This window comes from Symphodus melops (genome assembly GCF_947650265.1).
Source record: "Symphodus melops genome assembly, chromosome: 8".
In the NCBI taxonomy this organism is placed as follows: Eukaryota; Metazoa; Chordata; class Actinopteri; order Labriformes; family Labridae; genus Symphodus; species Symphodus melops.
Window position 1 is genome coordinate 4327392 of NC_136698.1, and position 71134 is coordinate 4398525.

Below are 71134 nucleotides of genomic sequence, written 5' to 3' on the forward strand. Positions count from 1 at the left end.
AGGCATCCTGAGTGACAGCAACTGTGGAGAGAGCATTGATTCAGTGCAGTTTGTAATGAGGTGTCGACTCGCAGTATCAAAAATGATTTCTGAAATTCCATAAAAAAGATCTGACTCTTTTTTTCTTGCTTCTTCAGGTGCAACCTTCCTCCATTGGGAAATGACTATAAGCATGTTGGTGTCAAGACGGACCTTGTGACAGCGAACCCAAGCATCTTCATTTACAAGTGAGCGCGAGGATGGATCTCACTTGACTGTCCTTACAGACTTCTTTTGTCTTCTTGCTTTATATCTGCTGTTTTGTCTCCAGGTATGGGTCTCTGACGAACCGTCGTCGTCCGTTTGTGGAAAGTCTGCATGTTTATGGAAACTCCCTGCTTCTCCTTCCCACCTTCTGCACTGGCATAGACATTGAAGTAGGTCTGCGGGCCGCCTACACTATTGAGGAATTTGGAATCCCCATGAAGCCAGTCTACATTCACCCTCAGTACTTCCAACGTCTGGCTGCTTTCTGGCACACAAGAGGCTTGCGGCAATCAGCGTGGCTGAGCACCGGGCTAATTATGGCTAGCATGGCTTTGGAGGTGTGTGAAAATGTGCATCTGTATGGGTTCTGGCCCTTCAGTAATCACCCCTTTGAATTCTACGACCTAGCGAACCACTACTATGATGACACAAAATTTAAATCTGTACATGCCATGTCCAAGGAGTTTGAGCTCTTGTTGCAGTTGCATCGTCGGGGCGTGCTCAAGCTTCATCTGGGAGATTGTCAACAAGGTAAAAAGTAGACCCATGGCGTACTGACAGAACAGAAGCAAAGTGCCTTCTTTGTATCATTAGGGTAAAGCAAATCACTCGTTTAATCTATCATGTTCCTAAATGAATCAGCTGAAATATGGGAGGAGGGTTTTTGATTTAAAGGGGAATTTCTATGTGAGGCTCAGGGCTACAGTGTAGATATGTTGACCTGTTAATGATGGTGAAGTGAATTATTTAAGGTTAAAAGGTTACTATTGGTGGCGCCGATAGCGCAGCGGCAGCGCGCGCACCATGTTGCGAGGCTTTGCTCCTCGCCCGGGTTCGCGTCCGGCCTGTGGCCACTTTCCCGCATGTCTCTCCCCACTCTCTCCCTGTTTCCGACTCTATCCACTGTCCTATCAATAAAGGCAAAAGGCCAAAAATAAACCTTTAAAAAAAAAAAAAAAAAGGTTACTATTGCTCTTTTTGGACTGTGTAAGATTAGAACAAGTCATATAACCAACCACCAAAGCTTTTAAAACAAACTGAGTGTGAAATGAGGAAAATCAAATCCTTCTTACATGATTGTTTGACTTCTACAGCTGCACACTGGAATGTGAAGAATCATAAACTCTTTCACCACTTCAACAGATATATCCAGGAAAACTGTTGAGGGAAGATGTTTGGACTTTACACACTTCTTTCACATGATTGTTTTAAAAGAGGTTGTTACTGATTGTGTGTGAGAGTTTCCACTCTAAAACACTGACAATGCTTCATTAAAAAGCAGCAGATGTCAGAGGACCTGAAGGGGTTGCGTCTCTCTAGCATAATACAAACCATCATGGCCGCCCTCTGGGAAACCCTAGAAGGAAAGAGAATAGAGACACTTGTATATATGAAGGTTGCTAGAGTGACTTGTGTTGATATTTTGCAACCACGTGCATTGCCTTTCATGCTGATATTTTAAAAGTGTTGCCAGTGATTTTCTTTTTGTAATGCAGAGAAATGATGTTCAGGCTGTAGATGACCAAAGCTGTCGACTCTATGAGCCCACTTTAAAAGAAATGCAACATCTGAGATTTTGTTTCCATTTTAGTGAATAACACAAGGTGAGAGCCAATATTGTGGAATTGAGGAATAAATATTTTTCACAAAAATATATTTAGGTTGTTTCAGTGTCTGGATGTGAATGTGTGTATTGTCAAAGTAAAATTAAAATTAAAAAGTGCGATTCAAATTAAGTTATTAAATGAAATATAATCCCAAAGAAGATTACAGACAACACAAGTCAATCATAGAGTCTAGTCAGACATTGTGTATAATAAAAAAAAAAAATTATAAACACTATGCAGTTAGTTGTTGTGATTTGTAGAATGTATTCTTAAAATTAATCATGACAAAGTGTTAATAAATTAACTTGTGCAGCAGCATTTGAAGAGCCTTCATTGGTGATTGGATCATCTTCACAAGGATCTAGTGTGAAGTCCAGTAGTGGGTTTCGGCCACTAGATGGCGCTCTTTGCCCATGCAATGTGAAGTGCATTTTGCACTGTACAGGGAGAGGTGCACAGTTTTAATGAGGCTTGTATTTATATACGTCTTCTTTGACAGGTTGCACAACTGAGCTCGAGCTGGTGCAGAGCCTGTTATGATACTGCGTTGTAATTGTGTCAACAACGTAAACCATTTTATCAACTCAAGAGTATCTACAGGTTTAAGTCACTTTAGCACAACAGGCCCAGGCATCACAATTCATTAGTGTTGTTGGTGTTCCCTGGTGGTTTTGTTTGTGATTATAATACATTTTCCAAATTTTGAGGCAAAAAAGTTAAAATGTGGACTAAAATATTCTCCATTAAGACTTTTACTCTGTTTGATATGTAAGTTAATTTTCTGGGAAAGAAAATGAAGTGAAAAACATGAGGGAGATAAAAAACTTGAATCAGTGACGATATGGCTAAAATGGAATAAAACATCAGTAGAAGCCATGTTGGACACTTTGAGCCAGTGGAGCTGAACTGCACCAGCATGTAGAAATTAAAACAGATTTTTATGGGTTTATTGTGATCTTCATATTAAATAAATGCACTTTCCACACATACAATGTTTTCCAATGATATAAACCTTTAATGGAATGATTTGATTGATTGAATCAGACAGAAAATGTAGTTTTTACTCAGAACAGATGGACGTTAATAACAGAGCAGGAGAGTAATTGGCTCTTAACATGGGTGGATGATGTGTTCAGGATTTTTTTTGTTTTTCTGGCTGCAATAATTACATAAACACAATATAGACACTGCTATGTTCATACACATGTACACATTTATTTGCAAAGCAGGAATTTTTAAATTTCTCTTCACACAAAGTATTCCCACACAGTAAGGGAAGTAGAGGAGAGGATAATGAGTAAAAATGATGTTCTCTTCTCGTGCATGCTGTTTGGAGGCAGGGGAATGTAAAGATAGAGGATTAACTGGCGGTTTGCAAATCAGATTTGTTCTTCTGCCTCTGAACATCCTCACCTGCCCAAGCAGGTGAAAAACTTAATTACATTTATGCCTTACAAATTACTTCTGCAGTGCAGAAGGTTAGGAAATCTATTTTGGTGTGTTTGTGAAATTGCACCTTAGACATGTTTATGTTCCTTAAACCAGTGTTTTTCAACCAGTGTGCCACGACACACTAGTGTGCCGTGAGATATTGTCAGGTGTGCCGTGGGAAATGATCATATTTCACCTAATTGGTCAAAAAAAATGACCTGCCCAAGGAATTCACGTGCGCAATTGTTATTGTTGTTTACATCCCACCGTCAGCTGATGCCGAGTCTGCGAGTGATGCTATTTACGCTACAGCTTCACAGCTTCAAACTAAGCATCCAAATGCTTTTGTAGCCATTACTGGGGACTTTAATCATGTAAAAATGGACAAAACACGACCCACCTTTGATCAATATATTAACTGCCCAACTCAAGAAAATAAAACACTGGACCTTCTGTATGATAACATCAAGGAAGCTTACAGTACAACTGCGGTTGTACTGTACCACTGGGGTACACTTCCTCCCTGGAGGTGAACTGCTCCAGCTCCCACCTGACTGGCCAGGTAAAGAGACAGCTGGAGAAACTGAACACTAGCAAGGCTCCAGGCCCGGACGGTGTCAGCCCAAGAGTTGTGAAGACCTGCGCCAGCCAGCTGTCGCAGATTCTGCAACACCTCTTCAACCTGAGCCTGAGTCAGGAGTGGATACCGGTGCTGTGGAAGACTTCTTGCTTGGTCCCGGTCCCAAAAAAGACGAGGCCACCTGACCTCAAAGACTATCGGCCAGTTGCTCTCACATCTCAAGTGATGGAGGTGCTGGAGAGGCTTGGCTTGACCCACCTCAGGCCACGGGTGAAACCGTCTCTTGACCCTCTACAGTTTGCCTACCAGCCACACTTGGTAGTTGACGACGCCATCACCTACCTGCTGCAGTGTGTTCACTCACATCTGGAGGGAATCGGCTGCACTGTAAGAATCACCTTCTTTGATTTCTCCAATGCATTCAAAACCATCCAGCCACAACTGCTGGAGGAGAAGCTGCAGATGGATTACTGACTACCTGACAGACAGACCACAGTTTGTCCGACTGGGCAGTGTGCAGTCTGGAATGGTGGACATTAGTACAGGAGCTACACAGGGGACTGTGCTGTCTCCTTTCCTCTTCATGTTGTACACCTCTGACTTTCAGTACAACTCCAGGTCATGCCATTTGCAGAAGTTTTCTGATGATTCTGCAGTGGTGGGGTGTATAAGTGATGGGAAAGAGGAGGAGTACAGGGCGCTGGTGGATTACTTTGTGGAGTAGACTGCGACACACGACGTGGACAAGACCAGAGAGATGGTGATCGACTTCAGAAGGTTGAAGACAGAGCCATCACCGCTTTGTATCCGAAGAGAGGATGTGACTGTGGTTGAGGAGTACAAGTACCAGGGCGTCAACATGGACAACAGGCTGAACTGGAAGGCCAACACTCAGGCTGTGTGCAAGAAGGGGATGAGCAGACTCTACTTTCTGGGGAAGATAAGATCCTTTAACGTGTGCAGCAAGGTGTTGGAGATCTTCTATCAGTCTGTTGTAGCCAGAGCACTTTTCTCTGCTGTAGTCTGTTGGGGGAGCAGTGCTGGAGCTGGTGGCATTAAGAGACCGGACAAGCTCATTAAGAAGGCCTGCTCTGTGACAGGCTGCAAGCTGGACTCTTTTGAAGTGGTTGAAGAGAGGAGGAATCTGAACAAGCTGATATCCATTATGGATCATCTTGATCACCCTCTGCACCACCTACTGGACAGTCAGCGGAGCAGTTTCTCTAACAGACTGTTCCAACTCCGCTGCCACAAGGACAGATACAGGAAATCTTTCCTACCGAAGGCCATAGAGAGAACTGTCATCATGATCATCTCTGTCTCTTCTTTCTGCTCATGTAATGTTTAGTATTCCTGCACTCAAGTTCACTTTATCGGTCTGTAAAGTTTAGTATCCCAGCACTTTAGTTCATCGGTCTGTCTACTCATCATATCATTATAGGCTATAGTTTCTGCTGCTACACTCATGAACTTTAATATTGGGATCCATCAAGTTCACTTCAAATGTCTTGTCTATTCATCATTATAGTCAACAGTTTCACACTTTATTATATGTATCACTGATTCTTGCTATGTAATAATAATAATAATAATAATAATACATTTTATTTAATGGCGCCTTTCAAGCCACCCAAGGTCGCCTTACAGTGGATAAAAACAATACATTAGGTTAAAACCAAACATAAAAACAAACAAAAGACAGGTGTAGTGTGGAGTGAACAGTTACAGTGAGTATGCTAGTTTAAACAGGTGGGTTTTGAGTTTGGATTTAAAGGTGGAGATGGACTCTGACTGTCGTATGTGGGGGGGGAGGGAGTTCCAAAGTCTGGGTGCAGAGCAGCTGAAGGCTCGGGCACCCATGGTACTGAGGCGTGGTGTGGGGATGACTAGCAGTCCAGCAGAGGTTGAGCGGAGGGTGCGTGAGGGGCTGTAGTGATGGAGGAGGTCGCAGAGGTAAGTGGGGGCTAGGTGGTGAAGGGCTTTGTAAGTGAGGAGGAGGTTTTTGTAGTTGATGCGAAATTGTACAAGGAGCCAGTGAAGTTGAATGAGAATGGGGGTGATGTGATCAGATGTATGTCAATACTGCTTTCAACTGTCATCACTGTTTTTTGCACATGTTCACCAAAGTGTGCTTTGTGCTCCCATCATTCAGTCCATACTTGACCTAATTTCATGCATTATTTTTACAATTTTATTTTTTTAAACCGGGCACCGGCAATTATCAAGTGTAAAATACATATAAATATATAAAAATAATAGTTGAAGATTCAAATCTTTCAGCTTCATAAGAAATATTGTTTTCATATCCCAATAACCCAAAGTAAAGAAAGTCTTCTGATACGGAGATTGTTGCGAAGCTGCAAGTGCTGCATGTCGATACACATTTACTCCCCCTACTGGCTGTATAACAGTACTACACAACAGTATGTTCTAATACTGGCTGCTCTCCCTCAGATCAAATATAACGTATGTTTCGCTCTTCTGCTCGTTTCCAATCATGTATGCAACTGCTACAAAATGCACAATGAATGTCAGGCTGGCTGTGATACATTCCAATTACCATGTAGCAAGTGTAATGTGATAACGTGATTATCAGGCTCACGGTTGATTGGTCGGGTGGTGTAGTTACATGTGTAATTTGAAAGGTTGTGTGTCATTTAACCTTTGATGTTACCGATGATGTTTGTGGGGAAAACATGAAGTAGAACACTGGCTCAAGCTACAAACGGAGATGTGTCTTTTTGAATACCCATCTGAAAATGTACTTATAAACAGTCAAATGTAACAAACCAGAGAAATACTTCTAAATAAATGAAAATAAAGATATACAACTTGAGTGGTCCTTTAAACTTGACTGATATTAAATGTCACATTTGTGTATCATGTGGGAGAGAGGGAACTGCATAAAGAGAGAGACGTAAAGACAAACAGAGAAACAACAACAATAATAAATCAAATCAGTTCATAGCTATAATGGTAGAAGTAGGTGTACAGTAGTATGAGCATTAACAACAGTATCAGACCGCCCATCCAAACTGAAGTATTATCATTAATGGTTGATTATGTTGTGATGGTTCGATCAGGTCTTTTCAGATTTTTAGCTTTAAAGGACTATTTATACTCAAAATGTTGCTCTGTAACATCACACTCAGGGTTGCTTCTTAGGTAAATAAAACATAGCACTAGTTTTAAAAGAAAACCAAACATTACCATTTCATAAAACAATGCATAATTTACCACTGAAGTTATATATTTTCTCATAATACTGTATGTATATACAGTATTATGCTTATATAATATATATATATATGCTTATATCAAGCTGGCTGTATTGGTGAGGACCACAAACCTCCACCATATGTCCAAGCGTGAGGGTCCTGCCCTCACACAGTCTCTGAAGTAGGGACAGCCCTGCATTACACTGAAGATGAGTCCTGTACTCCTCAGGCGGTCCCAAAAGAAGTCCACAGTCAACTGATTTATTTCCAGCTAAAATGATTTCAAACTTAAGCAACAGGCTTACATTTTTCAGATAATAACAGCTGAACCTTGCCCACCATTTTTCTAATCCTTCACAGTTAAAACAGGCCGCCTCAGACACCTTGATTTACTCATTAAAAACCTGATAGAGTCATGAAAACGCTGTGTGGGAAAGCAATCCTCAATCTTGAGACTCCTTAGCATTTTGGTAACTTTTAAAAAACGTCTTTACTTTATTGAAAGAGTAACTACTCTGCATTGCCACAGGCACAGGTTTTTCAGAGTCACTCTTCCAGTCACCCTGCAGGTCCTCCTGTGTGCTCTGCAGGTGTGTTCTGGATGCTCTCCTCTGACTGAGAGGAGGAACACTGAGGATCCTTCCCTAATACTTTGTTCACACAGTGTTAACTTTACTCTCTGTACTTTTTCTTTTTCCAGACTTTTTTAAAGAGATCCTCCTCATCCATTCTCTCTTCTTCCAACACACACTCTGCCACTCTGGTTGCAGTCTGTCCAGTCTGCTCTCTGATCAGGCAGCACATCCTGGTGACTCTGCTCTAAGCCTCATTTCCACACAGCAGTCCGGTACGGATCGGTACAGTTTGGTACGGTTTGGTTCGATTAAGCCAGATCCCGTTTGCGTTTCCACAATCACCCGTGCCATATTTGGTAGGCGGCGTGTAAGCCGGATGCCGATAGCCGCGACGTAATAGCATCACATGACAGCAGCTAACCGCTAACAGCTAACCGCTAACTAATAAATTCAACAAAGGAGAAAAACGCTACATAAACAAAACCAACGCTGGAATATATCCAGCAGTTCATCCACTTTGTCACTGACATGTGACTCTTTATTATAAAAACTCAATCAAGCTTTGTTTCAGAGAAGGCTGTGTGCCGCGAGGAGAAATACAGACGTAAAAAAATCAGCTGTGTATTACAGTCAATGGTGTTTAAACACGGCTTTCCGACGTAACGCGGGAAGTGACGATTCTTTGAACCAATCAACACACTGCAGTGTTTAGCTCCACCTTTTTGGGTCAGCTCCACCTTTTTGGCACCCCAAAGGGAGGGGCCTAAAAAGTGGGATGGTACGGATCGGTTATTTGGGAATCTTTCCCGGGATTAGTCTATGAAAACGCCGCAAAATGCGCACCGTACCAAGACGAACCGAGCCGGACCGCTCTGTGGAAACGGGGGCTCTAGATTATCTGTATTAACCATGACGCCATCAGACTCACATTCAACACTGTCAATCATGTTGTCACGTTCTTGTGTGTGTGTCTGTGTATCGTTCTGTGTTTGGTGGCTGATTCTATGTTCCCGTGTGCTGCGGGTGTGCTGCACCTGACAGGTGTCTCGCTGGTCCGCAGGTGCAGCAGCCCCGCGGTCACCCACTCTGTTTGGGCACAAGAGGACCAGGAGTCCCTCTGCTCCACAACCCAAAAATTTAAATGTATCAGAAGACACATGAACAACACAAAATCATCAATACGGAACCTAAACACTAAATTCAGCTCGTTTTTGAGGATCGTGAACACCTGTCTCCTGAAAGACACAATGTGTTTCAGGTCTGGTGATTTGCAGCCCAGAGGAATCATTTTAATCTGTGACACTAACTGATCATTTCGGGACCAGCTCCTTCACCAACAGTTCAGTTTTTTTCTTTTTTATAAATGGGGGTACATTAGAAATAATAACTTTCTTTGCTGGTTTAACTAGGGACATCTCCTGAGTGAGTGTTTCCTTCACCACCACTCCACTCTCCACCAGCTGATTCACCAGTTTCTCACAGCTCTAAAAAATGACTTTACGCTGTCATACCCCACAGCAGCACCCACAGCCAGGCTGTACTCCCCCACCGACTGTAAAGTTCTTGTTCCACTGTTGACAGAGGCTGTTCATTTGATTTTTTATCATTATTATTATTATTATTATCATTATTATTATTATTGTTGTTGTTGTTGTTGTTGTTATGTTATTGGAAGGGGGGCCCCCGAAATAAAATCCTGCTTAGGGCCCCCACTTGGCCAGGGGCGGCCCTGGTTATCTATGTGTTATCTATCTACAGCCCTGATCCCTGTCACTCCCGGATGCGATAAACCTAACAGTAGTTTAGTGATTCAGCGGTGGAGATCGGACTCTACAAGCCTTCCATCATCACGTTAATTGAATCAGACTAAAAGCATATTAGCTCTGTTTATTTAAATTAAACAGGAGGAAAGTGGTCCAGAACACGGGTGAGTTTTCGACAGGGGGCGAAGGAGGCTGAAAGATGACTTTAGAGGAAGAGGAGAGAGGTATGTCTGTGAAGCAACAGTTCAAGTCACTCTTCCCTCGGTGGATGACTGTCCTGTGTTTTTGGAGTCTGCTGACCACTGCCTTCTGGTTCTCACTTTACGAGTAAGTGTGAAAATGGCATTTATACGTGCACACTCAATGGTAGATATGATATCTGCTGAAACACAACGCAAAATGTTTGTTTTTTTCCATTTCTGTGCATGCGTTACTCTGCTCCATACTGCTAAAAAAAAATCGGGTTCATTTATATGCGTAGGATTTCTAATTCGGCACCTCTTGTGTCTGTGCTGGTTGTTCATTCACGGTGCATGAAGAAGACTCATGAGTTTAAATTGCTACAGAATCGTATCAAATCTTTCACATGATAAATACTGAATTATTATCATTTCTGTATGTTTTGAACCAAGAATTTTTTAATGGGAACTTTTTATAAAAGGTTATTAATTGCGAGGTTAATAACATGTATATTGTTAAAATACATTTTATTGTAAAAATGTTACAATACATTTTGTTGTATTTTGTTAAAATACATTTTATTAACCAAGGGAGCACTCTGTTGTTAGAGAGACACGCTTCTCACACACAGGCCTGAGTCACACATCTGTTGACATGCATTAATGGAGAAATGTCTGAGTGCTGTGGCAGCCCCCACAAAAACAAACTATAAAGTTATCATGTTGACCCTTTTGGATGTACATTCAGTGGCGTTTCAATGTGTGAAAAATTGGTGGGGCACAACCACTTTATGATAAGATAAACAAGGACATTGACATTACTCTCTGGACTGATGCCCTTTTTTAATTTTACACATGTCAAGGGGTCATTTATGGTTTAAAAAAATACTATACAGAGTCCCTTGTCAAATCTTACATACATACACAAACAACACACTCTCTCACACACACATACACACCCTTTCTCTGACACAAACACTCATCAGTTGTCTCTTCAGTCTGTACAGCGATAAAGGATGTCTCGCCCATTTGTTTGACTATCTCCTCCCTGTACACTTAATACATGCAGTCTACAGTTTGTTTGAATGATGTTGGATGTCCCTTTGAATATGGGCTGAGCTGCCTCTGAAGCCTCCAATCGCCCTCACTCATTGTCTCAAACAAACAACGGAAAATGCCTGTCCGCCAACTCGTCATGGCCCTGCAATGCAGTTTTTGCATTTTCCACAAAGTTTAATACATGTGATTATCCGAATGAGCATATACCTGTTCTCCTTCACCTGTCGTTATGCTGCTCAATGGATCGCCTGTAACGCCTGTCAGCGCTGTCAATTTGAGCGGCCACATTTACTGTTCCCAGTAATCCCAGTTTCAGCACACAGTCCAGGTGACTCCTGCTGCTCTCATGTTTTAAGATCCTTTCAGAAAGATGTTTCAAGCCTTTGAACTCCATCCTTGACGAATAGCAAACACGGAAAACAGAAGAGCGCCTTCTTCTCTGTATAAAGTATTTAAACTTTATTTTTAGTTAAAAATGAAATAAAATAGAAATAATCCGATGCAAATGACGAACATGCTTATTATAGCTAATACCTTATGACATAATATGTAACATAACTTGGTTTGTTTGCACAGTTCTTTCTGACGCTAATAGGTGCAGCTGTGCCCCACCTGCCCCTAATGACCAGTCGCCACTGTGTACTTTAGGGGTGGATTTGTCATGTTTTGTTTTCCCTGTATGTTCAAAGTTCAAGGTTCTTTATTTGTCAAATTGGCTCCATGTTAAACATACAGCACAGATGAAATTGCAATCCCCCCAACCCCCAGTGCAAACCTGCAGTGCATAAAAAGAGCACTAAAAAAACTAGCAATACTATAAAACAAATAACTTAACTAAAGACATTTGGACAACAAATAACGAACGACAGACAATCGACAGACAAGGGCACTTGTGAGTATTTCACTATGAGGTAGTATGTGGATAAATTAAAGTATTAACAATATAAACAGAGTGCAGATTAAGTTACAAAGTTAAAAAGTGAGGTAGTGTGCAAATAGTGCAAATAGCATAAACAATAAATGGCTGTGCAGAGTTTTTAGGGTGCGTGAATTAGTGGAGCACGCGGGGGGTGGAGGTGGAGGGGGGTGATGCCAGATCCTGTAGGGGCAGACTGTGGCAGGATGCAGGGGGGGGGAAGGAGGGCAGAGGGGGGGAAGGAGGGCAGAGAACTGAGGGCAGAGGGGGGAAGGGGGGCAGGAGGCGGAGGGGGGATGGAGGCAGGGGGGGAAAAGGGGACGAGTGGACGAGTGGGGGGGAGTGAGTTGAGTCTCCTGACTGCCTGGTGGAATAAACTGTTCTTGAGCCTGCTCGTTCGAGCGCGGAGACTCTGCAGTCTCCTCCCAGATGGCAGCAGGCTGAAGAGGCTGTAAGACGGGTGGGTGGGGTCACCTGCAATCCTGGTGGCTTTGCGGGTGAGACGTGAGTTGTAGATGTCCAGAAGGGGGGGAAGAGAGACACCAATGATGTTGTTTACTCCCTCTGTGTTTTCCCTTCACCCCTTAATTGCTCATTGGTTTCAGGTTGGCTCACAGGTGTGTTCACTTCAATCAGCTCATTAATAAAGCCGGCTCCTTTTATGCTGCCGGCGCCAGATTATTGTTCTTCCCTCAGTGGTTTGTGCTCTCCGTGTCTTTACCAGTTATCTCGTGGCTCTGTGATTGCTCGGGTTTTCCCTGTCGTGTGTTTTGACCTCTCGTGTTTTTCTCCCTCTCGTTAGTTTCCCAGTTCTGCCCGTCCTGCAACCTCGTGTTCCCTCGTCGTCTCGTTTGTCTTCATCTGGCTCTACTACACGCATGCTTTTGGATCACCTTCGAGTCACATTATATTTCATGTTACACATTTAGAGTCACCGTATATTTCTTGTTACACATTAGAGTCACATTATATTACTTGTACACATTATTGTCGCCTTAGATTCATGCTACACATTAGTGTCACTTATATTTCATGTAGAACATTTATTCACCATTGTCACTCGTTGTTTAATAAATCATTGTTCGTTATTCTGTCTCTCAGTCGTGCGTTTGGTTCCAATTCAATTCTGAATCGTAACAGGATTTTCTCTGTGTTGGCTGTCATAGCTGTAAATGTGGGTAGTGGTTCATACAGAAACATAGTCTATATGCACGGTCCAGACTGTTGTGTTATGCCTCTGATTACATTATCTTGTCTTTGCTTCTGAATCAACACATCTTTCCTCCTTTTTATTCTTTTGTTTTTTTCCACAGTAATGTGGACAAGCAATTACCAGCCCCTCAGAGGAAAAGGGCTTCCAAGACCTTTGACCTCTGCAAAAACTGCACGTGAGTGCAAACACCATCACAGCTTCTCCTGAATGTTGCCTTTTTTATGTATGACTTCTATCAGATGAAGGCATGTCAGTGAAACTCAGGGCTTACTCACCTGGTTGTGTATTTATATCTTCGTGTGTGTTTGTTTTTTTACAGGAAAGTTATCGAAAAAGTATTGGAGGGTTACTCTCAAGACTGGCAGAAGCACGAGGACAATTATATTAAATTCAGGTAAAAAAAAGAAAACAAAAAGCTCTTCTGTCTGTCTTTAACTTTAAGGGGACAATATAACAGAAAAACAAAGCTCCAATTAAACATTATAGACTGATACAGGAATGAGTCCTCAAACCCGGAAGTGAGTTAGCATTTTAGCGCGATGAGTTCTAAACTCTAAAAGTCAATGGCTATTTAAAATGGGTTTCTTGTTAAGTGCCTGAAATTCTGTGATTAATACAAGCTTAAGAGATGTTGATGTTTTGTTAGATGAGATAAACTAAGCTAGCTAAGGTCCCCACTTGTGAATCTTAAAGTTTTCATGCGTACTTTAAACAGCGGCTGCTGACAAGTGGCTTTTTCAGCGCTCTTGCAAATATTCGCTGAAGCATAACGGTCGTGACATCAAAATCGACCGACCACTGTGTAGTTCGCTCGTAGCATAACGTTAGCTTTTTACTTGTCTCAACTGCATTAACACTTCAAATTTCATATAAATGGTTTTCATCCGCAAAGATGATCAGAAGCGTGTTTGCCACAGAGCTTATTTTCTCTAATGATCCACCGTCCAATGCAAAAATCCCATCGGCCACTCCTTGTTTGAACCCATGGTGAAGCTACTTCCGGGTAGGCCTAAAAAAATACATCATCACTATTCCAGTCTATAGTCAGCATGGTATGTTATACATCTCCATTAAACATTGAATGTCGGAACAAAATCCAAATCTGTGCAGGATCAAAATAGATCCCTCTTTACATGGAATAAAGAACAGCTGAAGAAGTGAGGAATGGAAGTGTAAATTAATGTGGAGTAAAGATGAGGAACTTGGTCTAAGTATAAGACACATTCACTGGCAAGGACTACGCCATGACCATAGACGTTTAAGATACAGTATTTAATGATAGATCCTATGAATGATGAGACAGATGAATAAATGCTAAGGTAATGAATATAATGGCGAATGCTGGTCTGGAAGGATAAACTGACTGCAGGGCAGAGGGAAACTCAGGGTGGGGAAACCGTCTCTAACGTAGATCTGCCTGAGCTGATCACTACCCCAGGCTGTACCTGCCATTAGACAAACGAGATAGAGGGATGAGGAAAGAGGCAGAATGGATGAGAAGAAGGGAAGGGAGGGTTGGTCATCTAAGAACTGAGACAAACGGTGTAGAGTAGGACGACGTAGTGTAAGTGGGCTTGTCAGGTGATTGGAGGTGTGGTTTGGGCGTGGTCCTGCTCCCAAACTTAAGTTGATATACATTAACTCCCTTTAAAATCATGTGAGTGTGGGTAAAACAAAGGACTGTGCCTAAAACATACAAGTGCTCTTAATGTTTTATTTTCTCTTACAAACATTTAAGGGAAGGTCAACACTTCAGTCTCTTGTGTACAGTTTGACAAAGTCCTTGTGGTTCCTCAGATCTCTGCTGAGAAGCAACTGCAGCGGTTTTGACAAAGCCATCATTACCCAGGCCAACAATCCAGTAGGATCCAGGCTTTTTTATGATGCGGAAAAGAAGAGGAGCCGCAAGGTGTCTCCTGAAGAATTCAGCACCTTTGCAAAGGTATTTTGTTTGGCACTCAGGAATATAACCAACACATCCACAATATACTGTATCTGCGACTCTCTTTCATTTTTGGCCACCCCTGGCTGACAGCATGTATTACGTAATTTTCACGACTTTGTCATCCACAAGTTTAAAGCTGCCAGTATATGTCACAATGAAGTAATATACTGCTGAATTTATCCATGAAACCTGAGATCCAGCACTAGTTTTGATCTACTGTATTATACAATTTCGTCATCCGACCTCCAGAGATGAAAGAGGAGGGGAACAGAAGAAGAAAATTAGTGACTTTTAATGTTAAATGGCTCAAGCTCATATTTGACCATATGAATACTTTGTACTCTAAGGATTGTCAGATTTACAAAAGACCATTTTAAAACAAACTTTTGGCTGGTGGAAAATCTGGTTGGTCGGTAACTTTAAAAATCTACTAGCCATGTTAGCTAGTGATCAAAAAAGTTCATTTAAGGACCAGCTCATACATTGAACTTGATGAATCTGCACCTGTTACCTGAACAAAGGTTGGAGGAATTGCCTTTCTTTATAACAATAACTTGTTAAACTATCTGTCTCTGGGATTTCACAGCCTTTGAATGCTTAGCTGTGATTGTCGTTACTCACAGTGTATCGTCCCCCTAAACTAAGAAAAGGTTTTATTGATGAATTTTCAAAACTTTTTTCAACAATTTCTATGGACTATGACTGCATACAAAACAACTATTAAATGTACTCGGAACATTACAACTCTCCCAGCATGTTATGGGTCCCACACATAAACACGGACACATCCTCAACCGGAGTCTATCTAAAGGCCAAAGCACAGCTATAACAGTTACTGATTAAATTCAAATAAAAAAACGTTGTCCCTGGGAGGCAATTCAAAGGCACACAGAGCAGTAAATGAACAACAGTGCATTTATACTAAAGTTAGATAAAGACAAAGTGTCGATAAAACGTAAAGTGTCAAAATGTAAATATAAAATGTAAAATACAAAATTACAAATTGTGGATGTTGCAATTTCAGATCACCTCTGCATATTTTTTTAATATGATCTGATCACCAAGACGCAACATAGTTAGAACATCAAATAAGCGTATTATTAATGACAATACCACTGGTGTTTATTCAGGAATATATGAACCATAATCTGCCCATCATGTCATCATGTGATCAGATAATGGACAATTGTAACTTGGCTTTAAGTCACATTATTGGCAGCATTTCTCCAGTAAAAACTAAAAACAAAATAACAAAAAATCAAAGACTCCGAGGAAAAGAAAGAAAGGAAAAGGTTAGGATGCTTTGAAAGATCGAAAGGCTGAACGTTAATGGTGAAAATGAAAGCTTCAGGAGCATTATGAAATCTATATAGAAATACACTGACATCTTTTATTGTCATAAATGACAATAAAAAACGTACTTGTTATCTATTCTCTGCAGTTTATAAGCTATTAAATCCTTCTAGGCCAGTTCCTGAGGAATTCCTCTCTTAAAAAAGAAATGTATTGAGTTTGCCAGTTGCTTCACAAAAAATCTCTACTATAAGAAATAGTACTTTAAAATTGATGTCCCGGGATCACTACCTTACCAAGCTCCTTGCATCAGCTCACGTGTCCAAGTGAGTATGTGCCATTTCTCACAGTCCGTCTACATTTCTGACCTTGAGGAGCTGATCAAACGAATACTCTTTGTTCAAACTGGGCTTGCTCCAGGTGTGTGCAACATGTTTTATGTCTGTATGCCTCTCTCTCTCTTTTGCCAAGGTCTTCTGTTATGCAATAAATCACAATTTATTGTATTTTAATTTTTGAACTATGCATTTTAGGTTGCAGTTTTACAAGTGGCCGGGGACCAGCTGGCAACTAGCCGGAAAGGATAAAGGTGCTCCTTATATTGTATAAGGGAACTGTCAACAAAATAATAAACTAATATACTAACTAAACTAAAATGATCTACCTGTCCTCTTGACCCTATTCCCACAAAAAATCCCAGTTTTCTATTCTCACTACTTTCACTATGGCACTTTAATAGATGTATTATTGATTTTTCTCTATATCAATACGGCTCACGTACGACTGTCATCACTGTTTTGTGCACGTCCATCTCCTTCAGCAAAGTATGTTTACATTCAGTTAAACATGACTTGCATGACTGCTTGCTGCAGATGTGATTCAGCGTTCTCTTGGGTTGGCTGCATATGACGGGTCCTTCACGAGGATTTCCCCAGCTGTGGCGTCCGTTGAGAAGAAATCTCTCCACCTGCGGGTCTAGGATGGGAACATTTTAAAACAGGAGTTCACTCAGTGTGTTCAATGCGGTCGTTCAAACCATTGACAATTAATTCTTTGCAGCGTGCTCTATCAGCGCTCAGTGTGCGTGTAGGCAAGTGCGAGTGTGTCTGTGATTGAAATGATCCCAACCCGAAACATTAATTAAGAACTCAAAGTACAAGAAACTTTAAGTTCTGTAAAAAGTGGTCTTAAAACATTGCTTTTCTGTGGTGCCTTTGGCTGCTAGTTTATCTTTGTCTGTTTTGTTGTATTATTTTAAATGAGTTTAAATTGTGTTTGTTTATCTTTGTCTTCAGTAAAGCACATTGGGATTACTTTTGTATGAAATGTGCTATACAAATAAAATTGAATTGAATTGTTGTGTAGTAATACACAGCCATTGATTACAATTTCAGGAGCATCCTTTCTCAAATAAGACATGGGACACGTGTGCCGTTGTCGGGAACGGAGGCATCCTGAGTGACAGCAACTGTGGAGAGAGCATTGATTCAGCGCAGTTTGTAATGAGGTGTCGACTCGCAGTATCAAAAATAATTTCTGCTGAAATTCCATAAAAAAGATCTGACTCTTTTTTTCTTGCTCCTTCAGGTGCAACCTTCCTCCATTGGGAAATTATGATAAGCATGTTGGTGTCAAGACGGACCTTGTGACAGCGAACCCAAGCATCTTCATTTACAAGTGAGCGCGAGGATGGATCTCACTTGACTGTCCTTACAGACTTCTTTTGTCTTCTTGCTTTATATCTGCTGTTTTGTCTCCAGGTATGGGTCTCTGATAAACCGTCGTCGTCCGTTTGTGGAAAGTATGCGTGTTTATAGAAACTCCCTGCTTCTCCTTTCCACCTTCGGCACTGGCACATACATTGAAGTAGGTCTGCGGGCCGCCTACACTGTTGAGGAATTTGGAATCCCCATGAAGCCAGTCTACATTCACCCTCAGTACTTCCAACGTCTGGCTGCTTTCTGGTACAAAAGAGGCTTGCGGCGATCAGCGGTGCTGAGCACCGGGCTAATTATGGCTAGCATGGCTTTGGAGGTGTGTGAAAATGTGCATCTGTATGGGTTCTGGCCCTTCAGTAATCACCCCTTTGAATTCTACGACCTAGCGAACCACTACTATGATAACAGAAAATTTACATCTGTACATGCCATGCCCAAGGAGTTTGAGCTCTTGTTGCAGTTGCATCGTCAGGGCGTGCTCAAGCTTCATCTGGGAGATTGTCAACAAGGTAAAAAGTAGACCCATGGCGTACTGACCGAACAGAAGCAAAGTGCCTTCTTTGTATCATCAGGGTAAAGCAAATCAATCGTTTAATCTATCATGTTCCTAAATGAATCAGCTGAAATATGGGAGGAGGGTTTTTGATTTAAAGGGGAATTTCTATGTGAGGCTCAGGGCTACAGTGTAGATATGTTGACCTGTTAATGATGGTGAAGTGAACTATTTAAGGTTAAAAGGTTACTATTGCTCTTTTTGGACTGTAAGATTAGAACAAGTCATGTAACCAACCACCAAAGCTTTCCATTTTAGTGAATAACACAAGGTGAGAGCCAATATTGAAGTGAACTGAGGCATAAATATTTATCACAAAAATATATTTAGGTTGTTTCAGTGTCTGGATGTGAATGTCTTTTTTTTTCCAATTGTTAAAAATCTTTCCCCCAGATCTCTCAGCTTGCATGATTTCGAGTCCTTGAGTCTGTAAGTGCTTAAAACCTGTGAAGATTTGTACTTAGACTGCAGTATTTCTACTTACACAGAGCAGTGGCCAGTTTTATCATGTCAGGAATTTTAAGATGAAGACCTTTAAAAAGCAATCTTCTGTATGCATTAATACACTCCTCGTTCTGTCTCAGCAGACTGTAGAGATCATCTGACAACTTTTTTCAGGTTCACATCGTTTATTTATCAGCACACAGCTTCCAGGCAAACACAAAATATGATTGGGGATGATGGTATATGAACGGTACAGCTCCAGCCCCGTAATTGAAATCTTCAATGTGATCAAATCATTTAGTTACAAAATAAAAATACTATATTATAGTATATTTATATTTGAACTACAATTACAAAGTTAACTCAAAAGTTTGTATAATTTGGTTTTGTAACAAAAACTGCCATGAATCTATTTTTAAGTATTTAATATAAAAAAAAACAACACTTCCATGCGAAAGCTTAACAGCCCTGATAAAATTAACAAACTACAGCGTTTCCCCATCCAGAACATAGGAAACGTACCCATTATACAAACACAAAATATGAACAGCACAGCCCCTATACATTAAAAAAGAAATACAATTAACACACAATATTTAAATTAGCCATTGGAATGTACATGCAAGTGCACAAGACTGTACAGCACACATAGCAAGTAAACTTTACTAAACAGAACAATATTAACCACAAATTACAAGAGCAACAGGCACAAAATGTGACAAGACTACTTATGTCACTGTATATACATTTTGACCTGGTATTTACAACATGTCACTGAGCTTATTTCAGTAAGGGTGAAGTCAGGTAAAATGGTTCAGATAAGGTTGGAGCATCATAGCCCTTAGAAAATGTACAGCCAATCATGATGTGTGATGATCTTGCACTGTTGCTACAACACTGGTATACATGTCACAACAGTTTTGCTTGGTCGATCAGCGCTCATTTGGGTGGGGCAGCCAGAGTGTTAGAGGAAGTATGTTGGCGAAATGTTATGGTGAATGTGTGTGACATAGAAAATGACATTAATTCATGACATTTTTACATGCTCTTTCAAATAAAATAAAATCTGATTAAAATAGAAACTTTGATTTTGGTGGAGAAAAAAGGATCATTTTAGGCAAGCTACTGGCCCATTTTACTTCACTAGCGAACCAAAATGGGCCACGGCAAAACAGATCCAAAGGTCTAGATGTTTATCCGTAGAAAATCTCAAACTTTTTTCAAATTTTGCAGACAGTATGGCAGGACAGGCAGAAAAGGGGAAAGAAGATAGGTGAAGGGAAAAGACAGGGAACGGAAGGAAGATGTCAGTTAAACCAGTGGAGAAAGGACAGAAGGTGGGATGTCACAGAGATCGTTGACAAAGTGGGTTGGAGTTTGACACTTTTTTGACTGGAACATGCAGAAACACACACACTATATTGTCCAACTTTTGTGCATGAAATGGCTGGAAAGTGTGGCACACATGCACACTATCGTCTTGAAACTCACATTCATACACAAGTTCTTTTCAATGGATTTTTCAATAAAATATCGGTTCAACTTGTTCTATGAAATGGTTTTATTTTATTTATTTACTATAATCAAAAGTAATTGAATTAAATCTTGCTGTGTTCTCGCTTTATAATGACCCATTTTACCTGAACATTGTGTTGTCGCTCAAGAGGGACCCTGCTGTTAGTCTAACTCTCGTAATTCAAAACAATTACACCTTTTCCCTTTTTTTTGAACAAATAATTACTAAAGAGAATCATGCACATGTATTAAAATATAATTAGATATCATGCTTAGCTTATTTGATGGTCTTATATATCTTTTACCATAAGGTGTCCCATTTTAGCTGACTTCCCCCTGGACACTGCTTAAGATCGTCAGTCAGCCAAGGAGACCAATTAACAATCCCAGATTATATAATTACCACCATCACCACACGAGGGCGCGGTTTTTCATGTTCTTTTCTTCATGCAGCTTCCTTGTTTTCAGCTGCCCTGTATACAGTTTCTCACTACAATGTGAGTGTATTGGACAGTACTCACAGTTCCATTTCTGTGTAAGAGGGACCAGGCTCTGCTGGTTGTGGTTTAGTACTCCACTAAAGAAATTAATTGATTTAATCCAAATACCACTCAGAAGGATCGAGATGTGGGTGACAGTTAACTTCCTTCCCCACCACCACCATCCAGGATAGAGCACGCTGTCCTCATCTGCCTCCTGTCTGTGAATTAAGAATTATTAGAAACATTTATCTTCTGTTAATTCACACACAATAAGTTCACAAACTTACTTGCTCCTCTCCCGCGCTCCCCAAACCCAACCCAAGAGGTGGTGGATGCAGCAGAGTGATCTAATGTCCAACCACTGCAAAATGTTACAATGTTTAACCAGATCAATTCTGATCAATCCATTTAATGGGGTTCACCTACCTTTGACCTTAGAGCTCCTCTCCTCCCTGCCAGCATGTTCAGAGGATGAGCTCCCTCCATGCCCTCATAATAGGCCTGGAGAAGGGGTGAAGTCTGGACGCTTTAGTCCCTCTCCTTTTTGCTTTTTCTACACTGTTGACTAAAAATTAAAGATATACATGACATATGATATTCACTTACCACATTGAATGATGCTCCTATGTTATACTTTTACTAGTTATCAAGTTCACTTGATATAAGGGTTTGTTCTGTGTTGAAAGCAATGAGAAGAAAAGAAAAAAGGCACACATTATATAAATATATAGCCTATATATAAAACAGCATAGCACAATTAGGCCTAGTAACTATCGAAATGTGATACTCATTAATCTAGCGAATTAGCACTTTTTTTTATGACATAGGCTATACGGTTATAAAAAACACTCATAAATTTAATAAACACATTGCCTTGTAACGAATAATATATTCCTTACACTTAAACATTAAACTCACCAAGCTGCTTGTCTGGCCTTTGATGGCGAGGTGTTTGATTTGGTTTTTACTATGGTGTTGAAGTTTTCATATTCTTCATGATATTTTGACTTTGATTTATCGTGATTTCTGTAATCCACGCTGCTTCCTTTCTGCGTGGAACGGGCACGCGCAAGTATCCTGATCACTCCTGAATCCAATTAAGGAAAGTTGACTGATTCAGCGATGAACGAGCGCACTCTACAAGCCTTCCATCATCACGTTAATTGAATCAGACTAAAAGAACATTAGCTCGGTTGATCTGAATCCAAACCGAGGATAGTGGCCCAGAACACGGGTGAGTTTGCGACAGGGGGCGAAGGAGGCTGAAAGATGACTTTAGAGGAAGGGGAGAGAGGTATGTCTGTGAAGCAACAGTTCAAGTCACTCTTCCCTCGGTGGATGACTGTCCTGTGTTTTGGGAGTCTACTGACCACTGCCTTCTGGTTCTCACTCGACGAGTAAGTGTGAAAATGGCATTTATACGTGCACACTCAATGGTAGATATGATAGACTGCTGAAACACAACGCTAAATGTTTTTTTTTTTTAATTTAATTTCTGCATGTTTGATTTGCATGATTGATTTGCTTTAATCATGTAGGACCTACATGATTAAAGCAAATCAATCGTTTAATTTATCATGTTCCTAAATGAATCAGCTGAAATATGGGAGGAGGGTTTTTGATTTAAAGGAGAATTTCTATGTGAGGCTCAGGGCTACAGTGTAGTGCCTTATGTTGACCTGTTAATGATGGTGAAGTGAATTATTTAAGGTTAAAAGGTTACTATTGCTCTTTTTGGACTGTGTAAGATTAGAACAAGTCATATAACCAACCACCAAAGCTTTTAAAACAAACTGAGTGTGAAATGAGGAAAATCAAATCCTTCTCCTACATGATTGTCTGACTTCTACAGCTGCACACTGGAATGTGAAGAATCATAAACTATATCACCACTTCAACAGATATATCCAGGAAAACTGTTGAGGGAAGATGTTTGGACTTTACACACTTCTTTCACATGATTGTTTTAAAAGAGGTTGGTACTGATTGTGTTAGTTTCCACTCTAAAACACTGACAATGCTTGATTTAAAAAGCAGCAGACGTCAGAGGACCTGAAGGGGTTGCATCTCTCTAGCATAATACAAACCATCATGGCCGCCCTCTGGGAAACCCTAGAAGGAAAGAGAATAGAGACACTTGTATATATGAAGGTTGCTAGAGTGACTTGTGTTGATATTTTGCAACCATGTGCATTGCCTTTCATGCTGATATTTTAAAAGTGTTGCCAGTGATTTTCTTTATGTAATGCAGAGAAATGATGTTCAGGCTGTAGATGACCAAAGCTGTCGACTCTATGAGCCCACTTTAAAAGAAATGCAATGCCTGTCATTTTGTTTCCATTTTAGTGAATAACACAAGGTCAGAGCCAATATTGAAGTGAATTGAGGAATAAATATTCATCACAAAAATATATTTAGGTTGTTTCAGTGTCTGGATGTGAATGTGTGTATTGTCAAAGTAAAATTAAAAAGTGCGATTCAAATTAAGTTATTAAATGAAATATAATCCCAAAGAACATTACAGACAACACACAAGTCAATCATAGTCTAGTCAGACATTGTGTATAATAAAAAAAAAATTAAATTATAAACACTATGCAGTTAGTTGTAATTTGTAGAATGTATTCTTAAAAGTAATTATGACAAAGTGTTTATAAATTAACTTGTGCAGCAGCATTTGAAGAGCCTTCATTGGTGATTGGATGAACGTGTTGAGGTAAGACTTGTGAATGACCATCATCTTCACGAAGATCTAGTGTGAAGTCCAGTAGTGGGTTTCGGCCACTAGATGGCGCTCTTTGCCCATGCAATGTGAAGTGCATTTTGGGCTGTACAGGCAGAGGTCCACATTTTTAATTAGGCTTGTATTTATATACGTCTTCTTTGACAGGTTGCACAACTGAGCTTGAGCTGGTGCAGAGCCTGTTATGATACTGCGTTGTACTTGTGTCAACAACGTAAACCATTTTATCAACTCAAGAGTATCTACACACAAACCATCGAGGTTTAAGTCACTTTAGCACAACAGGCCCAGGCATCACAATTCATTAGTGTTGTTGGTGTTCCTTCGTGGTTTTCGTGATTATAATACATTTTCCAAATTTTGAGGTATAAAAGTTAAAATGTGGACTAAAATATTCTCCATTAAGACTTTTACTCTGTTTGATATGTAAGTTAATTTTCTGGGAAAGAAAATGAAGTGAAAAACATGAGGGAGATAGAAAACTTAAATCAGTGACGATATGGCTAAAATGGAATAAAACATCAGTAGAAGCCATGTTGGACACTTTGAGCCAGTGGAGCTGAACTGCACCAGCATGTAGAAATTAAAACAGATTTTTATGGGTTTATTGTGATCTTCATATTAAATAAATGCACTTTCCACACATACAATGTTTTCCAATGATATAAACCTTTAATGGAATGATTTGATTGATTGAATCAGACAAAATGTATTTTTTACTCAGAACAGATGGACGTTAATAACAGAGCAGGAGAGTGATTGGCTCTTAACATGGGTGGATGATGTGTTCAGGATTTTTTTTGTTTTTCTGGCTGCAATAATTACATAAACACAATATAGACACTGCTATGTTCATACACATGTACACATTTATTTGCAAAGCAGGAATTTTTTAATTTTCCTTCACACAAAGTATTCCCACACAGTAAGGGAAGTAGAGGAGAGGATAATGAGTAAAAATGATGTTCTCTTCTCGTGCATGCTGTTTGGAGGCAGGGGAATGTAAAGCTAGAGGATTAACTGGTGGTTTGCAAATCAGATTTGTTCTTCTGCCTCTGAACATCCTCACCTGCCCAAGCAGGTGAAAAACTTAATACATTTATGCCTTACAAATTACTTCTGCAGTGCAGAAGGTTAGGAAATCTATTTTGGTGTGTTTGTGAAATTGCACCTTAGACATGTTTATGTTCCTTAAACCAGTGTTTTTCAACCAGTGTGCCACGACACACTAGTGTGCCGTGAGATATTGTTAGGTGTGCCGTGGGAAATGATCAAATTTCACCTAATTGGTCTAAAAAAAATGACCTGCCCAAGGAATTCACGTGCGCTATTGTTATTGTTTACATCCCACCGTCAGCTGATGCCGAGTCTGCGAGTGATGCTATTTACGCTACAGCTTCACAGCTTCAAACTAAGCATCCAAATGCTCTTGTAACCATTACTGGGGACTTTAATCATGTATAAATGGACAAAACACGACCCACCTTTGATCAATATATTAACTACCCAACTCAAGAAAATAAAACACTGGACCTTCAGTATGCTAACGTCAAGGAAGCTTACCTCTGAGGTACACTTCCTCCCTGGAGGTGAACTGCTCCAGCTCCCACCTGACTCTAACAACTGGCCAGGTAAAGAGACAGCTGGAGAAACTGAACACTAGCAAGGCTCCAAGCCCGGACGGTATCAGCCCAAGAGTTGTGAAGACCTCTGCAACACCTCTTCAACCTGAGCCTGAGTCAGGAGTGGATACCGGTGCTGTGGAAGACTTGGTCCCGGTCCCAAAAAAGACGAGGCCACCTGACCTCAAAGACTATCGGCCAGTTGCTCTCACATCTCAAGTGATGGAGGTGCTGGAGAGGCTTGGCTTGACCCACCTCAGGCCACGGGTGAAACCGTCTCTTGACCCTCTACAGTTTGCCTACCAGCCACACTTGGGAGTTGACGATGCCATCACCTACCTGCTGCAGTGTGTTCACTCACATCTGGAGGGAATCGGCTGCACTGTAAGAATCACCTTCTTTGATTTCTCCAATGCATTCAAAACCATCCAGCCACAACTGCTGGAGGAGAAGCTGCAGATGATGGGGATGGACTCGTCTCTCACCTCCTGGATTACTGACTACCTGACAGACGGACCACAGTTTGTCCGACTGGGCAGTGTTCAGTCTGGAATGGTGGACATTAGTACAGGAGCTACACAGGGGACTGTGCTGTCTCCTTTCCTCTTCACGTTGTACACCTCTGACTTTCAGTACAACTCCAGGTCATGCCATTTGCAGACGTTTTCTGATGATTCTGCAGTGGTGGGGTGTATAAGTGATGGGAAAGAGGAGGAGTACAGGGCGCTGGTGGATTACTTTGTGGAGTAGACTGCGACACACGACGTGGACAAGACCAGAGAGATGGTGATCGACTTCAGAAGGTTGAAGACAGAGCCATCACCGCTTTGTATCCGAAGAGAGGATGTGACTGTGGTTGAGGAGTACAAGTACCAGGGCGTCAACTTGGACAACAGGCTGAACTGGAAGGCCAACACTCAGGCTGTGTGCAAGAAGGGGATGAGCAGACTCTACTTTCTGAGGAAGATAAGATCCTTTAACGTGTGCAGCAAGGTGTTGGAGATCTTCTATCAGTCTGTTGTAGCCAGAGCACTTTTCTCTGCTGTAGTCTGTTGGGGGAGCAGTGCTGGAGCTGGTGGCATTAAGAGACCGGACAAGCTCATTAAGAAGGCCTGCTCTGTGACAGGCTGCAAGCTGGACTCTTTTGAAGTGGTTGAAGAGAGGAGGAATCTGAACAAGCTGATATCCATTATGGATCATCTTGATCACCCTCTGCACCACCTACTGGACAGTCAGCGGAGCAGTTTCTCAAACAGACTGCTCCAACTCCGCTGCCACAAGGACAGATACAGGAAATCTTTTCTACCGAAGGCCATAACCCTGCACAACAGCTCACCTCTTGCGTATAGAGAACTGTCATCATGATCATCTCTGCCTCTTCTTTCTGCTCATGTAATGTTTAGTATTCCTGCACTCAAGTTCACTTTTTCGGTCTGTAAAGTTTAGTGTCCCAGCACTTTAGTTCATCGGTCTGTCTACTCATCATTATCATTATAGGCTATAGTTTCTGCTGCTAACTGTCTACACTCATGAACGTTAATATTGGTATCATTTAAGTCCACTTCAAATGTCTTGTCTATTCATCACGATAGTCAATAGTTTCACACTTTATTTATGTATCACTGATTCTTGCTATGTATGTCAATACTGCTTTCAACTGTCATCACTGTTTTTTTGCACGTTCACCAAAGTGTGCTTTGTGCTCCCATCATTCAGTCCATACTTGACCTAATTTCATGCATTATTTTTACGATTTTATTTTTTTATACCGGGCACCGGCAATTATCAAATGTAGAATACATTGGCATATTGTAATGCCATGTTTAGTCATATTGTTACCTCACAATCCAAACATCCAAATAATATTATTGATGGATAATTCATAGGCTACTGTGACTGAACAAAAATATTCAGATTCATTGCATGTCTTTCCCCTTTACAATTCTCACCTTTCCTCCTCTTTGCCTGATCATCCTCTGCCTTTCTTGCAGCAACAAACGATTACTTGATTGATGCAGCCTCTGAACACTACTTTTCATCTTTGCGCCGATTCTTTGCATTGCGTTATAAAAACAGACTGTCACGCAGTGACCGTGTTTACTTTCGGTTTTATATAAATGACACGAAACTTTCGACATGAAAAATACCGAGGACATGACCTCTGTTTTTTATTGTGTCTCCAGCCCTGATCCTTGTCAATCCCGGATGTGATAAACATAACGATAGTTTAGTGATTCAGCGGTGGAGGATCGGACTCTACAAGCCATCAATCATCACGTTAATTGAATCAGACTAAAAGCACTTTAGCTCTGTTTATTTAAATTAAACAGGAGGAAAGTGGTCCAGAACACGGGTGAGTTCACGACAGAGGGCGAAGGAGGCTGAAAGATGACTTTAGTGGAAGGGGAGAGAGGTATGCCTGTGAAGCAACAGTTAAAGTCACTCTTCCCTCGGTGGATGACTGTCCTGTGTGTTTGGAGTCTGCTGACCACTGCCTTCTAGTTCTCACTTTACGAGTAAGTTTAAAAATGGCATTTATACGTGCACACTCAATGGTAGATATGATAGACTGCTGAAACTCTTTATTTCTTTCTGCATGTTTTACCCTTCTTCATACTGCTAAAATGCACTTAGTCTTTTTAGACTTGTTAAAAAAAAGAATTCGGGTTCATTCATACGTGTAGGATTTGTAATTTGGCACCTCTTGTGTCTGTGCGGTTGTTCTTTCATGATGCATGAAGAAGACATTTAGCCCACTGAACTCATGAGGGTTGTATGGTTACTCTTTTGCTTAAACATTTGTTGGAGTTTAAATTGCTACAGACTCGTATCAAATCTTTCATTTATTACTGAATTATTGTTTTCTGTATGTTTTGAACCAAGAATTTTAAAATTAAACATTTTACAAAATGTTATAAATTGCACACTTATTTCACACACACAGGCCTGAGTCACACACATGCACAAGCAGTATCTGTTGACATGCATTAATGGAGAGATGTCTGAGTGCTGCGGCAGCCCCCACGGAAACGCGCCCCCCCCCCTTGCCTCGAACGTATTGTGACTTGAACTGGCCACCCTCCGGTTCCCAACACAAGTCCCTACAGACTGAACTACTGCTGCCCCCAAAGAAAACAGCACATTTAGAACAGTGCAGTGTTCTCTATTGATTAAAACAAATTATAAAGATATTAAGTTAGTCTATATGAGCTTTTGGATGTAAATTAGGGGTGGATGTGTTGGCTGTCATAGCTGTAAATGTGGGGAGTGGTTCATACAGAAACATATCTATATGCATGTTATGCCTCTGATTACATTATCTTGTCTTTGCTTCTGAATCAACACATCTTTTCTCTTTTTTATTCTTTTGTTTTTTTCCACAGTAATGTGGACATGCAATTACCAGCCCCTCAGAGGAAAAGGGCCCCCAAGACCTTTGACCTCTGCAAAAACTGCACGTGAGTGCAAACACCATCACAGCTTCTCCTGAACGTTGCCTTTTTTATTTATGACTTCCATCAGATGAAGGCATGTCAGTGAAACTCAGGGCTTACTCACCTGGTTGTGTATTTATATCTTCGTGTGTGTTTGTTTTTTTACAGGAAAATTATCGAAAAAGTATTGGAGGGTTACTCTCAAGACTGGCAGAAGCATGAGGACAATTATATTAAATTCAGGTAAAAAAAAGAAAAAAAGCTCTTCTGTCTGTCTTTAACTTTAAGGGGACAACGTAAAAGAAAAAAAGCTCAAATTAAACATCATAGAGTGATACAGGAATGAGTCCTCAAACCCGGAAGTGAGTTAGCATTTTAGCGCCATGTGTTTTAAACTTTAAAAGTCAATGGAGATTTTGAATGGATTTGTCGTTAAGTGCCTGAAAGTCTGTGATTAATACAAGCTTAAGAGTTGTTTTGTTAGACGAGATAAACTAAGCTAGCTAAGACCCCCACTTGTGAATTTTAAAGTTTTCATGCGTACTTAAAACAGCGGCTGCTAATAATTGGCTAAATGAGACTACAGTGGTTGTCAGAGACATTAAACGTCATCACGCCAGGAACTCTAGTCATATTTTTCAGGGCTCTTTCAAATATTCGCTGAAGCATAACGGTCGTGACATCAAAATTGACCGACCGCTGTGTAGTTCGCTCGTAGCATAACGTTAGCTTTTTACTTGTCTCAACTGCATTAACACTTCAAATTTCATATAAATGGTGTTCATCCGCAAAGATGATCAGAAGCGTGTTTGCCACAGAGCTTATTTTCTCTAATGATCCACCGTCCAATGCAAAAATCCCATCGGCCACTCCTTGTTTGAACCCATGGTGAAGCTACTTCCAGGTAGGCCTAAAAAAATACATCATCACTATTCCAGTATATAGTCAGCATGGTATGTTATACATCTCCATTAAACATTGAATGTCGGAACAAAATCCAAATCTGTGCAGGATCAAAATAGATCCCTCTTTACATGGAATGAAGAACAGCTGAAGAAGTGAGGAATGGAAGTGTAAATTAACGTGGAGTAAAGATGAGGAACTTGGTCTAAGTATAAGACACATTCACTGGCAAGGACTACGCCACGACCATAGACGTTGAAGATACAGTATTTAATGATAGATCCTATGAATGATGAGACAGATGAATAAAGGCTAAGGTAATGAATATAATGGCGAATGCTGGTCTGGAAGGATAAACTGACTGCAGGGCAGAGGGAAACTCAGGGTGGGGAAACCGTCTCTAACGTAGATCTGCCTGAGCTGATCACTACCCCAGGCTGTACCTGCCATTAGACAAACGAGATAGAGGGATGAGGAAGGAGGCAGAATGGATGAGAAGGGAGGGTTGGTCATCTAAGAACTGAAACAAACGGTGTAAAGTAGGACGACGTAGTGTAAGTGGGCTTGTCAGGTGATTGGAGGTGTGGTTTGGGCGTGGTCCTGCTCCCAAACTTAAGTTGATATACATTAACTCCCTTTAAAATCATGTGAGTGTGGGTAAAACAAAGGACTGTGCCTAAAACATACAAGTGCTCTTAATGTTTTATTTTCTCTTACAAACTTTTAAGGGAAGGTCAACACTTCAGTCTCTTGTGTACAGTTTGACAAAGTCCTTGTGGTTCCTCAGATCTCTGCTGAGAAGCAACTGCAGCGGTTTTGACAAAGTCATCATTACCCAGGCCAACACTCCAGTGGGATCCAGGCTTTTTTATGATGCGGAAAAGAAGAGGAGCCGCAAGGTGTCTCCTGAAGAATTCAGCACCTTTGCAAAGGTATTTTGTTTGGCACTCAGGAATATAACCAACACATCCACAATATACTGTATCTGCGACTCTCTTTCATTTTTGGCCACCCCTGGCTTACAGCATGTATTACGTAATTTTCACGACACAAATTTACTTTGTCATCCACAAGTTTAAAGCTGCCAGTATATGTCACAATGAAGTAATATACTGCTGAATTTATCCATGAAACCTGAGATCCAGCAGTAGTTTTGATCTACTGTATTATACAATTTCGTCATCCGACCTCCAGAGATGAAAGAGGAGGGGAACAGAAGAAGAAAATTAGTGACTTTTAATGTTAAATGGCTCAAGCTCATATTTGACCTTTATGAATACTTTGTACTCTAAGGATTGCCAGATTTACAAAAGACCATTTTAAAACAAACTTTTGGCTGGTGGAAGATCTGGTTGGTCGGTAACTTTAAAAATCTACTAGCCATGTTAGCTAGTGATCAAAAAAGTTCATTTAAGGACCAGCTCATACATTGAACTTGATGAATCTGTAATCTGCACCTGCCGACTTTAAATTTTACACTGTACAAGAAGTAACAAAGGTTGGAGGAATTGCCTTTCTTTATAACAATAACTTACATTGCCAAACTATCTGTCTCAGGGATTTCACAGCCTTTGAATGCTTAGCTGTGATTGTCAAAGCTGTTGTTTCCACAGTGTTACTCACAGTGTATCATCCCCTTAAACTAAGAAAAGGTTTTATTGATGAATTTTCGAAACTTCTTTCAACAATTTCTATAGACTATGACTGCATTGTAATTTCCGGTAAGTTTAATATTCACATCGACAACCCCAAAAATGTGGACACAAAACAACTATTAAATGTACTCGAAACATTATAACTCTCACAGCATGTTGTGAGGCCCACACATAAACACGGACACATCCTCAACCGGAGTCTATCTAAAGGCCAAAGTACAGCTATTCAATTCAATTAAAAAAACGTTGTCCCTGGGGGGCAATTCAAAGGCACACAGAGCAGTAAATGAACAACAGTGCATTTATACTAAAGTTAGATAAAGACAATAAAGTGTTGATAAAAAGTAAAGTGTCAAAATTTAAATATAAAATGTAAAATATAAAATTACAAATTGTGGATGTTGCAATTTCACCTCTGCATATTTTTTTAATATGATCTGCTCACCAAGACGTGGTTAGAACATCAAATAAGCGTATTATTAATGACAATACCACTGATGTGTTTATTCAGGAATATATAAACCATAATCTGCCCATCATGTGATCAGATAATAGACAATTGTAACTTGGCTTTAAGTCACATTATTGGCAGCATTTCTCCAGTAAAAACTAAAAACAAAATAACAAAAAACCAAAGGCTCCATGGAGGAAAAGAAAGGAAAAGGTTAGGATGCTTCTAAAGATCTTGTCGAAAGTGGCATGGATTTTTCATTGACAAAGTGTGAGCCATTATCTGAAGACAATTTTTTAGGGATTCCCCATCGGGGAATAATCTCTGTTAGCAGTGCTTTCGTTACTACTACAGCGGTTGCATGCTTGGCTGGAAAAGCTTCCACCATTTGGAGAACATGTCCACCATGACTAGAAAATATTTTTTACCTTTACTGGGGGTCAGGTCGATAAAATCCATGTTCCACATGTTGAAAGGGCCTGTCTGGCGCAGGATGTGCAGCTTGCTGTATCAGAGGTTTTGGTCTGCCTGGATTGTTTTGAGCACAAATCAAATAGTTTTTACTAAACTCATCTGCAAAAGTTGAAAACCCTTTTGTGAACCAATGTTTTTGCACTATGGTACACATCCCCCCTTTTGACAAATGGTCAAGACCATGAGACAACTTAGCATATGGCAAAAGTGCCTCAGTCAGGGCCACAAGTTCTGCTGCCTGTGCAGAGTAATGAGAGGGCAGAGGACAAGAACAAACAATAGAAACATCATCAACAACAGCGAAACCTGCATTGGCAGTGCCCCGTGCTGGATCCCTGAAAGCAGAACCATCAACATAGATAATAAGATTAGGGTTAGTGAGAGGTACATCTTTCAGGTTCAGTCTGTGCTGGAACCCTGCAAGACAAGAATTGGGTTCACCCTCATCCGGCTAAGGCATGAGGGTGACGGGGTTATGCACAGCACATTTTTTAACTTGGACATTTGGCAAACTTTAAAGTGTGGTCTGATATCTGAGCCACCGTGCTTTCGTGAGGTGTGAAGTCTTTTGTTCTGTGTGCCACAGAATGAGGCACAAAGAGGTTGAGGTGGTTGTAACCTACAAAGTCACGTGAGGCTAAAACTGCAGACTCACAGGTTGCGACAGCACGCAGACAGGATGGGAGACCCCTGGCCACCGGATCAAGAAGGCGAGAAAAATAGCCCACTGGTTTGAGTTGACCACCACAAACTGTGTGAATGGTTTCTCTGGGTCAGGGAGGTGTGGACTGCAGGGCCAGCTTAAGGTCATTAAACGCAGCGTCTGCCTCTGTCGTGCACTGAACTTCACTGTGGGCCTTCAAGTCTCTTTGAGCAATGTCTCACAGCGGTCTGTCTTTCTCCAAAAAATTCAGAATGAAGTGGTGACAAGACGCAGGAGGAGGATGAATGTGAGTTTATGCGGCTAATTTGTAACAGATCAACACAATGCCGAATGCACACAAGTCTCATCCCAACAAATTCACAGGACACATATCAGACATCAAGAAAGAGTTGTACATTTGCATAAGATGTTTCATTGCATCTGTGTGTAATATTCTGAGACACCATCCCTGCCTAGTCTGTCCTGCAACAATGACTTCATGAGTTGTTATCTAAACCAAAACTGGTGTTGTTTCACGAAAAAGGAGTCAAGGTTGTTTGAAAACAGGGAGTCAAGGTATGTTGAGAACAGGAAGTCAAAGTTTGCACATCTGGTGTATCAGCTTTGTGTCCAAGTGTGAATGTGCCATTTCTCACAGTCCGTCTACATTTCTGACCTTGAGGAGCTGATCAAACGAATACTCTTTGTTCAAACTGTGCTTGCTCCAGGTGTGTGCAACATGTTTTATGTCTATATGCCTCTCTCCCTTTTGCCAAGGTCTTCTGTTATCACAAATGCAGTAAATCACAATTTATTGTATTTTAATTTTTGAACTATGCATTTTAGGTTGCAATTTTACAAGTGGCCGGGGACCAGCTGGCAACTAGCCGGAAAGGCTAAAGGTGCTCCTTATATTGTATAAGGGGACTGTCAACGAAATAATAACGAAAATAATGATGATCCTGAAACGAAACATTAATTAAGAACTCAAAGTACAATAAACGTTAAGTTCTGTAAAAAGCGGTCTTAAAACATTGCTTTTCTCTCGTGCCTTTGGCTGCTAGTTTATCATTGTCTGTTTTGTTTTATTATTTTAAATGAGTTTAAATTGTGTTGGTTTATCTTTGTCTTTAGTAAAGCACATTGGGATTACTTTTGTATAAAATGTGCTATACAAATAAAATTGAATTGAATCGTTGTGTAGTAATACATACCCATTGATTACAATTCCAGGAGCATCCTTTCTCAAATAAGACATGGGACACGTGTGCCGTTGTCGGGAACGGAGGCATCCTGAGTGACAGCAACTGTGGAGAGAGCATTGATTCAGTGCAGTTTGTAATGAGGTGTCGACTCGCAGTATCAAAAATCATTTCTGCTGTAATTCCATAAAAAAGATCTGACTCTTTTATTCTTGCTTCTTCAGGTGCAACCTTCCTCCATTGGGAAATGACTATAAGCATGTTGGTGTCAAGACGGACCTTGTGACAGCGAACCCAAGCATCTTCATTTACAAGTGAGCGAGAGGATGGATCTCACTTGACTGTCCTTACAGACTTCTTTTGTCTTCTTGCTTTATATCTGCTGTTTTGTCTCCAGGTATGGGTCTCTGACGAACCGTCGTCGTCCGTTTGTGGAAAGTCTGCGTGTTTATGGAAACTCCCTGCTTCTCCTTTCCACCTTCTGCACTGGCACATACATTGAAGTAGGCCTGCGGGCCGCCTACACTATTGAGGAATTTGGAATGCCCATGAAGCCAGTCTACATTCACCCTCAGTACTTCCAACGTCTGGCTGCTTTCTGGCACAAAAGAGGCTTGCGGCAATCAGCGTGGCTGAGCACCGGGCTAATTATGGCTAGCATGGCTTTGGAGGTGTGTGAAAATGTGCATCTGTATGGGTTCTGGCCCTTCAGTAATCACCCCTTTGAATTCTACGACCTAGCGAACCACTACTATGATGACACAAAATTTAAATCTGTACATGCCATGCCCAAGGAGTTTGAGCTCTTGTTGCAGTTGCATCGTCAGGGCGTGCTCAAGCTTCATCTGGGAGATTGTCAACAAGGTAAAAAGTAGACCCCTGGCGTACTGACAGAACAGAAGCAAAGTGCCTTCTTTGTATCATCAGGGTAAAGCAAATCAATCGTTTCATCTATCATGTTCCTAAATGAATCAGCTGAAATATGGGAGGAGGGTTTTTGATTTAAAGGAGAATTTCTATGTGAGGCTCAGGTCTACAGTGTAGTTATGTTGACCTGTTAATGATGAGGTGAATTATTTAAGGTTAAAAGGTTACTATTGCTCTTTTTGGACTGTGTAAGATTTGAACAAGTCATGTAACCAACCACCAAAGCTTTTAAAACAAACTGAGTGTGAAATGAGGAAAATCAAATCCTTCTCCTACATGATTGTCTGACTTCTACAGCTGCACACTGGAATGTGAAGAATCATAAACTCTTTCACCACTTCAACAGATATATCCAGGAAAACTGTTGAGGGAAGATGTTTGGACTTTACACACTTCTTTCACATGATTGTTTGAAAAGAGGTTGGTACTGATTGTGTGAGATAGTTTCCACTCTAAAACACTGACAATGCTTCATTAAAATGCAGCAGACGTCAGAGGGCCTGACGTGGTTGCGTCACTCTAGCATAATACAAACCATCATGGCCGCCCTATAGACACCATAGAACGAAACGAAATAGAAACACTTGTATATGAAGGTTGCTAGAGTGACTTGTGTTGATATTTTGCAACCACGTGCATTGCCTTTCATGCTGATATTTTAAAAGTGTTGCCAGTGATTTTCTTTATGTAATGAAGAGAAATGATGTTCAGGCTGTAGATGACCAAACCTGTTGACTCTATGAGCCCACTTTAAAAGAAATGCCATGTGTCATTTTGTTTCCATTTTAGTGAATAACACAAGGTGAGAGCCAATATTGAAGTGAACTGAGGCATAAATATTTTTCACAGAAATATATTTAGGCTGTTTCAGTGTCTAGATGTAAATGTGTTTTTTTTCCCAATTGTTAAAAATCCTTTCCCCAGTTTGCATGATTTCGAGTCCTTGAGTCTGTAAGTGCTTAAAACCTGTGAAGATTTGTACTTAGACTGCATTATTTCTACTTACACAGAGCAGTGGCCAGTTTTATCATGTCAGTAATTTTAAGATGAAGACCTTTAAAAAGCAATCTTCTGTATGCATTAATACACTCCTCATTCTGTCTCAGCAGACTGTAGAGATCATCTGACAACTTTTTCAGGTTCAGTGTTTATTTATCAGCACACAGCTTCCAGGCAAACACAAAATATGATTGGGGATGATGGTATATGAACAGCACAGCTCCAGCCCCGTAATTGAAATCTTCAGCCAGCTGAGGAGACTAACAATTCTTTTCCAATGTGATCAAATCATTTAGTTACAAAATAAAAATACTTTATTATAGTATATTTATATTTGAACTACAATTACAAAGTTAACTCAAAAGTTTGTATAATTTGGTTTTGTAACAAAAACTGCCATAAATATATTTTTAAGTATTTAATATTAAAAAAAAACCACTTTCATGCAAAGGCTTAACAGCCCTGATAAAATTAACAAACTACAGCGTTTCCCCATCCAGAACATAGGAAACGTACCCATTATACAAACACAAAATATGAACAGCACAGCCCCTATACATTAAAAAAGAAATACAATTAACACACAATATTAAAATTAGCCATTGGAATGTACATGCAAGTGCACAAGACTGTACAGCACACATAGCAAGTAAACTTTACTAAACAGAACAATATTAAACACAAATTACAAGAGCAACAGGCACAAAACGTGACAAGACTACTTATGTCACTGTATATACATTTTGACCTGGTATTTACAACATGTCACTGAGCTTATTTCAGTAAGGGTGAAGTCAGGTAAAATGGTTCAGATAAGGTTGGAGCATCATAGCCCTTAGAAAATGTACAGCCAATCATGATGTGTGATGATCTTGCACTGTTGCTACAACACTGGTATACATGTCACACCAGTTTTACTTGGTCGATCAGCGCTCATTTGGGTGGGGCAGCCAGAGTGTTAGAGGAAGTATGTTGGAGAAATGTTATGGTGAATGTATGTGACATAGAAAATGTCGTTCATTACTAATAACATTGACAAAGCCATTCTAAGAAAGCTACCAATAAAGCTAAATTGTTATGAAAAATGTTTTTACATGCTCTTTCTAAAATAAAATGTAACTAAAACAGAAACTTTGATTTTTGTGGGGGAAAAAAAATCATTTTAGGCAAGCTACTGGCCCATTTTACTTCACTAGCGAACCAAAATGGGCCACGGTTTTCATCTAAAATGGGCCACAAACACTTGCACAGAAATTGAGGGCACAGAACAGATCCAAAGGTCTAGATGTTTATCCGTAGAAAATCTCAAACTTTTTTCAAATTTTGCAGACAGTATGGCAGGACAGGCAGAAAAGGGGAAAGAAGATAGGTGAAGGGAAAAGACAGGGAACGGAAGGAAGATGTCAGTTAAACCAGTGGAGAAAGGACAGAAGGTGGGATGTCACAGAGATCGTTGACAAAGTGGGTTGGAGTTTGACACTTTTTTGACTGGAACATGCAGAAACACACACGCACTATATTGTCCAACTTTTGTGCATGAAATGGCTGGAAAGTGTGGGACACACACACACCTGTGCATATGTATTAAAATATAATTAGATATCATGCTGAGCTTATTTGATGGTCTTATATATATTTTACCATAAAGTGTCCCATTTTAGCTGACTTCCCCCTGGACACCGTGCTTAAGATCGTCAATCAGCCAAGGAGACCAATTAACAATCCCAGATTATATAATTACCACCATCACCACACGAGGGCGCTGTTTTTCATGTTCTTTTCTTCATGCAACTTCCTTGTTTTCAGCTGCCCTGTATACAGTTTCTCACTACAATGTGAGTGTATTGGACAGTACTCACTGTTCCATGTCTGTGTAAGAGGGACCAGGCTCTGCTGGTTGTGGTTTAGTACTCCACTAAAGAAATTAATTGATTTTGTCCAAATACCACTCAGAAGGATCGAGATGTGGGTGACAGTTAACTTCCTTTATCCCCCCACCATCCAGGATAGAGCACGCTGACACAGTGTCCTCATCTGCCTCCTGTCTGTGAATTAAGAATTATTAGAAACATTTATCTTCTGTTAATTCACACAATAAGTTCACAAACTTACTTGCTCCTCTCCCGCGCTCCCCAAACCCAACCCAAGAGGTGGTGGATGCAGCAGAGTGATCTAATGTCCAACCACTGCAAAATGTTACAATGTTTAACCAGATCAATTCTGATCAATCCATTTAATGGGGTTCACCTACCTTTGACCTTAGAGCTCCTCTCCTCCTTGCCAGCATGTTCAGAGGATGAGCTGCCTCCATGCCCTCAAATAATAGGCCTGGAGAAGGGGTGAAGTCTGAAGTCTTTAGTCCCTCTCCTTTTTGCTTTTTCTACACTGTTGACTAAAAATTAAAGATATACATGACATATGATATTCACTTACCACATTGAATGATGCTCCTATGTTATACTTTTACTAGTTATCAAGTTCACTTGATATAAGGGTTTGTTCTGTGTTGAAAGCAATGAGAAAAAAAGGCACAAATTATATAAATATATAGCCTATACATAAAACAGCATAGCACAATTAGGCCTAGTAACTATCGAGATGTGATACTCATTAATCTAGGGAATTAGCACTTTTTTTATGACATAGGCTATAAGGTTATAAAAAACACTCATAAATTTAATAAACACATTGCCTTGTAACGAATAATATATTCCTTACACTTAAACATTAAACTCGTCTGCAATCACTCACCAAGCTGCTTGTCTGGCCTTTGATGGCGAGGTGTTTGATTTGGTTTTTACTATGGTGTTGAAGTTTTCATATTCTTCATGATATTTTGACTTTGATTTATCGTGATTTCTGTAATCCACGCTGCTTCCTTTCTGCGTGGAACGGGCACGCGCAAGTATCCTGATCACTCCTGAATCCAATTAAGGAAAGTTGACTGATTCAGCGATGAACGAGCGCACTCTACAAGCCTTCCATCATCACGTTAATTGAATCAGACTAAAAGAACATTAGCTCGGTTTATCTGAATCCAAACCGAGGATAGTGGCCCAGAACACGGGTGAGTTTGCGACAGGGGGCGAAGGAGGCTGAAAGATGACTTTAGTGGAAGGGGAGAGAGGTATGTCTGTGAAGCAACAGTTCAAGTCACTCATCCCTCGGTGGATGACTGTCCTGTGTTTTGGGAGTCTACTGACCACTGCCTTCTGGTTCTCACTCGACGAGTAAGTGTGAAAATGGCATTTATACGTGCACACTCAATGGTAGACATGATAGACTGCTGAAACACAACGCAAAAGGATTTTATTTTTATTTTTTTAATTTCTGCATGTTTTACCCTTTTCCACTCTGCTACAATGCACTTAGTCTTTTCAGACTTGTTAATTCTGGGTTCATTTATATGCGTAGGATTTCTCATGGCACCACATTCTTGATGCACGAAGAAGACTGAACATTGAACTCATGAGGGTTGTGAGGTTACTCTTTTCACTTTAGCGTTTATTGGAGTTTAACTTGCTACATAATGGTATCAACTCTTTCACTTGTTAAATACTGATTCATTATGTCTCCTGTATGTTTTAAGCCAAGAACGCAGCACATTCAAAACGGGGCTTTTGTTCTCTAGTGATTAAAACAAATGATAAAGCTCACATGTTGGCTTATGTGGGCTTTTGGATGTATAGTAGGGGGGATTTTCTGTGTTGGCTATCATTGTGTGGAGGCGGGTATGTCTACAAAGTAACTATTATTAGCGGTAAATGTGGGGAGAGGATCATAGCATAGTCTGTCTGCAGGGTCCAGAACGTTGTGTTCCACCCCTGATTACAAGATCTGATTTGGGCCTTGCTTCTGTCCTCTTTCTTGAATGTTTGTTCCACAGCTATGTGGAGCAGCGCTTACCAGCCCCTCAGAAGAAAAGCGCCCCCAAGACCTTTCACCTCTGCAGAAGAAAGTGCAAGTGAGTGCAAATACCATTTTTTTTTTTTTTTTTTTTTTTTTTTTTTTAAATTATTATTCATGACTGCACTCACATACAGGAATGTCAGTGAAACTTGGGGCTTGGTGTATTTTATCTGAGTTTTGCACTTTTTCTTTTTCACAGGAAAACCATCAAAAAAGTATTGCATGGTTACTCTCAAGACTGGCAGAAGCATGAGGACAATTATATTGAATTCAGGTAAAAACAAAAATAAAATAAAAAAGCTCTGTCAGTTTTTAACTTTTAGGGGTCAAAATAACCGAAGAAAAATCATCATAATAGTCAGCATGACATGCTACACCTCCAGTAAACACTGAATGTTTGACCAAAATCCAAATCCGTGAAGGATCAAAATAGATTCCTCTTTAAAGGGATACTTCACCCATTTACATGAAGCTGTGTATCATTAGAAACATGGTAGTAGTGTTGAATGGTCGTGAGTAGAGCCCTCATTTTGGCCTGAGACGAGAAAAATATGTTTTTCTTTGCCTGGAAGTTTTCTTCATGTGATGCAAAATGACGCTTTTTGCATCACATGAAGAAAACTTTCAAGCAAAGAAAAACCGATTGGTCTCGTCTCAGGCCAAAATGAGGGCTGGACTCACAACCATTCAACACTGCTACTATGTTTCTAATGATGCACGGCTTCATGCAAATGGGTGAAGTATCTCTTTAAATGGAAGGAAAGAGCAGCTGAAGAAGTGAGGAATAGAAGTGTAAATTAATGTGGACATTTGAGCGAGCATCAACACTTAGAGTCTCTTGTCTGCGGTTTGACAGAGTCCTTTTGGTTCCTCAGATCTCTGCTGAGAAGCAACTGCAGCGGTTTTGACAAAGCCATCATTACCCAGGCCAACACTCCAGTGGGATCAAGGCTTGTTTATGATGCGGAAAAGAAGTCGAGCCACCTGGTGTCTCGTAATGTTTTCCACACCTTTACGAAGGTATTTCGTTTTTGCCTCAAGAATATAACCAACACATCCACAATATTGTCTGCAACTTGCTTTAAGCCCAAGATGTTGAAAGTAAAGACCTTGGGGCAGCCAAATGAGATCCAGCTGTACTTTTGGTCTACTGTATTATACAGTACCATCATTGTGTGGTAATGCATAGCCATTGATTACAATTCCAGGAGCATCCTTTCTCAAATAAGACATGGGACACGTGTGCCGTTGTCGGGAATGGAGGCATCCTGAGTGACAGCAACTGTGGAGAGAGCATTGATTCAGCGCAGTTTGTAATGAGGTGAGAAAGGGGTCGACTTGCAGTATCAAAAATGATTCATGTTGATATTCCATCTAAAAAAAAAATGCATATCTTACTTTTTTTTTTTTTTTTTTTTTTCTTGCTCCTTCAGGTGCAACCTTCCTCCATTGGGAAATGACTATAAGCATGTTGGTGTCAAGACGGACCTTGTGACAGCGAACCCAAGCATCTTCAGGGAGAAGTGAGCGCGAGGATGGATCTCACTTGACTGTCCTTACAGACTTCTTTTGTCTTCTTGCTTTATATCTGCTGTTTTGTCTCCAGGTATGGGTCTCTGACGAACCGTCGTCGTCCGTTTGTGGAAAGTCTGCGTGTTTATGGAAACTCCCTGCTTCTCCTTCCCACCTTCTGCTCTGGCCCATACATTCAAGTAGGTCTGCGGGCCGCCTACACTATTGAGGAATTTGGAATCCCCATGAAGCCAGTCTACTTTCACCCTCAGTACTTCCAACGTCTGGCTGCTTTCTGGCACAAAAGAGGCTTGCGGCGATCAGCGTGGCTGAGCACCGGGCTAATTATGGCTAGCATGGCTTTGGAGGTGTGTGAAAATGTGCATCTGTATGGGTTCTGGCCCTTCAGTAATCACCCCTTTGAATTCTACGATCTGAAGCACCACTACTATGATAACAGAAAATATAAACGCGCCCACGCCATGACCAAGGAGTTTGAGCTCTTGTTGCAGTTGCATCGTCAGGGCGTGCTCAAGCTTCATCTGGGAGATTGTCAAGAAGGTAAAAAGTAGACCCATGGCGTACTGACAGAACAGAAGCAAAGTGCCTTCTTTGTATCATCAGGGTAAAGCAAATCACTCGTTTAATCTATCATGTTCCTAAATGAATCAGCTGAAATATGGGAGGAGGGTTTTTGATTTAAAGGGGAATTTCTATGTGAGGCTCAGGGCTACAGTGTAGTTATGTTGACCTGTTAATGATGGTGAAGTGAACTATTTAAGGTTAAAAGGTTACTATTGCTCTTTTTGGACTGTAAGATTAGAACAAGTCATGTAACCAACCACCAAAGCTTTCCATTTTAGTGAATAACACGAGGTGAGAGCCAATATTGAAGTGAACTGAGGCATAAATATTTATCACAAAAATATCTTTAGGTTGTTTCAGTGTCTGGATGTGAATTTTTTTTTTCTTCCAATTGTTAAAAATCTTTCCCCCAGATCTCTCAGCTTGCATGATTTCGAGTCCTTGAGTCTGTAAGTGCTTAAAACCTGTGAAGATTTGTACTTAGACTGCAGTATTTCTACTTACACAGAGCAGTGGCCAGTTTCATCATGTCAGGAATTTTAAGATGAAGACCTTTAAAAAGCAATCTTCTGTATGCATTAATACACTCCTTGTTCTGTCTCAGCATACTGTAGAGATCATCTGACAACTTTTTTCAGGTTCAGTGTTTATTTATCAGCAACACAGCTTCCAGGCAAACACAAAATATGATTGGGGATGATGGTATATGAACGGTACAGCTCCAGCCCCGTAATTGAAATCTTCAGCCAGCTGAGGAGACTAACAATTCTTTTCCAATGTGATCAAATCATTTAGTTACAAAATAAAAATACTATATTATAGTATATTTATATTTGAACTACAATTACAAAGTTAACTCAAAAGTTTGTATAATTTGGTTTTGTAACAAAAACTGCCATGAATCTATTTTTAAGTATTTAATATTAAAATAAACCCACTTCCATGCAAAAGCTTAACAGCCCTGATAAAATTAACAAACTACAGCGTTTCCCCATCCAGAACATAGGAAACGTACCCATTATACAAACACAAAATATGAACAGCACAGCCCCTATACATTAAAAAAGAAATACAATTAAAACACAATATTAAAATTAGCCATTGGAATGTACATGCAAGTGCACAAGACTGTACAGCACACATAGCAAGTAAACTTTACTAAACAGAACAATATTAAACACAAATTACAAGAGCAACAGGCACAAAACGTGACAAGACTACTTATGTCACTGTATATACATTTTGACCTGGTATTTACAACATGTCACTGAGCTTATTTCAGTAAGGGTGAAGTCAGGTAAAATGGTTCAGATAAGGTTGGAGCATCATAGCCCTTAGAAAATGTACAGCCAATCATGATCTGTGATGATCTTGCACTGTTGCTACAACACTGGTATACATGTCACACCAGTTTTACTTGGTCGATCAGCGCTCATTTGGGTGGGGCAGCCAGAGTGTTAGAGGAAGTATGTTGGAGAAATGTTGTGGTGAATGTATGTGACATAGAAAATGACATTCATTACTAATAACATTGACAAAGCCATTCTAAGAAAGCTACCAATAAAGCTAAATTATGACATTTTTTTTCCATGCTCTTTCAAATAAAATAAAATCTAATTCAAATAGAAACTTTGATTTTGGTGGAGAAAAAAGGATCATTTTAGGCAAGCTACTGGCCCATTTTACTTCACTAGCGAACCAAAATGGGCCACGGCAAAACAGATCCAAAGGTCTAGATGTTTATCCGTAGAAAATCTCAGCAAACTTTTTTCAAATATTGCAGACAGTATGGCAGGACAGGCAGAAAAGGGGAAAGAAGATAGGTGAAGGGAAAAGACAGGGAACGGAAGGAAGATGTCAGTTAAACCAGTGGAGAAAGGACAGAAGGTGGGATGTCACAGAGATCGTTGACAAAGTGGGTTGGAGTTTGACACTTTTTTGACTGGAACATGCAGAAACACACACACACTATATTGTCCAACTTTTGTGCATGAAATGGCTGGAAAGTGTGGCACACATGCACACTATCGTCTTGAAACTCACATTCATACAAAAATTCTTTTCAATGGATTTTTCAATAAAATATCTGTTCAACTTGTTCTATGAAATGGTTTTATTTTATTTATTTTCTATAATCAAAAGTAATTGAATTAAATCTTGCTGTGTTCTCGCTTTATAATGACCCATTTTACCTGAACATTGTGTTGTCGCTCAAGAGGGACCCTGCTGTTAGTCTAACTCTCGTAATTCAAAACAATTACACCTTTTCCCTTTTTTTTTTAACAAATAATTACTAAAGAGAATCATGCACATGTATTAAAATATAATTAGATATCATGCTTAGCTTATTTGATGGTCTTATATATCTTTTACCATAAGGTGTCCCATTTTAGCTGACTTCCCCCTGGACACTGCTTAAGATCGTCAGTCAGCCAAGGAGACCAATTAACAATCCCAGATTATATAATTACCACCATCACCACACGAGGGCGCTGTTTTTCATGTTCTTTTCTTCATGCAGCTTCCTTGTTTTCAGCTGCCCTGTATACAGTTTCTCACTACAATGTGAGTGTATTGGACAGTACTCACTGTTCCATCTCTGTGTAAGAGGGACCAGGCTCTGCTGGTTGTGGTTTAGTACTCCACTAAAGAAATTAATTGATTTAATCCAAATACTACTCAGAAGGATCGAGATGTGGGTGACAGTTAACTTCCTTTAGCCCCCCCCCCCCCCCCCCCCCCACCACCATCCAGGATAGAGCACGCTGTCCTCATCTGCCTCCTGTCTGTGAGTTAAGAATTATTAGAAACATTTATCTTCTGTTAATTCACACACAATAAGTTCACAAATTTACTTGCTTCTCTCCCGCGCTCCCCAAACCCAACCCAAGAGGTGGTGGATGCAGCAGAGTGATCTAATGTCCAACCACTGCAAAATGTTCAAATTAAGTTATTAAATGAAATATAATCCCAAAGAAGATTACAGACAACACACAAGTCAATCATAGTCTAGTCAGACATTGTGTATAATAAAAAAAAATTTAAATTATAAACACTATGCAGTTAGTTGTTATTTGTAGAATGTATTCTTAAAAGTAATTATGACAAAGTGTTTATAAATTAACTTGTGCAGCAGCATTTGAAGAGCCTTCATTGGTGATTGGATGAACGTGTTGAGGTAAGACTTGTGAATGACCATCATCTTCACGAAGATCTAGTGTGAAGTCCAGTAGTGGGTATGGGCCACTAGATGGCGCCCTTTGCCCATGCAATGTGAAGTGCATTTTGGGCTGTACAGGGAGAGGTCCACAGTTTTAATGAGGCTTGTATTTATATACGTCTTCTTTGACAGGTTGAACAACTGAGCTTGAGCTGGTGCAGAGCCTGTTATGATACTGCGTTGTACTTGTGTCAACAACGTAAACCATTTTATCAACTCAAGAGTATCTACACACAAACCATCGAGGTTTAAGTCACTTTAGCACAACAGGCCCAGGCATCACAATTCATTAGTGTTGTTGGTGTTCCTTCGTGGTTTTCGTGATTATAATACATTTTCCAAATTTTGAGGTATAAAAGTTAAAATGTGGACTAAAATATTCTCCATTAAGACTTTTACTCTGTTTGATATGTAAGTTAATTTTCTGGGAAAGAAAATGAAGTGAAAAACATGAGGGAGATAGAAAACTTAAATCAGTGACGATATGGCTAAAATGGAATAAAACATCAGTAGAAGCCATGTTGGACACTTTGAGCCAGTGGAGCTGAACTGCACCAGCATGTAGAAATTAAAACAGATTTTTATGGGTTTATTGTGATCTTCATATTAAATAAATGCACTTTCCACACATACAATGTTTTCCAATGATATAAACCTTTAATGGAATGATTTGATTGATTGAATCAGACAAAATGTATTTTTTTACTCGGAACAGATGGACGTTAATAACAGAGCAGGAGAGTGATTGGCTCTTAACATGGGTGGATGATGTGTTCAGGATTTTTTTTTGTTTTTCTGGCTGCAATAATTACATAAACACAATGGACACTGCTATGTTCATACACATGTACACATTTATTTGCAAAGCAGGAAATTTTTAATTTCCCTTCACACAAAGTATTCCCACACAGTAAGGGAAGTCGAGGAGAGGATAATGAGTAAAAATGATGTTCTCTTCTCGTGCGTGCTGTTTGGAGGCAGGGGAATGTAAAGATGGAGGATTAACTGGTGGTTTGCAAATCAGGTTTGTGCTTCTGCCTCTGAACATCCTCACCTGCCCAAGCAGGTGAAAAACTTAATTACATTTATGCCTTACAAATTACTTCTGCAGTGCAGAAGGTGAGGAAATCTATTTTGGTGTGTTTGTGAAATTGCACCTCAGACATGTTTATGTTCCTTAAACCAGTGTTTTTCAACCAGTGTGCCCCGACACACTAGTGTGCCGTGAGATATTGTTAGGTGTGCCGTGGGAAATGATCAAATTTCACCTAATTGGTCTAAAAACATCACCTGCCCAAGGAATTCACGTGTGCTGTCATGAAGGAGGTTCAGGGGAGAGAGCTGTCACCATGGGCATCGGTTAGAATGCACGAGTTGGAGATTGTAGCAGTTCAAAAGGGTTTATTTGGTTGACTAATAATGACCACAGAAGAAAACACACATGAAATGTTGGTGCTGAAAGACAAAATAAAACAATATTAGACTTAAAACAGGACTGTTCAACTTAGAATTTCTTTTAAAAGGAAATAAAGTACTTAAGCAAAATTAAAGTAGACTAGATAACTAAAAACAGTAATGAGGAAAAACAACACCTTACCAGCTCTGAACTGCCACCCCATGTGAAGATCCAAACGGGAGTGATGGGGAGTGCCATCTTAAATAAGCCATGAACAGGTGAATGCAATTGAACTAATCAGTGACAGAGTGCAACCACATGCAATCAGGGAGGAGGGAGACACCAGGAAGTGTTCTGACGTGAGGTGCAGTAAATAAAAAGGAGGAAACCTGTGGGGAACTAGTGATCTTTGCTACATGTGCTATTGTTATTGTTTACATCCCACCGTCAGCTGATGCCGAGTCTGCGAGTGATGCTATTTACGAAACAGTTTCACAGCTTCAAACTAAGCATCCAAATGCTTTTGTAGCCATTACTGGGGACTTTAATCATGTAAAAATGGACAAAACACGACCCACCTTTGATCAATATATTAACTGCCCAACTCAAGAAAATAAAACACTGGACCTTCTGTATGCTAACATCAAGGAAGCATACAGTACAACTGCGGTTGTACTGTACCACTGGGGTACACTTCCTCCCTGGAGGTGAACTGCTCCAGCTCCCACCTGACTCTCACAACTGGCCAGGTAAAGAGACAGCTGGAGAAACTGAACACTAGCAAGGCTCCAGGCCCGGACGGTATCAGCCCAAGAGTTGTGAAGACCTGCGCCAGCCAGCTGTCGCAGATTCTGCAACACCTCTTCAACCTGAGCCTGAGTCAGGATTACCGGTGCTGTGGAAGACTTCTTCCACCGGGCTTCACTACAGTGAGAGCGGACAGAGACACGAAACGCAGTGGCAAACGGAAAGGAGGAGGACTCGCGTTGTTTATTAACACCAGATGGTGCCACCATGGACATGTTACTGTGAAGGAGGCAATGTGCAGCAAAGACATCGAGCTGCTGGCGGTAGGTCTCCGTCCTTACTACATGCCTAGGGAGTTCTCCCACGCCATTGTTGTTGTTGTTTACATCCCTCCGCGAGCACACGTCGAGACTGCGTGTGACGTCATCCACTTGAACATCTTGAGATTACAAACACTGCACCCTGATGCTTTCATTGCCATCTCAGGGGACTTTAACCATGTTAAATTGAACTCTACACTACCGGACTTTCACCAGTTTGTAAGCTGTCCCACCAGGAAGAACAGGACAATAGACCTCCTGTATGCAAACGTGAAGGACGCCTACACTGCCACCCCCTTACCACCTCTGGGGAAGTCCGATCACAACCTGGTCCTACTCAAGTCACAGTACAAGACTAAGATCCAGAGACAACCGGTAACAACACGCACCTTCAGAAAGTGGTCTCCTGAGGCAGAGGAGGCTCTCAGAGACTGTTTTGAGACCACTGACTGGAGTGCCCTGCAAGAGACTCATGGTGATGACATTGAGGGGGTCACACACTGCACAATTGACTACATGAACTTCTGTATGGACGTTGTGGTTCCCACTAAAACTGTGCGCTGCAGTACGTCAGACTGAAGGACTGCACATCTGACACTGTGGTCAGCAGCACCGGAGCCCCACAGGGGACCGTGCTCTCCCCTGTCCTGTTCACCCTGGACACCTCTGACTTCCAGTATAACTCTGAGCTCTGCCACATGCAGAAATACTCGGACGACACTGCGATAGTTGGTTGTGTCAGGGATGGACAGGAGGAGGAGTACAGGAGCCTGATTGAGGACTTTGTGACGTGGTGCAGTGCCAACCATCTGCAGCTAAACACTCCAAGACCAAAGAGATGGTGGTGGACTGTCGGTCTGTAAAGTTTAGTGTCCCAGCACTTTAGTTCATCGCTCTGTCTACTCATCATTATCATTATAGGCTATAGTTTCTGCTGCTAACTGTCTACACTCATGAACGTTAATATTGGTATCATTTAAGTCCACTTCAAGTGTCTTGTCTATTCATCATTATAGTCAATAGTTTCACACTTTATTATATATGTATCACTGATTCTTGCTATGTATGTCAATACTGCTTTCAACTGTCATCACTGTTTTTTTGCACGTTCACCCCAGTGTGCGTTGTGCTCCCATCATTCAGTCCATACTTGACCTAATTTCATGTATTATTTTTACGATTTTATTTTTTTATACCGGGCACCGGCAATTATCAAATGTAGAATACATTGGCATATTGTAATGCCATGTTTAGTCATATTGTTACCTCACAATCCAAACATCCAAATAATATTATTGATGGACAATTCATAGGCTACTGTGACTGAACAAAAATATTCAGATTCATTGCATGTCTTTCCCCTTTACAATTCTCACCTTTCCTCCTCTTTGGCTGATCATCCTCTGCCTTTCTTGCAGCAACAAACGATAACTTGATTGATTCAGCCTCTGAACACTACCTTGCATCTTTGCGCCGATTCTTTGCATTGCATTATAAAAACAGACTGTCACGCAGTGACCGTGTTTACTTTCGGTTTTATATAAATGACACGAAAAAATACCGAGGAAATGAAAGGACATCTGTGTTAATGATTCTGTCTCCAGCCCTGATCCTTGTCAATCCCGGATGTGATAAATCTAACGATAGCTTACCTATTCAGAGGTGGAGGATCGGACTCTACAAGCCTTCCATCATCACGTTAATTGAATCAGACTAAAAGCACTTTAGCTCTGTTTATTTAAATTAAACAGGAGGAAAGTGGTCCAGAATACGGGTGAGTTTGCGACAGGGGGTGAAGAAGGCTGAAAGATGACTTTAGTGGAAGGGGAGAGAGGTATGTCTGTGAAGCAACAGTTCAAGTCACTCTTCCCTCGGTGGATGACTTTCCTGTGTTTTGGGAGTCTACTGACCACTGCCTTCTGGTTCTCACTTTACGAGTAAGTGTAAAAATGGCATTTCTCTTTGATTCGTGCAACCTCAAAGGTAGATATGATAGACTGCTGAAACACAACGCAAAATGTTTTTCTTTATTTTTTTCTGCACGTTTTACTCTTCTTCATACTGTTAAAATGCACTTAGCCTTTTTAGACTTGTCAAAAAAAATTCGGGTTCATTCATACGTTTAGGATTTGTAATTTGGCACCACTTGTGTCTGTGCGGTTGTTCGTTCATGACGCATGAAGAAGACATTTAGCCCACTGAACTCATGAGGGTTGTATGGTTACTCTTTTGCTTTAACATTTGTTGGAGTTTAAATTGCTACAGAATTGTTCAATACTGAATTATTGTTTTCTGTATGTTTTGAACCAAGCATTTTAAGATTAAACATTTTATAAAAGGTTATAAATTGCACACTTATTTCACACACACACAGGCCTGAGTCACACACATGCACAAGCAGTGTCTGTTGACATGCATTAATGGAGAGATGTCTGAGTGCTGCGGCAGCCCCCACGGAAACGCGCCCCCCTCGCCTCGAACATATTGTGACTTGAACTGGCCACCCTCCGGTTCCCAACACAAGTCCCTACAGACTGAACTACTGCTGCCCCCAAAGAAAACAGCACATTAGAACTGTGCTTTTGTTCTCTATTGATTAAAACCAATGATAAAGTTATTAAGTTGGTCTATGTGAGCTTTTGGATGTAAATTAGGGGTGGATGTGTTGGCTGTCATAGCTGTAAATGTGGGTAGTGGTTCATACAGAAACATATCTATATGCATGTTATGCCTCTGATTACATTATCTTGTCTTTGCTTCTGAATCAACACATCTTTCCTCTTTTTTATTCTTTTGTTTTTTTCCACAGTAATGTGGACAAGCAATTACCAGCCCCTCAGAGGAAAAGGGCCCCCAAGACCTTTGACCTCTGCAAAAACTGCACGTGAGTGCAAACACCATCACAGCTTCTCCTGAACGTTGCCTTTTTTATTTATAACTTCCATCAGATGAAGGCATGTCAGTGAAACTCAGGGCTTACTCACCTGGTTGTGTATTTATATCTTTGTGTGTTTGTTTTTTTTACAGGAAAATTATCGAAAAAGTATTGGAGGGTTACTCTCAAGACTGGCAGAAGCATGAGGACAATTATATTAAATTCAGGTAAAAAAAAGAAAAAAAGCTCTTCTGTCTGTCTTTAACTTTAAGGGGACAACGTAAAAGAAAAAAAGCTCAAATTAAACATCATAGATAGGAATGAGTCCTAAAACCCAAAAGTGAGTTAGCATTTTAGCGCCATGTGTTTTAAACTTTAAAAGGCAATGGAGATTTTGAATGGATTTGTCGTTAAGTACCTGAAAGTCTGTGATTAATACAAGCTTAAGAGTTGTTTTGTTAGACGAGATAAACTAAGCTAGCTAAGACCCCCACTTGTGAATTCTTAAAACAGCGGCTGCTAATAATTGGCTAAATGAGACTACAGTGGTTGTCAGAGACATTAAATGTCATCACGCCAGGAACTCTAGTCATATTTTTCAGTGCTCTTGCAAATATTCGCTGAAGCATAACGGTCGTGACATCAAAATCAACCGACTGCTGTTTAGTTAGCTTGTAGCATAACGTTAGCTTTTTACTTGTCTCAACTGCATTAACACTTCAAATTTCATATAAATGGTGTTCATCCGCAAAGATGATCAGAAGCGTGTTTGCCACAGAGCTTATTTTCTCTAATGATCCACCATCCAATGCAAAAATCCCATAGGCAACTTCTTGTTCGAACCCATGGTGAAGCTACTTCCGGGTAGGCCTAAAAAAATACATCATCACTATTCCAGTATATAGTCAGCATGGTATGTTATACATCTCCATTAAACATTGAATGTCGGAACAAAATCCAAATCTGTGCAGAATCAAAATAGATTCCTCTTTACATGGAATGAAGAACAGCTGAAGAAGTGAGGAATGGAAGTGTAAATTAATGTGGAGTAAAGATGAGGAACTTGGTCTAAGTATAAGACACATTCACTGGCAAGGACTACGCCATGACCATGGACGTTTAAGATACAGTATTTAATGATAGATCCTATGAATGATGAGACAGATGAATAAAGGCTAAGGTAATGAATATAATGGCGAATGCTGGTCTGGAAGGATAAACTGACTGCAGGGAAGAGGGAAACTCAGGGTGGGGAAACCGTCTCTAACGTAGATCTGCCTGAGCTGATCACTACCCCAGGCTGTACCTGCCATTAGACAAACGAGATAGAGGGATGAGGAAGGAGGCTGAATGGATGAGAAGAAGGGAAGGGAGGGTTGGTCATCTAAGAACTGAGACAAACGGTGTAGAGTAGGACGACGTAGTGTAAGAGGGCTTGTCAGGTGATTGGAGGTGTGGTTTGGCCGTTGTCCTGCTCCCAAACTTAAGTTGATATACATTAACTCCCTTTAAAATCATGTGAGTGTGGGTAAAACAGAGGACTGTGCCTAAAACATACAAGTGCTCTTAATGTTTTATTTTCTCTTACAAACATTGAAGGGAAGGTCAACACTTAAGTTTCTTGTGTGCAGTTTGACAAAGTCCTTGTGGTTCCTCAGATCTCTGCTGAGAAGCAACTGCAGCGGTTTTGACAAAGCCATCATTACCCAGGCCAACACTCCAGTGGGATCCAGGCTTTTTTATGATGCTAAAAAGATGTCGAGCCACCAGGTGTCTCCTAAAGATTTCAGCACCTTTGCAAAGGTAATCACAAACAACTGCTCTTTAAATTATAACAGAATTTATTTAACAAAGAAACATCAAGTTAATCAATGAAACTCAATCAAACAAACAACTGTTATAAACTAAACTACAAACAACAAGGTGTAACACGTAAGCGTAGCACAGGTGTGTGTGTGCTTGTGTGTGTGTGTGTTTGCGTGTGTGAGAGAGAGAGAGGAGAGAGAGAACAAGATGGCTGAGGGGGACAAAAGCACCATGTGGTCACCTCACCTGTTCAAGATGTTGGAGAACAAAGGGAGCCATGTGGAGTCTGCCAGTCAAACTATCTGTCTCGGGGATTTCACAGCCTTTGAATGCTTAGCTGTGATTGTCGTTACTCACAGTGTATCATCCCCTTAAACTAAGAAAAGGTTTTATTGATGAATTTTCGAAACTTCTTTCAACAATTTCTATAGACTACGACTGCATTGTAATTTCCGGTAACTTTAATATTCACATCGACAACCCCAAAAATGTTGACACAAAAGAACTATATGTACTCGAAACATTAGAACTCTCACAGCATGTTGTGGGGCCCACACATAAACACGGACACATCCTCAACCTGAGTCTATCTAAAGGCCAAAGTACAGCTATTCAATTCAATTAAAAAAACGTTGTCCCTGGGGGGCAATTCAAAGGCACACAGAGCAGCGATTGAACAACAGTGCATTTATACTAAAGTTAGATAAAGACAATGAAGTGTTGATAAAAAGTAAAGTGTCAAAATTTAAATATAAAATGTAAAACACAAAATTACAAATTGTGGATGTTGCAATTTCAGATCACCTCTGCATATTTTTTTAATATGATCTGCTCACCAAGACGTAACGTAGTTAGAACATCAAATAAGCGTATTATTAATGACAATACCACTGATGTGTTTATTCAGGAATTTACCTCGGGATCAATAAAGTATCTATCTATCTATCTAAGGAGTTCACTCAGTGCGTTCAATGCGGTCGTTCAAACCACTGACAATGAAGTGTGAGTGCGAGTGTGTCTGTGATTGAAATGATCCCGACCCGAAACATTAATTAAGAACTCAAAGTACAATAAACTTTAAGTTCTGTAAAAAGCGGTCTTAAAACATTGCTTTTCTCTGGTGCCTTTGGCTGCTAGTTTATCTTTGTCTGTTTTGTTTTATTATTTTAAAAGAGTTTAAATTGTGTTTGTTTATCTTTGTCTTCAGTAAAGCACATTGGGATTACTTTTGTATAAAATGTGCTATACAAATAAAATTGAATTGAATCATTGTGTAGTAATACATAGCCATTGATTACAATTCCAGGAGCATCCTTTCTCAAATAAGACATGGGACACGTGTGCCGTTGTCGGGAACGGAGGCATCCTGAGTGACAGCAACTGTGGAGAGAGCATTGATTCAGCGCAGTTTGTAATGAGGTGTCGACTCGCAGTATCAAAAATCATTTCTGTTGAAATCCCATAAAAAAGATCTGACTCTTTTTTTCTTGCTTCTTCAGATGCAACCTTCCTCCATTGGGAAATGACTATAAGCATGTTGGTGTCAAGACGGACCTTGTGACAGCGAACCCAAGCATCTTCAAGGAGAAGTGAGCGCGAGGATGGATCTCACTTGACTGTCCTTACAGACTTCTTTTGTCTTCTTGCTTTATATCTGCTGTTTTGTCTCCAGGTATGGGTCTCTGACGAACCGTCGTCGTCTGTTTGCGGAAAGTCTGCATGTTTATGGAAACTCCCTGCTTCTCCTTCCCACCTTCGGCACTGGCATAGACATTAAAGTAGGTCTGCAGGCCGCCTACACTATTGAGGAATTTGGAATCCCCATGAAGCCAGTCTACATTCACCCTCAGTACTTCCAACGTCTGGCTGCTTTCTGGCACACAAGAGGCTTGCGGCGATCAGCGTGGCTGAGCACCGGGCTAATTATGGCTAGCATGGCTTTGGAGGTGTGTGAAAATGTGCATCTGTATGGGTTCTGGCCCTTCAGTAATCACCCCTTTGAATTCTACGACCTAGCGAACCACTACTATGATGACATAAAATTTAAATCTGTACATGCCATGTCCAAGGAGTTTGAGCTCTTGTTGCAGTTGCATCGTCAGGGCGTGCTCAAGCTTCATCTGGGAGATTGTCAACAAGGTAAAAAGTAGACCCATGGCGTACTGACCGAACAGAAGCAAAGTGCCTTCTTTGTATCATTAGGGTAAAGCAAATCAATCGTTTAATTTATCATGTTCCTAAATGAATCAGCTGAAATATGGGAGGAGGGTTTTTGATTTAAAGGGGAATTTCTATGTGAGGCTCAGGGCTACAGTGTAGTGCCTTATGTTGACCTGTTAATGATGGTGAAGTGAATTATTTAAGGTGAAAAGGTTACTATTGCTCTTTTTGGACTGTGTAAGATTAGAACAAGTCATGTAACCAACCACCAAAGCTTTTAAAACAAACTGAGTGTGAAATGAGGAAAATCAAATCCTTCTCCTACATGATTGTCTGACTTCTACAGCTGCACACTGGAATGTGAAGAATCATAAACTATATCACCACTTCAACAGATATATCCAGGAAAACTGTTGAGGGAAGATGTTTGGACTTTACACACTTCTTTCACATGATTGTTTTAAAAGAGGTTGTTACTGATTGTGTGTGAGAGTTTCCACTCTAAAACACTGACAATGCTTCATTAAAAAGCAGCAGATGTCAGAGGGCCTGACGGGGTTGCGTCTCTGTCGCATAATACAAACCATCATGGCCGCCCTCTGGGAAACCCTAGAAGGAAAGAGAATAGAGACACTTGTATATATGAAGGTTGCTAGAGTGACTTGTGTTGATATTTTGCAACCACGTGCATTGCCTTTCATGCTGATATTTTAAAAGTGTTGCCAGTGATTTTCTTTATGTAATGCAGAGAAATGATGTTCAGGCTGTAGATGACCAAAGCTGTCGACTCTATGAGCCCACTTTAAAAGAAATGCCATGTGTCATTTTGTTTCCATTTTAGTGAATAACACAAGGTGAGAGCCAATATTGAAGTGAACTGAGGCATAAATATTTTTCACAGAAATATATTTAGGCTGTTTCAGTGTCTAGATGTAAATGTGTTTTTTTTCCCAATTGTTAAAAATCCTTTCCCCAGTTTGCATGATTTTGAGTCCTTGAGTCTGTAAGTGCTTAAAACCTGTGAAGATTTGTACTTAGACTGCATTATTTCTACTTACACAGAGCAGTGGCCAGTTTCATCATGTCAGGAATTTTAAGATGAAGACCTTTAAAAAGCAATCTTCTGTATGCATTAATACACTCCTTGTTCTGTCTCAGCATACTGTAAAGATCATCTGACAACTTTTTTCAGGTTCACAGTGTTTATTTATCAGCACACAGCTTCCAGGCAAACACAAAATATGATTGGGGATGATGGTATATGAACGGTACAGCTCCAGCCCCGTAATTGAAATCTTCAGCCAGCTGAGGAGACTAACAATTCTTTTCCAATGTGATCAAATCATTTAGTTACAAAATAAAAATACTATATTATAGTATATTTATATTTGAACTACAATTACAAAGTTAACTCAAAAGTTTGTATAATTTGGTTTTGTAACAAAAACTGCCATAAATCTATTTTTAAGTATTTAATATTAAAAAAAAACCACTTTCATGCAAAGGCTTAACAGCCCTGATAAAATTAACAAACTACAGCGTTTCCCCATCCAGAACATAGGAAACGTACCCATTATACAAACACAAAATATGAACAGCACAGCCCCTATACATTAAAAAAGAAATACAATTAACACACAATATTAAAATTAGCCATTGGAATGTACATGCAAGTGCACAAGACTGTACAGCACACATAGCAAGTAAACTTTACTAAACAGAACAATATTAAACACAAATTACAAGAGCAACAGGCACAAAACGTGACAAGACTACTTATGTCACTGTATATACATTTTGACCTGGTATTTACAACATGTCACTGAGCTTATTTCAGTAAGGGTGAAGTCAGGTAAAATGGTTCAGATAAGGTTGGAGCATCATAGCCCTTAGAAAATGTACAGCCAATCATGATGTGTGATGATCTTGCACTGTTGCTACAACACTGGTATACATGTCACACCAGTTTTACTTGGTCGATCAGCGCTCATTTGGGTGGGGCAGCCAGAGTGTTAGAGGAAGTATGTTGGAGAAATGTTATGGTGAATGTATGTGACATAGAAAATGTCGTTGATTACTAATAACATTGACAAAGCCATTCTAAGAAAGCTACCAATAAAGCTAAATTATTATGAAAAATGTTTTTACATGCTCTTTCTAAAATAAAATGTAACTAAAACAGAAACTTTGATTTTGGTGGAGAAAAAAGGATCATTTTAGGCAAGCTACTGGCCCATTTTACTTCACTAGCGAACCAAAATGGGCCACGGTTTTCAACTAAAATGGGCCACAAACACTTGCACAGAAATTGAGGTCACAAAACAGATCCAAAGGTCTAGATGTTTATCCGTAGAAAAGACAGGGAACGGAAGGAAGATGTCAGTTAAACCAGTGGAGAAAGGACAGAAGGTGGGATGTCACAGAGATCGTTGACAAAGTGGGTTGGAGTTTGACACTTTTTTGACTGGAACATGCAGAAACACACACGCACTATATTGTCCAACTTTTGTGCATGAAATGGCTGAAAAGTGTGGGACACACACACACCTGTGCATATGTATTAAAATATAATTAGATATCATGCTGAGCTTATTTGATGGTCTTATATATCTTTTACCATAAGGTGTCCCATTTTAGCTGACTTCCCCCTGGACACCGTGCTTAAGATTGTCAATCAGCCAAGGAGACCAATTAACAATCCCAGATTATATAATTACCACCATCACCACACGAGGGCGCTGTTTTCATGTTCTTTTCTTCATGCAGCTTCCTTGTTTTCAGCTGCCCTGTATACAGTTTCTCACTACAATGTGAGTGTATTGGACAGTACTCACAGTTCCATCTCTGTGTAAGAGGGACCAGGCTCTGCTGGTTGTGGTTTAGTACTCCACTAAAGAAATTAATTGATTTAATCCAAATACCACTCAGAAGGATCGAGATGTGGGTGACAGTTAACTTCCTTTAGCGCCCCCCCCCCCCCCCCCCCACACCACCATCCAGGATAGAGCACGCTGTCCTCATCTGCCTCCTGTCTGTGAGTTAAGAATTATTAGAAACATTTATCTTCTGTTAATTCACACACAATAAGTTCACAAACTTACTTGCTCCTCTCCCGCGCTCCCCAAACCCAACCCAAGAGGTGGTGGATGCAGCAGAGTGATCTAATGTCCAACCACTGCAAAATGTTACAATGTTTAACCAGATCAATTCTGATCAATCCATTTAATGGGGTTCACCTACCTTTGACCTTAGAGCTCCTCTCCTCCCTGCCAGCATGTTCAGAGGATGAGCTGCCTCCATGCCCTCAAATAATAGGCCTGGAGAAGGGGTGAAGTCTGGAGTCTGTAGTCCCTCTCCTTTTTGCTTTTTCTACACTGTTGACTAAAAATTAAAGATATACATGACATATGATATTCACTTACCACATTGAATGATGCTCCTATGTTATACTTTTACTAGTTATCAAGTTCACTTGATATAAGGGTTTGTTCTGTGTTGAAAGCAATGAGAAAACAAGAAAAAAGGCACACATTATAGAAATATATAAAACAGCATAACACAATTAGGCCTAGTAACTATCGAAATTTGATTATAGAAACTCATTAATCTAGCGAATGAGCACTTTTTTCATGACATAGGCTATAAGGTTATGAAAAACACTCATAAATTTAATAAACACATTGCCTTGTAACGAATAATATATTCCTTACACTTAAACATTAAACTCACCAAGCTGCTTGTCTGGCCTTTGATTTGGTTTTACTATGGTGTTGAAGTTTTCATATTCTTCATGATAGTTTGACTTTGATTTATCGTGATTTCTGTAATCCACGCTGCTTCCTTTCTGCGTGGAACGGGCACGCGCAAGTATCCTGATCACTCCTGAATCCAATTAAGGAAAGTTGACTGATTGAGCGATGAACGAGCGCACTCTACAAGCCTTCCATCATCTCGTTAATTGAATCAGACTAAAAGAACATTAGCTCAGTTTATCTGAATCCAAACCGAGGAAAGTGGTCCAGAATACGGGTGAGTTTGCGACAGGGGGCGAAGGAGGCTGAAAGATGACTTTAGAGGAAGGGGAGAGAGGTATGCCTGTTAAGCAACAGTTCAAGTCACTCTTCCCTCGGTGGATGACTGTCCTGTGTTTTGGGAGTCTACTGACCACTGCCTTCTGGTTCTCACTCGACGAGTAAGTGTGAAAATGGCATTTATACGTGCACACTCAATGGTAGATATGATAGACTGCTGAAACACAACGCTAAATGGGTTTCTTTTTAATTTAATTTCTACATGTTTTACCCTTTTCCACACTGCTAAAATGCACTTAGTCTTTTCAGACTTGTTAATTCTTGGTTCATTTATATGCGTAGGATTTCTCATGGCACCACTTGTGTCTGTGCGGTTGTTCATTCATGATGCACGAAGAAGACTGAACATTGAACTCATGAGGGTTGTGAGGTTACTCTTTTTGCTTCAGCGTTTATTGGAGTTTAACTTGCTCCATAATGGTATCAAAAATCAATCAGATCAAATGAACTTCATTTATCCGTTAGGAACTTCATTGCAGGGAAAGCGCCAGTACAGAACACAAGACACAACACGCACAACATTTACACTTTAAAAAAAAAAAAAAAAAAATTCTGATTGGTCATGAAGTCCCTAATAAATAGCTTAAAAACAGCAATAGATTAAAAGCAGTGGTAAAAGAAAGTGATCACAGTCACAGTCAGCCATTTAACAGGCGGATGGAGGTGGGGGGGAAGCTGGAGCTGGCCCTCTTTGTCCTCAGTGGGAGCGCCCTGTACCTGTGCCCTGAAGGCAGCAGAGTGTAGTGAGGGTGCAGGGAGTGTGAGGGCTCAGTGGAGATCTGGGTGCCTTTGCTCAGGACTCTGCTGTTGTAGATGTTAGTGAGTGACTGCTGTTCCTGACCAATGATTTTACTGCTTATTTTGATGATTTTACTAAGACTGTTGCGGTGAGAGTGAGTGAACCAAACCAGGCGGTGATGTTGAATGTGAGGATGGATCAACTCTTTCACTTGTTAAATACTGATTCATTATGTCTCCTGTATGTTTTAAGCCAAGAACGCAGCACATTCAAAACGGGGCTTTTGTTCTCTAGTGATTAAAACAAATGATAAAGCTCACATGCCCTATGTGGGCTTTTGGATGTATAGTAGGGGGGATTTTCTGTGTTGGCTATCATTGTGTGGAGGCGGGTATGTCTACAAAGTAACTATTATTAGCGGTAAATGTGGGGAGAGAATCATAGCATAGTCTATATGCAGGGTCCAGAACGTTGTGTTCCACCCCTGATTACAAGATCTGATTTGGGCCTTGCTTCTGTCCTCTTTCTTGAATGTTTGTTCCACAGCTATGTGGAGCAGCGCTTACCAGCCCCTCAGAAGAAAAGCGCCCCCAAGACCTTTGACCTCTGCAGAAGCAAGTGCAAGTGAGTGCAAATACCATCACTTATTTTTTAAATTATTATTAATGACTGCAATCACATAAAGACATGTCAGTGAAACTTGGGGCTTCGTGTATTTTATCTGAGTTTTGCACTTTGTCTTTATCACAGGAAAACCATCAAAAAAGTATTGGATGGTTACTCTCAAGACTGGCAGAAGCATGAGGACAATTATATTGAATTCAGGTAAAAACAAAAATAAAAAAAAAAAGCTCTGTCAGTTTTTAACTTTTAGGGGTCAAAATAACTGAAGAAAAATCATCATAATAGTCAGCATGACATGCTACACCTCCAGTAAACACTGAATGTTTGACCAAAATCCAAATCTGTGAAGGATCTAGATAGATTCCTCTTTAAATGGAAGGAAAGAGCAGCTGAAGAAGTGAGGACTAGAAGTGTAAATTAATGTGGACATTTGAGCGAGCATCAACACTTAGAGTCTCTTGTCTGCGGTTTGACAGAGTCCTTTTGGTTCCTCAGATCTCTGCTGAGAAGCAACTGCAGCGGTTTTGACAAAGCCATCATTACCCAGGCCAACACTCCAGTGGGATCCAGGCTTGTTTATGATGCGGAAAAGAAGTCGAGCCATCTGGTGTCTCGTAATGTTTTCCACACCTTTACGAAGGTATTTAGTTTTTGCTTCAAGAATATAACCAACACATCCACAATATTGTCTGCTACTCGCTTTAAGCTCAAGATGTTGAAAGTAAAGACCTTGGGGCAGCCAAATGAGATCCAGCTGTAGTTTTGGTCTACTGTATTATACAGTACCATCATTGTGTGGTAATGCATAGCCATTGATTACAATTCCAGGAGCATCCATTCTCAGATAAGACATGGGACACGTGTGCCGTTGTCGGGAACGGAGGCATCCTGAGTGACAGCAACTGTGGAGAGAGCATTGATTCAGCGCAGTTTGTAATGAGGTGAGAAAGGGGTCGACTTGCAGTATCAAAAATGATTCATGTTGATATTCCATCTAAAAAAGAAATGCATATCTTACTACTATTTTTTTTTTCTTGCTCCTTCAGGTGCAACCTTCCTCCATTGGGAGATGACTATAAGCATGTTGGTGTCAAGACGGACCTTGTGACAGCGAACCCAAGCATCTTCAAGGAGAAGTGGGCGAGAGAATGGATCTCACTTGACTGTCCTTACAGACTTCTTTTGTCTTCTTGCTTTATATCTGCTGTTTTGTCTCCAGGTATGGGTCTCTGACGAACCGTCGTCGTCCGTTTGTGGAAAGTCTGCGTGTTTATGGAAACTCCCTGCTTCTCCTTCCCATCTTCTCCTATCGCCAAAACACTCAAATATGTCTGCGGGCCGCCTACACTATTGAGGAATTTGGAATCCCCATGAAGCCAGTCTACTTTCACCCTCAGTACCTCCAACGTCTGGCTGCTTTCTGGCACACAAGAGGCTTGCGGCGATCAGCGCGGCTGAGCACCGGGCTAATTATGGCTAGCATGGCTTTGGAGGTGTGTGAAAATGTGCATCTGTATGGGTTCTGGCCCTTCAGTAATCACCCCTTTGAATTCTACGATCTGAAGCACCACTACTATGATAACAGAAAATATAAACGCGCCCACGCCATGCCCAAGGAGTTTGAGCTCTTGTTGCAGCTGCATCGTCAGGGCGTGCTCAAGCTTCATCTGGGAGATTGTCAACAAGGTAAAAAGTAGACCCATGGCGTACTGACCGAACAGAAGCAAAGTGCCTTCTTTGTATCATCAGGGTAAAGCAAATCAATCATTTCATCTATCATGTTCCTAAATGAATCAGCTGAAATCTGGTAGTAACATCAGCAAATTGCTTGTGTAGTCTGTCATGTTCTTTATAATGAATTACAATCATTGGCTGGTGATGCAACTGAGACATTTGGACTGAAATTAAAATGCAGAAAAATCAAAGACTGAAAACCACTGGCACTTAAACTGACTGTATTTATTACCACGTGTGTTTAAGCTGATGTCTGAAGTGATTTATTTAGATTTGAGGAGGGGGACTCTGTTGTGAGGCTCAGGCCTACAGTGTTGACCTGTTAAAGATGATCAGTCTTATAACCAACCACCAACGCTTTTAAAACTGAGTGTGAAATGAAGAAAGTCAGATCCTTCTCCTACATGATTGTCTGACTTCTACAGCTGCACACTGGAATGTGAAGAATCATAAACTCTTTCACCACTTCAACAGATATATCCAGGAAAACTGTTGAGGGAGGATGTTTGGACTTTACACACTTCTTTCACATGATTGTTTTAAAAGAGGTTGGTACTGATTGTGTTAGTTTCCACTTTAAAAAATATGACAATGTTTCATTAAAATGCAGCAGATGTCAGAGGACCTGAAGGGGTTGCGTCTCTTTAGCATAATACAAACCATCATGGCCGCCCTATAGACATCATAGAATGAAACGAAATAGAAACACTTGTATATGAAGGTTGCTTGACTGAGCCATCTGTTGCCTCATCAGAAACCTGGCAACAAAAGGACACAAACTGCCACATACTGGTGCCAATCAAAACGTGAATTTTAAATATGAACGCTAAATCAATATCAAACTGACTTTAATGACAGCGATTGTCACGTGTGCACTTTGGCAGAAAGGTATAACTTTGTGTAAGCTGTTAATACTTACATCTGAATCCAGTCTTATTGATATTTTGCAACCACGTGCATTGCCTTTCATGCTGATATTTTAAAAGTGTTGCCAGTGATTTTCTTTTTGTAATGCAGAGAAATGATGTTCAGGCTGTAGATGACCAAAGCTGTCGACTCTATGAGCCCACTTTAAAAGAAATGCAATGCCTGTCATTTTGTTTCCATTTTAGTGAATAACACAAGGTGAGAGCCAATATTGAAGTGAATTGAGGAATAAATATTTATCACAAAAATATTTAGGTTGTTTCAGGGTCTGGATGTGAATGTGTGTATTGTCAAAGTAAAACCTTGTTTTTAAAAAGTGATGTACATATTAAGTTATTAAATGAAATCCCAAAAAAGAACACAAATTAAGAAAAAAAAGTCAATCATAGTCTAGTCAGACATTCTGTTTAATAAAAAAATTATAAACACTATGCAGTTGTTGTAATTTGTAGAATGTATTCTTAAAAGTAATTATGACAAAGTGTTTATAAATTAACTTGTGCAGCAGCATTTGAAGAGCCTTCATTGGTGATTGGATGAACGTGTTGAGGTAAGACTTGTGAATGACCATCTTCACAAGGATCTAGTGTGAAGTCCAGTAGTGGGTATGGGCCACTAGATGGCGCTCTTTGCCCATGTAATGTGAAGTGCATTTTGCGCTGTACAGGGAGAGGTCCACAGTTTTAATGAGGCTTGTATTTATGTACGTCTTCTTTGACAGGTTGCACAACTGAGCTCGAGCTGGTGCAGAGCCTGTTATGATACTGCGTTGTAATTGTGTCAACAACGTAAACCATTTTATCAACTCAAGAGTATCTACACACAAACCATCGAGGTTTAAGTCACTTTAGCACAACAGGCCCAGGCATCACAATTCATTAGTGTTGTTGGTGTTCCTTCGTGGTTTTGTTTGTGATTATAATACATTTTCCAGATTTTGAGGCATAAAAGTTAAAATGTGGACTAAAATATTCTCCATTAAGACTTTTACTCTGTTTGATATGTAAGTTAATTTTCTTACCACTTTAAGCCATGTTGGACACTGAGCCAGTGGATCTGATCTGCACACGCAGGTAGAAATTAAAACAGATTTTTATGGGTTTATTTTGATTTTCATATTAAATAAATGCACTTTCCACACATACAATGTTTTCCAATGATATAAACCTTTAATGGAATGATTTGATTGATTGAATCAGACAGGAAATGTATTTTTTACTCAGAACAGATGGACGTTAATAACAAAGCAGGAGAGTAATTGGTTCTTAAGACGAGTTCTTAATGATGTGTTCAGGATTTTTTTTGTTCTTCTGGCTGCAATAATTACATAAACACAATAGACACTGCTATGTTCATACACATGTACGCATTTATTTGCAAAGCAGGACATTTTAAATTTCCCTTCACACAAAGTATTCCCACACAGTAAGGGAAGTAGAGGAGAGGATAATGAGTGAAAATGATGCTCTCTTCTCGTGCGTGCTGTTTGGAGGCAGGGGAATGTAAAGATGGAGGATTAACTGGAGGTTTGCAAATCAGATTTGTGCTTCTGCCTCTGAACATCCTCACCTGCCCAAGCAGGTGAAAAACTTAATTACATTTATGCCTTACAAATTACTTCTGCAGCACAAAAGGTTATCTATTTTGTTGTGTTTATGTAATTGCACCTCAGACATTTTTATGTTCCTTAAGCTAACTTCCCACAACATTAAAAGTGGAATAAGATCATACCTGGAAGTGAGGAGAGAGAGCATAACGAGCATTATGTGTGTGCCCTCCAATTCAACTCACACTGGGCTTGTGTACCATCCAATCACACTGATGTACAGCTTTTACATGAGTGTGTACACTCTCATGTGCTTATAGACGGACCGGTTTGTTTTTGAAAAAGTGAATCTGTACTTCACAGAACAAAAAGAAGAAACAGAGGTGGAGAAAACACACACTGACACACACGTGTTCCCTAATCTGCATTGCAGATGTGTTTTTGGGGTCTCTCTGCCAGCATAGGGATGATGAGGCATCCTCGTTATCATGGAGACTTTTAGCTGTAATTATCTTGTAATGGCACTCAGCCCATCAACTCATCCTTCATTGTGTCCCACCACACGCACGCACGCACGCACGCACGCACGCACGTACACACGCACACACGCACACACGCACACACGCACACACACACACACACACGTTCAAGCACACATGTTGGCATGCAACTAAACAGACAGGACATACATGCAGACACAAATGGCCCCACACAGCTGGACAATACAGACAAAGAGAAGCACAGACATACAAATATAGAAAGGCAATCATTAATAGATGCACACACATGGCTAAACAGAAATCCACACATTTGAGCAGATACACACGCACAAACACGCACCAATGAACTTGCATACAGTGAGTCATATTCCTGCTCATTTGTTTGGCCACTCATCTAATCAGTGCAATTTATTATCCAGGAAATAAGAGGGGCTGTCATCCATGTGGCAGAGGAGGAGGGAGACACAGTGAGAGATAGAGAGATACAGTAGCTGGATTGGCCTTTACTGCATTTTTAAACAAAAAGACACTTTAATGCAATAATTCCATGAAGCCAGATGGGGAAAACTGGCCTGGCCCTTTAACACAGTCGAAAAGTCCATATCTCTGCAACAAAAAGTGCCACAGTGGGAAAGTGGTATAAAGGGAGAGGCAGAAGTGCTGATTGATGTAAAATGAAATGGACCAAGAGGGATAGAGAGACTGAAAGAGAACGAGAAGATTGTGGGGAAAGAGTTGATGCAACGAAGGGAAAAATGTGGAGGGAGACTGAGTGTTAATTTGCTTTTAACAATCACATTTAATTGCATGCTTGTGAAACACTTGAGTTGTTCATTGTATGAACGTTTTTACAGGCAGGAGCGCGATAAACCTGTGTCCTATCAGTAAAGCTCTCAGAGGAGAAAAGAAGAAAGAGATGAACATCATGAGAGAAAGGGAGAAGTAATACAAATAAAGGTAATTATTAAAAGGAGGTCCTAGAGCCTATTTCAAGCGCAGACTCTGCCTTATGTCACTGTGGTTTACGGAAAGCGCTGTGCCCTGAAAACATTATGGCAGATTCACATTTTCTAGATGAATGAGCAAAGCAGATTGGCTGTGTGTTTGGGTTTTAGTCTGCTGCAGAATTCATACATTTGATCCTACTTACACAAAAATGTGTAGTGGGCACCTCTGGCCTGCAGGGGCAGCAGAGTATAACATTTATATGTGTGTGTCAAAATGTGCCCTGATACTATTAGTACTCATTCATGTGAAATTGTATCTCAACAGAAAAAAATAATCTGAAATCTTAAATGATATTATAATAATTGTGTTAAATTTGCACATATTGATAACAATGGATGATTTCATTTAACCTCCTCCATATATACAAAACACAGAAGACAATAAAGCCCCTCGATGGGCACTGATATATTGAACTGGTGACATTTGGAGCCAAGACATGCAACATCCACTAATAAAAACAGACATTTAACGTACTGATAAAATATAGAAAGATTATTGTGTCAATAATGCTGCAGATTATTGTTATTTATTATTATTTAACCTTTGTGCACAGTTTTAGAATCTTTTATAGATGTAATTGAAAAGGTAATCTATGCCTTAGTTTTACAGAACTGTTCTCTCATGAGGAGGTGAACCCACTGAGGTCAGCTGGCTACAATTCCAAAATAATTTTCATAAGTGGAGTTGTCATACTGGGCTCCAAAAATATTTTATTTATTTCTAAGCGACAGGTGGAGAGAGAAGAGTTTCTGCACTCAGCCACCGACACCTCACTAACTCTGTACGTTGACTAATGGAGTCCGACACGAGCTCCATTTAGCACAGGAGAGGAATATATTGAGCGTGTGAGAGTTTCTCCAACTTTATTCACACTGAGAGTCATTTAAAATCACTGGTAAGTAAGTCATGTTTTCTGCAACTTTACGTGGAACAGTATAGGAAATACCAACTTTTTTTTTTCTCAGCACAATAATGAAGGAGTTTAGGGACAAAAAAACGGACAAAAGCATCCACTGTACATCTATGTTTAAAGGTAAAAGGACTATACTCACTTTATTGTGCTTTTGTAGTCCTTTGACCACTCAGTGTTTTTATGCCGCATGTCACGTTCACCCATTTACACACTGATGGCAAAGGATGCTATGTTAAGTGCTCGTCTTTATCCACTAATACCCCAAATACCCATTCATACACTGTTGGCCATACTATTCCATTCTTACATGTATTTTCTGCCAAAAAATACCCACCTGGTTATCTGTATTGATATACACAGTAATGACACGTAACACGCTCAAATAAAAGGACTGACATTGACATACCATTTCACCATAACCCTCTGATTCCCCATGAACCCTTCACTTACCACAAATCTGCAGTGAAACCAGCTCCTTTCACTCCTGGGATGTGTGGAAGGATCTGGCAGGGTTGAATCTTCAATGAAGAGCAGCAGACACCTTGGAACAATGGTCAGGCCAAAGAGCGCCTGTATCCTTTGCCAGCTCTCCCAGCAAGCTCATCCATCAAAACCACAGTGAACTGTCACTCCTCTCAACCCTCCAGGGACAACAAATATCTCCTGTCTGCTGCTACTGTTGACTATCAGCCTGTTTTGCACTCACACCATAGTTTCCGTTTATTCTTTTTTAATGGTATTGGTGACCACGAAAAGGAAATTTAAAAAAAAAAAGCCGCCATTTATACATCATCCCTGTGACATTATATACAGCTCAAACCTCCAGACCTTGAAACGTTTCAAAGTTAAATATTGTGTAATAACTTCAAAGGGAAAATTCTGGTTTACACTCTTTTATTAAGAGTAGCTACTCCCATATATACTATATGTCCGAAATACACCCATCAATATATCAAAAATATTTTCTGATTATATCAAATGAAACAGGTGCAGGTGTTGTGATGGAATTAGCTACCTTGCTATGAGCAGAATTATTCACTTTCATTGTTTCCACTTTGAAAGCAGGAAAATATGTCATCATCGCCACAGTTTAACACCTAATTCCTTTGGCTGACACTCTGGTAAACAAACCATTCAGAATTGTTTATCTGCTTAAATAAAGCATGGAACTTAAAGATTTAGGAGCTTAATTCTGGGTAACTTACCTGAAATAGTCTCAGTTTTAACCTGGTTACGTCAGCTAATGACTATACTTCATTTTGTTCACATTTAACTCCAATTACTCCACTCACTTTCTGTTTCCTTCTGATAACGCTCACCAGTCTATCTTGTAACCGCCCATGATGCATGATGGGATTTTTACTCTTCAGGGGTCTGAGGAAAGATGGTGTTATGCGCTCTCTAGATTGCAGAACCCTGTTGGAAAACTTGTCTGAATTAAACTGAAATAAACAAGACCGTATAAGCCACAAACACACTCTGTGTGGGTGAGCTTGGGAGCGTGGCCATGTAAGCTGCAAACTGTTTACACTGGTTTCAAACTATGTCAAAACATTGTATTTAAAGGGCAGAAAATAATAAACTGTTGAATATAGCTTGCCTCTGAAATGTCCCTGCAGAATAACTTCTAGTGAAACTATTTTGAATGCTGACTATTGTGAACATTAACTCAGAACTCACAACTATTTTTTTTACAAGTCCAAGTCTGAAGTCTTTGGTCACAAGTCCAAGCTAAATCTCACATCTTTAAGGGCACGCAACAAGTGCAAATCAAGCCTCTTCAATACATGATAACATATTTAAATACAAATGAAAATGATGAAGACGCTCAAACATTCAAGCATGCAATAATAACTGTGTGAGTTAATGTGCAGCGGTACAGTATAATTTACTATCTACTGTAAATGAACAAAATTGTCTAGCTGCATAAATAAACTGTAGTGCACCAGTAACATTAAAATGATGTGGTAAATAGAGTTAACACAAAGGGAAAAGAGGAATAAAGTATCAACTCTAAAGGTTGGACAGTTTTTATAAATTTAATATATCAATATATAGAGATATTTATCAACAGGTTGATTTCATAGAAACGTGAGTGAGACCATTTTGGCATACAGTACAGATAATCCATGTAAGTACAGAAGTAGCTAAATTTTTAATCCCCCCCCACTCCCACCCAACCTATCATGTACCAACCATGTCAATTAACAATCCCCCCCCCCCCCCCCCCCCCCCCCCTCCCTCCCGCAGACACGCAACACAGAGAAAACAGAAAGAGTAGCCTAAAAGTTTACAGGAGCACAAAACAAGGCACCAATAAATTAAAATTATAACCCCGCTTTCCTCTTTCTTTTCTTTTTTTTTTAAAACACAACAAAAAATTTTATTGAAAAGAATTAAATACAGTATGAACACTAGAAATCTGCAAGGCTGTTAAAAAGCATAAAGAAAACAAACGAATGGAAATGGTCAGGAAAGAAAAAAAAAACACTTTGGCAGATTATTAATTTTTAGTTACAATCAAGTAGTAAATAAATCCAGTGCTCTTGTGTACAAATAAATTCATATATAGTCTACACTCCTTTTTACCCCAGAGGTTTATGTACATCTTTTTTTACAGATACATTTAAAACATTATCAAAAAGTTTTTGCTGTATGAAAAGGTATTTACAAGTCACGATTCAAAACCATAGGACTGTACCACAGGACCCCCTCCCTCCCTCCCTCCCCCCTTTTTTATTTCCCCCCTCCTAAGAACGGTATCTCTTTACACAGTGCAGAAGGCTTCTTGAAAAGTTTTGTGCAATAAACAGCGTAAAAAAATGCCTGTCGTATGGCTGTGGAATGGACAGAGGCCCAGATGGGTTTGGAGATTTCCTTGCAGCCGATGACACATCTGCAATATTCGGAGCAAATGCACGTAGACGTTTCTGCGAAAATTGGAGCTGAGAGTTTGTTATATTTGTGGTGATTTTCTCCGACTTCAATCACTGCTGTAGTAAAGTGTTCAAATTTGTGTGAATCATCAAAATACTGCCCATGTATGTCATCATCCAAACCCATTAAAAATGTCACAATGTCCCCACAGCTGTCTTCCTTCCCCCCCAACCCTTCATTTAACAATGACTGGTAGAAAAATGTAGGCGACTCAACACTGCCCTTCAAGTAATGAAACATCAAGAAGATCAAATATGAAACTGAAAACAGTTCAGTGAGGAGAGAGAGAGAGAGAGAGAGAGAGAAACAACTACAACTCACAGACTAACAGTCCAAAAAACACATGATAATAAGAGGAAGCTTTGAAGGTTTTGAAGGAAAGTCAGTGAGTCAACGAGATAACTTTTCCAGGCAGGTAGAGTCAATGAGGGCTTCTTCCACAGTCAAAAACTGAAGCCGGGTCGGGGTGTCGGAGATGGCCTTTGTGGGGGAATGCTCCTGTTTGCTGGTTCACAAGGAGTTACTATTTTCCGCTCGGGGGCTTCATTGTTGGGACTCCAAGATAAGTCCTTCAATGAGTTGTTTGCCACGTTGTTCCTGTGTTTTTACATCTGTGTACCCACAAACTGATAGCCCTTGCCAAAGAAAAGATGGCCATGAAGAAGATGAGATGTAAAGGCGAGAATGTGAGAAAGAGACTGAGCTGGTTAAGCTAAAATTCAGTAGTACAACAACTACAGTCAACATTGGAGGAAGTGAAACAGTGGTAAAGATGTGAATGAAGTTAGAGACATGTCAGTGTGTCATGGTTAAAGCAGCATGGGTCAGATTCTCTGGTAATACAGATTGGAGACAACTAATAGCAGAGTAAAGAAAGGAAGAGAAGGACGGACGGTTAAAAACAGAGAGCACAAATCAGGACACTAGAATTAGAGCGAGACAATAATTCGATTGAAATCGGCTCTATCATGGCTGTTAACATATTCTCATAATGTAACATCCTCCCCATAGAACAAACCCAAATAACCTTATCATGAGGTGACGCAATGTGATAGCAACCTGACCAACACAAAAAGGACATATTTGTCTTTTCTTTAATCCATCAGTAATTTGGATATAAAGTTAAAGTAACACAAATGTACTTAAGGTAGAGTCTGTGAAGTCTCTAAGGAGAAAAAAAAATTAGTCTCACGTTCGAGTTAAACAAGAAGTAATAATCCTTTAGTGTTGTCTCTGTAGTTTTGAATCAATCACTGATGCAAACAGTAGCATCTCAAATCCAAAATGAATACTCGAGAATATAGAGGAACGTTTCTCTAAGGCAAAAAAGTCAGATTTTTTTTTAACATAATAGTTAGAATTTTCATTTTAATCGTAAAACTTGTGTTAAATAACTTTGTGCAAGATATTGTGTTGCATGTGTGCAACAATGCAGAAATGACTGGGTCAACACTAAAAGACGTATTCAAGTATTAAAGAAACACACACACACACACACACTCTCACTCTATCTCCTTAGTGGTAGCCTACATACTGTACATATATGGAACAGGGTTGTCTAAATTTCTGCTTTTATATAGGATGAAAGTCAAAAGTCCATTTCTGGACTTTTTCAACATCCTTCAGCAGAGGGCTTCTCTCAAGGTGGCCTCCAAGTGGACCAACCAATCTGTCTCCACACTGCAGCAATAATAACTTTTCTACAATGCCACGCTCAGTCACCTCAATAAATAAGCAATTTATTCTCCAACTCTCACTATGGAGCTCCATCGTACCTGCAGCAAGCGTCGACATA

General features: G+C 40.2%; 6 protein-coding genes and 1 long non-coding RNA gene across 7 annotated transcripts in view; 6 read left to right on the top strand and 1 right to left on the bottom strand.

The window, feature by feature from the left end:
- The window catches only part of LOC306828550 (alpha-N-acetylneuraminide alpha-2,8-sialyltransferase-like), a gene marked incomplete at its 5' end in the record, with an annotated part of 13967 nt that extends 11998 nt beyond the window's left edge, over positions 1-1969 (top strand). The window contains 4 exons of the mRNA XM_079351070.1: positions 1-60; positions 138-227; positions 311-1006; positions 1209-1969. The exon at positions 1-60 is cut by the window's left edge and continues 53 nt beyond it. Of these exons, the coding sequence (XP_079207196.1) occupies positions 1-60; positions 138-227; positions 311-788 (628 nt within the window). The 3' untranslated portion in view covers positions 789-1006; positions 1209-1969. The remainder of the gene's footprint in view (positions 61-137; positions 228-310; positions 1007-1208) is intronic.
- A 2652-nt stretch (positions 1970-4621) lies between these two features.
- LOC306828551 (alpha-N-acetylneuraminide alpha-2,8-sialyltransferase-like) lies at positions 4622-18689 on the top strand (the record flags this gene model as incomplete). Its single annotated transcript, XM_079351071.1, has 8 exons — positions 4622-5201; positions 12377-12407; positions 12888-12962; positions 13107-13181; positions 14585-14729; positions 17420-17532; positions 17613-17702; positions 17786-18689. The coding sequence occupies 8 exons, from the start codon at positions 4622-4624 to the stop codon at positions 18261-18263; spliced, it is 1587 nt and encodes a 528-aa protein (XP_079207197.1). The 3' UTR covers positions 18264-18689.
- A 3150-nt stretch (positions 18690-21839) lies between these two features.
- Positions 21840-42402, top strand: LOC306827777 (alpha-2,8-sialyltransferase 8F-like). Its single transcript, XM_079349825.1, has 8 exons — positions 21840-22134; positions 28486-28560; positions 28705-28779; positions 30227-30371; positions 33896-34008; positions 34089-34178; positions 34262-34912; positions 41953-42402. The coding sequence occupies exons 1-7, from the start codon at positions 22007-22009 to the stop codon at positions 34737-34739; spliced, it is 1104 nt and encodes a 367-aa protein (XP_079205951.1). The 5' UTR covers positions 21840-22006; the 3' UTR covers positions 34740-34912; positions 41953-42402.
- Positions 37403-38636, bottom strand: LOC306827778. The gene is made up of 4 exons (XR_013779669.1): positions 38542-38636; positions 38042-38182; positions 37903-37976; positions 37403-37835 (listed from the first exon to the last, which is right to left on the bottom strand). It is a non-coding gene; the product is annotated as an uncharacterized lncRNA (long non-coding RNA).
- On the top strand, positions 38785-42208 carry LOC306827775 (alpha-2,8-sialyltransferase 8F-like). Its single transcript, XM_079349823.1, has 7 exons — positions 38785-39020; positions 39677-39754; positions 39899-39973; positions 40575-40719; positions 40908-41020; positions 41133-41222; positions 41306-42208. Exons 1-7 carry the CDS (start codon positions 38893-38895, stop codon positions 41781-41783), a joined length of 1107 nt encoding a protein of 368 aa, XP_079205949.1. The 5' UTR covers positions 38785-38892; the 3' UTR covers positions 41784-42208.
- Positions 42403-49919: 7517 nt separating the features above from the next.
- Positions 49920-55480, top strand: LOC306827774 (alpha-2,8-sialyltransferase 8F-like). The gene is made up of 7 exons (XM_079349822.1): positions 49920-50363; positions 50507-50581; positions 51180-51218; positions 52013-52157; positions 53467-53579; positions 53660-53749; positions 53833-55480. Exons 1-7 carry the CDS (start codon positions 50164-50166, stop codon positions 54308-54310), a joined length of 1140 nt encoding a protein of 379 aa, XP_079205948.1. The 5' UTR covers positions 49920-50163; the 3' UTR covers positions 54311-55480.
- Positions 55481-58222: 2742 nt separating this feature from the next.
- Positions 58223-61711, top strand: LOC306827776 (alpha-2,8-sialyltransferase 8F-like). Its single transcript, XM_079349824.1, has 7 exons — positions 58223-58512; positions 59697-59774; positions 59901-59975; positions 60270-60414; positions 60603-60715; positions 60821-60910; positions 60994-61711. Exons 1-7 carry the CDS (start codon positions 58385-58387, stop codon positions 61469-61471), a joined length of 1107 nt encoding a protein of 368 aa, XP_079205950.1. The 5' UTR covers positions 58223-58384; the 3' UTR covers positions 61472-61711.
- The last annotated feature ends 9423 nt before the right edge of the window (positions 61712-71134 follow it).

Coding starts and splice junctions, on each gene's coding strand:
- LOC306827777 (XM_079349825.1), top strand. CDS start 22,007: ATGACTTTAGAGGAAGGGGAGAGAGGTATGTCTGTGAAGCAACAGTTC. Junction 22,135..28,485: donor TTCTGGTTCTCACTCGACGA/GTAAGTGTGAAA, acceptor TTTTTTCCACAG/TAATGTGGACATGCAATTAC. Junction 28,561..28,704: donor GACCTCTGCAAAAACTGCAC/GTGAGTGCAAAC, acceptor GTTTTTTTACAG/GAAAATTATCGAAAAAGTAT.
- LOC306827775 (XM_079349823.1), top strand. CDS start 38,893: ATGACTTTAGTGGAAGGGGAGAGAGGTATGTCTGTGAAGCAACAGTTC. Junction 39,021..39,676: donor TTCTGGTTCTCACTCGACGA/GTAAGTGTGAAA, acceptor TTTGTTCCACAG/CTATGTGGAGCAGCGCTTAC. Junction 39,755..39,898: donor CTCTGCAGAAGAAAGTGCAA/GTGAGTGCAAAT, acceptor TCTTTTTCACAG/GAAAACCATCAAAAAAGTAT.
- LOC306827774 (XM_079349822.1), top strand. CDS start 50,164: ATGTGGGTAGTGGTTCATACAGAAACATATCTATATGCATGTTATGCC. Junction 50,364..50,506: donor GACCTCTGCAAAAACTGCAC/GTGAGTGCAAAC, acceptor TTTTTTTTACAG/GAAAATTATCGAAAAAGTAT. Junction 53,580..53,659: donor TCAGCGCAGTTTGTAATGAG/GTGTCGACTCGC, acceptor TTGCTTCTTCAG/ATGCAACCTTCCTCCATTGG.
- LOC306827776 (XM_079349824.1), top strand. CDS start 58,385: ATGACTTTAGAGGAAGGGGAGAGAGGTATGCCTGTTAAGCAACAGTTC. Junction 59,775..59,900: donor CTCTGCAGAAGCAAGTGCAA/GTGAGTGCAAAT, acceptor TCTTTATCACAG/GAAAACCATCAAAAAAGTAT. Junction 60,911..60,993: donor CCAAGCATCTTCAAGGAGAA/GTGGGCGAGAGA, acceptor TTTTGTCTCCAG/GTATGGGTCTCTGACGAACC.